Source organism: Zingiber officinale, chromosome 8B (assembly GCF_018446385.1).
Source record: "Zingiber officinale cultivar Zhangliang chromosome 8B, Zo_v1.1, whole genome shotgun sequence".
Classification (NCBI taxonomy): Eukaryota; Viridiplantae; Streptophyta; class Magnoliopsida; order Zingiberales; family Zingiberaceae; genus Zingiber; species Zingiber officinale.
In genome coordinates, this window is record NC_056001.1 from 109744929 (window position 1) to 109817017 (window position 72089).

The 72089-nt window shown below is 37.3% G+C and overlaps 1 protein-coding gene and 2 long non-coding RNA genes across 3 annotated transcripts; all 3 read right to left on the bottom strand.

Moving 5' to 3' along the window:
* Positions 1-21045: 21045 nt before the first annotated feature.
* LOC122014482 lies at positions 21046-21614 on the bottom strand. Its single transcript, XR_006120685.1, has 4 exons — positions 21515-21614; positions 21383-21437; positions 21203-21301; positions 21046-21128 (listed from the first exon to the last, which is right to left on the bottom strand). It is a non-coding gene; the product is annotated as an uncharacterized LOC122014482 (long non-coding RNA).
* Positions 21615-28236: 6622 nt separating this feature from the next.
* Positions 28237-28806, bottom strand: LOC122014495. Its single transcript, XR_006120689.1, has 4 exons — positions 28707-28806; positions 28576-28630; positions 28396-28494; positions 28237-28319 (listed from the first exon to the last, which is right to left on the bottom strand). It is a non-coding gene; the product is annotated as an uncharacterized LOC122014495 (long non-coding RNA).
* Positions 28807-52564: 23758 nt separating this feature from the next.
* Positions 52565-54343, bottom strand: LOC122017952 (transcription termination factor MTERF8, chloroplastic-like). Its single transcript, XM_042575676.1, has 2 exons — positions 53144-54343; positions 52565-52894 (listed from the first exon to the last, which is right to left on the bottom strand). Exon 1 carries the CDS (start codon positions 54299-54301, stop codon positions 53204-53206), a length of 1098 nt encoding a protein of 365 aa, XP_042431610.1. The 5' UTR covers positions 54302-54343; the 3' UTR covers positions 52565-52894; positions 53144-53203.
* Between the last annotated feature and the right edge of the window lie 17746 nt (positions 54344-72089).

A 72089-nucleotide genomic window follows, 5' to 3' on the forward strand; every position in this document is an offset into this window, starting at 1 on the left:
GCCTGCGGAACTTAACACGTTTGATCCAAAACTTAATCTATTTGTTCTTTTAGGTTTTGACTTGGATCTCCTGCGGAACTTAACACGTTCGACCCAAGTCTCCTTAAGTTATTAATTCCATTAAATATTAATTTCCATAAAAGGTTTCCAGTACTGACGTGGCGAGGCACATGACCTTCTTGGATATGGGAGCAACCACCACCGACTAGACAAAACCTTTAATAGAAAGCTAATATTTAATTTTCTAAAATAATTTTAGGTTAACCAAAGAGAACAATCAAATCACAAGGAAAAGAAAAAAACAAAAGAACACAACTTCGAAAAAACATATTCGAAATTCTAGAACGTAAGCCTCTTGTATTTGGTATTATTTCCATAAATAACTAGCATGATGCGGAAATAGAAATTACTAGTTATACCTTGTAGAAAAACCTCTTGATCTTCTACCGTATTCCTCTTCTAACCTCGGACGTTGTGTGGGCAACGATCAACCGAGATGAGAAACCACCAACCACCTTCTTCTCCTCCAAGCAAGGTTCGGCCACAAAATAAAAGCTTCACCAAGGAGAAAAACCAAAATACTAACCAAGCTCCAAGAGATACTAGCTTTCTCTCCTTCTTCTTCTTCTTCTCCAAGTAGTATCCGCCACCACAAGAGCTCCAAGGAAGAGAGAGGTTCGGCCACCACAAGAGGAAGAGAGGGAGAGGATGGCCACACCAAGGAACAAGAGAGGGAGAGGAATAATAGATGTTGTGTCTCTTGAAGGCACCTCACCCCTTCTTTTATATTCCTTGGCCTAGGCAAATTAGGAAATTTAATTACAATAAAATTTCCTTAATTTTCCTTGACATGAATTAATTGAGAAAAATAAAACAAAATTTCCCAATTAACTTGAGATGGTCGGCCACATCATTAGAAAACAAAGAGGACAAGTTTTAATCAACAATTAAAACTTCCTAATTTGTTTCCGGAAATTTTAAAAATAAAATTTCTCTTTAAAATCTCTTCATGGTTGATAAAGGAAATTTCTATAATTTTAATTTTATCAACATGTGAATAATTTTAAAGAAAAATAAAACATCTCTCCAATCTATAAATAAGGAAAGAGATCTAATCTCTTTCTTTAATCTTTGTAGATCTTTTACAAGAGAGATATTTTAATTTTAATTCTCTTTAAAATATATCTTCCACATAATAATAAAAATTAAAATTAAATTTCTTTTTAATTTTATTTGGCCGGCCCTACTAGCTTGGGTTCAAGCTAGGGCGGACCAATTTTTGGCCGGCCCTAGCTTGTTCCCAAGCTAGCTTGGCCGACCCCTGTGGGTATGAAGGTGGGTATAGGTGGGTATAGAACTCTATAAATAAGAGGCTACGATAGGGACCGAGAGGAGGAATTGGTTTTGGTCTCCCGATAAAATTAAGCATCCCGTGTTCACCCCGAACACACAACTTAATTTTATCAATGATAATTCATTCCACTAGAGAACTATCATTGAACTACCGCACCAATCCCAAATTACATTTTTGGGCTCCTTCTTATTATGAGTGTGTTAGTCTCCCTGTGTTTAAGATATCGAATGTCCACTAATTAAGTGAGTTACTGAAAACTCATTTAATTAATGTCTAAGTCCAAGAGTAGTACCACTCAACCTTATCGTCATGTCGGACTAAGTCCACCTGCAGGGTTTAACATGACAATCCTTATGAGCTCCTCTTGGGGACATTCTCAACCTAGATCACTAGGACACAGTTTCCTTCTATAATCAACAACACACACTATAAGTGATATCATTTCCCAATTTATCGGGCTTATTGATTCATCGAACTAAATCTCACCCATTGATAAATTAAAGAAATAAATATCAAATATATGTGCTTGTTATTATATTAGGATTAAGAGCACACACTTCCATAATAACCGAGGTCTTTGTTCCTTTATAAAGTCAGTATAAAAGAAACGACCTCAAATGGTCCTACTCAATACACTCTGAGTGTACTAGTGTAATTATATAGTCAAGATAAACTAATACCTAATTACACTACGACCTTCCAATGGTTTGTTCCTTTCCATTCTGGTCGTGAGCTACTGTTTATAATTTATAAGGTACTGATAACATCATCTTCTGTATGTGACACCACATACTATGTTATCTACAATATAAATTAAATGAACAACTACAAATAAATGTAGATAATTAGACCAAATGTGATTCTTTATTCATAATGAATGTTTACAAAGCTTAGGCTTTCAGTATACACTCCAACAATCTCCCACTTATACTAATGACTAAGCTGCCATATCTTCTACCATACATCTGATCCCATTCCCTCCACATGTCGATCGAAAGCTTTCGTCGGAGGGGCCTTAGTGAAAGGATCTGCCAGGTTATCCGCTGATGCAATCTTGGCGATGACAACTTCTCCTCGCTTCACGATATCTCGTATCAGGTGGTACTTGCGCTCTATATGTTTACTTGCCTTATGAGCTCGTGGTTCCTTCTAGTTTGCAACTGCATCACTATTATCACAATAAATTGTGATGATTTTGGGCAAACCAGGAATCACATCTAAATCCATTAGAAAGTTCCTGAGTCATACTGCTTCTTTAGCTGCCTCAGAGGCTGCTACATACTCAGCTTCCATGGTTGAGTCCGAAACGCATTTCTGCTTAACACTCCTCCATGAAATGGCTCCACCTCCTAAAGTAAACACATAGCCTGATGTAGACTTACTGTTATCCCTATCTGATTGGAAATCTGAATCCGTATAACCCACAGGGAGCAGATCATCTGCTTGGTAAACTAGCATATAATATCTAGTCCTTCTCAGGTACTTTAATATATGCTTTACCGCAGTCCAATGTCCTTGTCCAGGGTTACTCTGATATCTGCTGACCATGCCCACGGTAAAACAGATATTAGGTCTCATACATAGCATTGCATACATTAGGCTTCCTACAGCCGAAGCATAAGAAACTGCTTTCATGTCCTCTATCTCTTTTGATGTCTTTGGAGACATCTCTTTAGATAAAGCTACTCCATGTCTAAAAGGTAAGAAACCTTTCTTGGAATCCTGCATGCTAAAACGAGCAAGGATTGTATCTATATATGAAGCTTGGGATAGACACAACATTCTTTTCTTACGATCCCTTATAACTTTGATCCCAAGAATGTGTGCACATTCTCCTAAGTCCTTCATATCAAATTGTTTGGACAATCATACCCTTACGTCTGATAATACCTTGACATTGTTGCCAATTAACAAAATATCATCTACGTATAGTACAAGAAATACCACCACGTTTCCGTTACACTTCTTATATACACAAGACTCATCCGGACTTTGAATAAATCCATATGACTGGATTACTTCATTAAACCGGATGTTCCAAGACCTTGAAGCTTGCTTCAGTCCATAAATGGACCGATTGAGCTTGCACACTAGATGCTCTTTGCCTTTTTCAATGAACCCTTCTGGTTGCTTCATATGGATGTTCTCTTCAAGACTTCCATTAAGGAAAGCTGTCTTGACATCCATTTGCCAAATCTCATAATCCATATGAGCAGCAATGGATAAGAGTATCCGGATAGACTTAAGCATGGCTACCGGTGAAAAGGTTTCCTCATAATTGATTCCCTCTTTCTGAGTGTACCCTTTTGCAACAAGCCTAGCTTTGAAGGTTTCTACCTTCCCGTCTGTCCCTCTTTTCCTTTTGTAGATCCACTTGCATCCAACAACTTTTACACCATCAGGTGGTTCTACAAGCTCCCAGACCTTATTAGAGTACATAGACTCTATTTCAGAATTCATCGCCTTTTGCCAAGATGCTGCATCTGTATCTTGGAGTGCTTCGTCATATGACCGGGGATCAGGTTCATGTTTACCCGGGATCAAGTCCGAAGACTCTCCCAAAAACATGAATCTCTCAGGCTGCCTCACAACCCTCCCACTACGACGAGGCACTGTCTGTGGTTGTGTATCATGTGTGACACGTGTTGCAGTCTCTTGTGGTACTTCATCTTGTACTGTTGGTACTGAAGTAGATGTGTCCTCTCTAAGTTCTTCTAAAACAATTTTACTACTGGGCTTGTGATTCATTATATTGTCTTCTTCTAAAAACTGGGCATTGGTGCTAACAATGACCTTCTGGTCTTTAGGACTATAAAATAAACCTCCTTTCGTTCCTTTGGGATATCCCACAAACACGCGAACTTCTGTACGAGATTCTAACTTATCAGCATCTGGTTTCAGCACATGTGCTGGACTACCCCAAATCCGAATATGTCTTAGACTGGGTTTTCGCCCATTCCACAATTCTATGGGAGTAGAAGAAACTGATTTAGAAGGTACTAAGTTCAGAACGTATACTGCTGTTTCCAGAGTATATCCCCAAAACGAATTTGGTAATTCTGAATAACTCATCATTGATCTAACCATCTCCATAAGAGTCCTATTCCTTCGTTCTGCTACACCATTCTGTTGGGGTGTTCCAGGTGCAGACAATTGGGATTGAATCCCGACCTCTGATAAGTAATTCCTAAACTCTCCTAAGAGGTATTCGCCACCACGATCAGATCGTAGTGTCTTGATACTTTTACCTAATCGTTTTTCCATATCAGCCTTGTATTCTTTGAACTTATCAAAGCACTCGGACTTCGCATTAGGTAAATATATCCATATCTTGAATAATCATCTATAAAAGAGACAAAATATTCAAAACCTCCTCTTGCCTGGACAGACACACACAAATCAGAGTGAACCAATTCTAACACTTCTTTGGCTCTATACCCCTTGGCCTTGAACGGCCTCTTGGTCATTTTACCTTCTAAGCAAGATTCACAAGTTTGAAAATTTTCCAACTCTAATGAACTTAAAAGTCCATCGGCTATAAGCCTCTGAATCCTACTTAAGTTAATATGACCAAGCCTTAGATGCCAAAGATATGCTTGGTTCATTTCTGAAGGTTCTTTTCTCTTATTAGAATTAGAAGATGAATTATAAATTTCCATGTTTTGCTTTGTGGAAGAATTTGGATTTAAAATATACAAATTGCCAACTAATGCACCAGAACAGATAATCACTTTATTTCTTTTAATAACTACATCGTTACTGAAAGAAACTGAATATCCATCTAAAAACAGTTTAGAAACTGAAATTAAATTCTTTCTAAAACTGAGTACATAAAGACAATTTCTTAAAACCAAATTTCTATTTCTACTAAAAGATAAGTAGACGTCTCCCACTGCAACAGCTGCCACCTTAGTAGCATTGCCCATGTAGACGGTAATCTCCCTTCAGATAGTCGTTCCTGGAACCCCTGCAAGGAATTGCAGACATGATCAGTGGCTCCCGTATCTACACACCAGGTGCTGGTAGATAACACCGCTAAACATGTTTCAACAACTAGAGCATGAGATATACCTTTGTTTTGGTTCCTACGAGGACAGTCCGCCTTCCAATGTCCTGCCTGCTTGCAGATGAAGCATTTGCCCTTCTCCAGCTTTAAATCCCGTACTCTGAGATTTATTCACTTTCTTTGCTGAGCCAGCTTGTTTCTTCTTCTTCTTTCCTCTCGGTTTAGAAGTAGAACCATTTTCAGCAAAGTGAATTTGAGAATTGTGACGAAATAATCCTTCTGCTGCTTGAAGTTCTGTCAGTAGTTCCCCTAATGAATAAATCCTTTTATTCATATTATAGTTCAGGCGGAACTGCTCAAAACTTCTAGGTAGCGTTTGGAGAATCATATCGATCTGGGTTTCCTCATCAATTTCTCCTCCAAGGATCTGTATCTCGTTCAGATAAGCCATCATCTTTAGGATATGATCCCTTACAGGAGTATCCTCTTGCATGGTGGCAGTCATTATCTTTCTCATGGCTTCTTGCCTAGAAGCCCTATCCTGATGACCAAAGAGTTTCTTGAGATTGTTCATAATATCATAAGCTGTTGGTAAATCTTTATGCTGATGTTGCAATACATTTGACATTGAAGCCAAAATGTAACACCGCGCCATCTCATCTGCCTTTACCCATCTCTTATGATATTCAATCTCCTCTTGGGTAGATTCACCAGTGGGTGCATCAGGACAAGGTTCAGTCAGTACAAATTTATAGCTTTCAGCAGTAACAATATCCGTGTTTCTTTTCCAATCTATGTAATTTGGTCCAGTAAGTCTATTTTGTTGAAGTATGATGGACAGTGGGTTGAAAGTCATCCTAAGAATCACAAATAACTTTTGGTCAGAACTCTAAATTTAGAATAATATTGATTCCTCAAACAATACTATTTTAAATTAACCAACACCTCATAACACCGTGAATTTTGTATGCCACGTTAGTGTGGACGTATACAATTTCAACATTTGTAAAAGGAGGGTTTTAACCCATTAATTTTATTATCTTATCAACCTAACTTTTTGACAAATAAAATTAATAGTTGGTATTATTTGGTCACACAAATAATAGCAGTGACTCCGTTGGGGAGGATACTATTAGATGTGTCTAAGTATACACCATTACTTGACACTAAGTCCATTAATAAGATTATGCCCCTTCCATTGGGGAAGATCACACGCTCTTAATTAACTTCCTATAGTCATCCAAAAATGGAAGTATGTTCTAGTGATCCGCAAACAAGCTCATCCGTTATGGAGGAAGGCACTCAGAGCCAACGCGCAAGCTTGTTTGCATCACTTACAAACCAGTAATGGAGACCATGGGATTTACTTAAAAATCCCTCTCCCACTTAGTTATTTATAAATGAGGAATTTTAACTATGCTAGCCTACTAAACTTGTAAACTAACATACACACACAGCACAATATAAAAGCAATAAATAGAAAATCTAATTTTCAACTATTATGGCTTTTATCTTTAATTGTCTTCCGTGTGTTGTCATCCGAAGCTGCTGCCATATTTGGCCACCGCCACCGGGTCTAACTGTCGCATCCATCTTGCTCCTAGTTCCGCTGCGCCTCTGGTCCTTAGAAGGTTCCACGCTTTGCAAGATTCGATCCGCGACATAAATAGAATTTTACATTTTTGATCCTATATTCCATAAAAGGAATGTACATGTATCTAGATCAAAAATAAAATCCTAATAAAACTAAATACAGCTCCTGCTGTATTTTAATACAATCATGCACACACACATAAATGCCCTTGACATGTCCAAGGGTCCAATCACACACATAATAACTAAAAGCCATAATAGTTGGATCCTGCATCCACAAAGTTAGCACATCCTACTATTAACCTGCCTAAATTATGTATGACATGTGCATAATTAAACTAAATACCAAATACACAGAGGCAAAACCCTAGCTCTGATACCAATTGTTGGTTGCTACTCGGAAAACCTATAGGTTCCACTGTACAAAAATTTTGTACAAAGGTCTGAACCTTTTCCTAGCTACCATGTGTTCTTTTAAATTAAATTTTGGATCGCCTGCGGAACTTAACACGTTTGATCCAAAACTTAATCTATTTGTTCTTTTAGGTTTTGACTTGGATCTCCTGCGGAACTTAACACGTTCGACCCAAGTCTACTTAAGTTATTAATTCCATTAAATATTAATTTCCATAAAAGGTTCCCAGTACTGACGTGGCAAGGCACATGACCTTCTTGGATATGGGAGCAACCACCACCGACTAGACAAAACCTTTAATAGAAAGCTAATATTTAATTTCCTAAAATAATTTTAGGTTAACCAAAGAGAACAATCAAATCACAAGGAAAAGAAAAAAAACAAAAGAACACAACTTCGAAAAAACATATTCGAAATTCTAGAACGTAAGCCTCTTGTATTTGGTATTATTTCCATAAATAACTAGCATGATGCGGAAATAGAAATTACTAGTTATACCTTGTAGAAAAACCTCTTGATCTTCTACCGTATTCCTCTTCTAACCTCGGACGTTGTGTGGGCAATGATCAACCGAGATGAGAAACCACCAACCACCTTCTTCTCCTCCAAGCAAGGTTCGGCCACAAAAGAAAAGCTTCACCAAGGAGAAAAACCAAAATACTAACCAAGCTCCAAGAGATACTAGCTTTCTCTCCTTCTTCTTCTTCTCCAAGTAGTATCCGGCCACCACAAGAGCTCCAAGGAAGGGAGAGAGGTTCGGCCACCACAAGAGGAAGAGAGGGAGAGGATGGCCGACACCAAGGAACAAGAGAGGGAGAGGAATAATAGATGTTGTGTCTCTTGAAGGCACCCTCACCCCTTCTTTTATATTCCTTGGCCTAGGCAAATTAGGAAATTTAATTACAATAAAATTTCCTTAATTTTCCTTGACATGAATTAATTGAGAAAAATAAAACAAAATTTTCCAATTAACTTGAGATGGCCGGCCACATCATTAGAAAACAAAAGAGGACAAGTTTTAATCAACAATTAAAACTTCCTAATTTGTTTCGGAAATTTTAAAAATAAAATTTCTCTTTAAAATCTCTTCATGGTTGATAAAAGGAAATTTCTATAATTTTAATTTTATCAACATGTGAATAATTTTAAAGAAAAATAAAACATCTCTCAAATCTACAAATAAGGAAAGAGATCTAATCTCTTTCTTTAATCTTTTGTAGATCTTTTACAAGAGAGATATTTTAATTTTAATTCTCTTTAAAATATATCTTCCACATAATAATAAAAATTAAAATTAAATTTCTTTTTAATTTTATTTGGCCGGCCCTACTAGCTTGGGTTCAAGCTAGGGCCGGCCACCCAATTTTATACCTAGGCCGGCCCTAGCTTGTTCCCAAGCTAGCTTGGCTGGCCCCCATTGGGTGGGTATAGAAGGTGGGTATAGGTGGGTATAGAACTCTATAAATAAGAGGCTACGATAGGGACCGAGAGGAGGAATTGGTTTTGGTCTCCCGATAAAATTAAGCATCCCGTGTTCACCCCGAACACACAACTTAATTTTATCAATGATAATTCATTCCACTAGAGAACTATCATTGAACTACCGCACCAATCCCAAATTACATTTTTGGGCTCCTTCTTATTATGAGTGTGTTAGTCTCCCTGTGTTTAAGATATCGAATGTCCACTAATTAAGTGAGTTACTGACAACTCATTTAATTAATGTCTAAGTCCAAGAGTAGTACCACTCAACCTTATCGTCATGTCGGACTAAGTCCACCTGCAGGGTTTAACATGACAATCCTTATGAGCTCCTCTTGGGGACATTATCAACCTAGTATCTCTAGGACACAGTTTCTTTCTATAATCAACAACACACACTATAAGTGATATCATTTCCCAATTTATCGGGCTTATTGATTCATCGAACTAAATCTCACCCATTGATAAATTAAAGAAATAAATATCAAATATATGTGCTTGTTATTATATTAGGATTAAGAGCACACACTTCCATAATAACCGAGGTCTTTGTTCCTTTATAAAGTCAGTATAAAAGAAACGACCTCAAATGGTCCTACTCAATACACTCTGAGTGTACTAGTGTAATTATATAGTCAAGATAAACTAATACCTAATTACACTACGACCTTCTAATGGTTTGTTCCTTTCCATTCTGGTCGTGAGCTACTATTTATAATTTATAAGGTACTGATAACATCATCTTCTGTATGTGACACCACATACTATGTTATCTACAATATAAATTAAATGAACAACTACAAACAAATGTAGATAATTAGACCAAATGTGATTCTTTATTCATAATGAATGTTTACAAAGCTTAGGCTTTCAGTATACACTCCAACAAATCTATGTCCTCAAATCTGATAGCAAAAATTTAGAACAGTCAATTTTTAAATGTATTGTATGTAGGTCCCATGTTAGACCAGCTAGAGGGGGATGAATAGCCCTGAAAATTAAGTTAGAATAATATCTCTTGCTTTTGATTTAGCAATGATGCATAATTAATTAAGCAAAAATAATTAACATAAAATAACAAAAATAAAGTAGGAGGACAAAAGATTTTACTTGGTTATAACCTAAGTGGTTGTTAATCCCAGGCAGTTGAAAGCTCTACTAAAATTCTTCTTCGTGAAGGTGGAGTAGTCTCTTACAGTTTTGAAAACTAAAAAATTACTAGAAAGATTAGAACAATGATTGATTTATAATTCCCAGCTCATGGGGGCTTTTTATAGTCTCCTAGAAAAAGTTATCGTTACTTGGAGGCGCCTCCAAAGGGATCTAGGGTGCCTCCAATAAGATAAAAATTTATCCTCTTCTCAACAGTAGCATAATGGCTATTGTTCATTGGAGGAGACTCTATAGAAGTTCCAAGGTGCATCTAATAGCGGCACAAGGGCGCCTCCAGTCTCCAGCAAGGCGCCTCCTTCTTGGCGTGAGGGCGCCTCCATGCTCCTTGGAGGTACCTTCACTCCAGTGGCTGGCAGATGTAATTCTGGCACCCAAGGCACCCTTAATTGCAAGTGAGGCATCTTGTGTTAGTACCCCAATATAGTTTTGATGTGATCAACTAAGTCAGGTTAAGCCCTGTTGGTTTTTAACCCCTGTGTCTAAGTGTGTAGGAACGTAGTGTTGGTGTAGTTAGCACTAACGATCTAACTCAGGTTTTGATGAATGACAAAGTGGGTTAAGTTAGTTTCATTGTGATCTAATATTTTTGACCAACTGTGCAGAAGAAGCTTAGACAGGTCGACGAGCCGACCGGATGTCTGGCACGAAGCCCAGCTAGGTCGACTGGCCGACCGGATAGCTGGCACGAAGTCCAGTTAGGTCGACCGGATAGATGACATGAAATCCAGATGGGTCGAAGGGCTGACCAGACATCTGACACAAAGTCCAGGCGGGTCGAAGGGCTGACCGGACATCTGACAGGTAACTTAAGGTAAGTCACTGGAGGGGAGTGACAGTGAGAGCGCGTTCCCGGGAAGGGAACTTAGGCGCTGATCCAACTTAGAGCCATTTCGAAACTCTAAGTTGAGATCTTGACTAGATTCCGATCTTGGTGAAACAGAATCTAATTAATACTCTGTTTGTTTATTAATACTCTGTTTGCAGGGTAATATAAGTTGCATTGTGCTTCGGACTAACATTTTATTGCAGGGAGAGAAGCTTGCTGGAAAATGGGGTCCAAGCGCCTGGAATGCAAAAGTTATCCCCAAGCGACATCGCAACGTGGAACACTCTGGTTGGCTGGGCTACGTCACAATCCAGGCGGCCGGAAGGGATCCGGGCGCTCGGAGCTTCCTATACAAGGAGTGTAGGATCGAAAAGAATATAGATATCTCCACAATGGTATGATATTGTCCACTTTGGGTCTAAACCCTCATGGTTTTGCTCTTGGGCTCTCCCCAAAAGGCCTCACCCAATGGAGATATCTTTCTCTTATAAATCCATGATCTTTTCCATGTGTTTTTTAATGTGGGACTATGTTTGCAACCTTGCAACCCTAACAATCCCCCCCCTCAAACAAAGGACCACATGCTTCCCATGTTTGATCCTCGACCCACCAGGTCTTCCTGCCCCTCGGTCCTCCCGACCTACTAGGACTTCCTTGCCTAGCCGCAACTAGGACTTCCTGTCTGGTGCTGGTCCTCTTGATCCGAACATAGGAGCCCTCGGTTTCTTTGTTCAAGGTCAATATTGTACCCACATGGCTCAATCAGACCATAGCTCTTATGCACAGTTGGCGGTTAAACCTTCTGGCAGTCCGGGCTCTGATACCAATTGTAGGATCGAAAAGAATATAGATATCTTCACAATGGTATGATATTGTCCACTTTCGATCTAAACCCTCATGGTTTTGCTCTTGGGCTCTCCCCAAAAGGCCTCACCCAATGGAGATATCTTTCTCTTATAAATCCATGATCTTTTCCATGTGTTTTTCAATGTGGGACTATGTTTGCAACCTTGCAACCCCAACAAGGAGTCTTCTCCAGAGCTTCACAACACAACAATGATATTTGCTCTACTGCGATGTGCTCCTACGACGCTGCGATGCTACTCTGACAACGTACTGCTAAAGAGTTTTCTTTCCTTTATTTTGTTGTCGATATTGTTCTTAATAGTTCCTATACTCAAAATTGTAATCCGATTTTACGAACTATTAGTGATTACCCAAGGAAAGCACTCGATGAGTGCAGGCCTTGGAGTAGGAGTCAACCAAGGCTCCGAACCAAGTAAATTGGTTTATGTTAGCGTTGCTCTTTTTCTCTTCTGCTGCTTACTCTCTCTATGAATGTTTTTTTTTGATATTCACCCCCCCTCTATCGACTTTCACAATCCAATAAGTGGTATCAGAGCAGGTACCACTCTGATTTGGTGCAACCACCAATCAGACAAAGGGGTGAAATTCTTTTTCATTTTTTTTCGATTTTCAATTTTATATTTTAATCAAAATTGGTGTTGTTACCTTCTTGAAAATTTTCTCCTAGCAATTAATCTGAATTGGTGCAACACTACTTCAGTCTTAGATATATTTTTTTTAAAATACCGCACTACTAATCCAAGACCAAGTCTTGGGATTTCTTGTTTTTTTTTTGTGTGTGTGCAAGGTAAAAATGTCTCAAGTCGAAGGCCTCAGCACAATTCATCCTCCTCTATTCAGCGGGGATGATTTCCCCTACTGGAAGAAGCAAATGGAGGTCTACTTGAAGACTGACTTCGATCAATGGTTCAACGTCACCGGAGGCTACAAGGTGTCGGTCGACAACTCTAGAAATCCACTGGACCTAGAACAGTGGACTCCGGATATGAAAAAGAAATCCTTGACAGACTTCAAAGCTCTCAACACACTACAATGCGGGCTGACAAAGGAAGAGCTGAACCGAGTAGAACCACACCAAAATACGAAGGAATTATGGGACAAGCTGGTCAAACTACATGAAGGAACGAGCGACGCCAAGGTAGCTAAGCGTGATCTCCTTCTAAATAAATTATTTAATATTAAAATACAGGAAAGAGAAACGGCAAGTCAACTTCATGCGAGGATCAAAGACATCCTCAATGAACTTCACACGATAGGCCACCAAATGGAGAATCGGGACTTAATCAGGTACGCCTTAAACACCTTTCATTGAAATACATTATGGGCATCCATCGTGGATGCCTACAAGATTTCGAAGAATCTCTCTAAATTGAAATTAGATGAGTTATTTTGCGAACTAGAGTTACACGAGCAGACTAACGCTAGAATCGAGAAAGGTATAACTTTGTTTGCAGGTTCCTCCAAGGAAAGGACAAAAACCAAGTCTGAACCTGAAGATGAGTCTGACCAAGATTCCGAAGACAAAGAGTACCTGGTGAACCTGGTAAGGAAGATGTTAACCAGAAGGAAGAAGAACTTCAGCAAAAAGGATCTGCAGAAGATCAACTCCCCAGCTGAACCAAGGAACATGACTTGCTTCGGGTGCAATAAGAAAGGTCACTACAAGAACGAGTGTCCGAGATTGAAGATCGACAAATCGAAGAAATCCAAGAAGAAGGCCCTCAAAGCAATATGGGACGACTCATTTTCAGAAGAATCGGAGGCCGAAGATCATAAGCACCAAAGTCACCTCGCGTTGATGACCCACGAAGCAGAATCGAAGGACGAATTGGAAGACGGGTCCAAACCCGAATCGAGCAACGAGTCCGTACTCATTTTCGAAGGTCCCGAAGAGGTATATCTTAATTTAAATAAGAATTTTTTAAAAAAAATTATTGCTTGTTTAGATAAGAAATTAATTGCAACTGAAAATGAAAATAAATTACTCCTTGAGGAAAACCAGAACCACAAGGAACAAATCACAAATCCTAATCTAACTCAAGACCTAACACTTGAGGAGGAAAATTCAACATTAAAAATAGAAATTAATAAACTAAAAGGACTTTTAGAAAAAATTTACAACAAGATCTAAAAATTTAGATCTTATTTTAAATAGTCAAAAAGCTGTCTACAATAAAACCGGACTTGGCTACAAGTCAAGTTTAAATAAAACGTTTAAATCACTAATAACCCAACACAAACAACAAACTAAAGCTTGGGTTCCAAAAGCGTGCTTAACCACACAAGTAGGAATTAATCAATATTACATACCCAAAGATAAAATATATTATATAAAATCTGATAAAACAAATCAAAACTCAAAACACAAACCTAGACTAACTAAATCAAAATCGAAATATGTTAAAACCCACTAAAAATTAGACTATCACCAAGTTAAATATAATTATAAAAGTAACAGACATAAACCTAGAACTAAAACTTGAAAACACAGGCCAATAATTCAAGGGGAGGCTCCAGAATAGCTGACACCTCCAAAACTAACCTACCCGACAGGGTAACCAAAAACTAACATACCCGGTAGGGTTATTAGGACTAGTTTAAAGGGATAATAGTTTAACTTGATCAACGGTACCGGTGAAGTTTTGGATGATAGTATGTTAGAGAAACTTTGTCTATGCATGTCTAGGAATATATAGCTTCGGCCTGGTGCATTTGACTTAGTGCAACTAACTGAAGCTACCCTTTACAAATCCTAACCAGTTAGACCAAGGTTTTGTATTAAGTTTAGTTGATAGGACTATTTGGAAAACCTCGAAGGCATGGTTATTCTAATGTTGTTCAAGTGACTCACCATAGCCGAGAAGTTTATCCAAAGAATACCTATTTGTTGAGTCCAAAGCTAAATCTGAATCTAACACAAAGTTAAACCAAACCCTAAAAATCAAATTTAACTCATCTCACAAAATTATAGGATTCTCTGATTGAAAATTTAGATCGGGTCAGATGACTAAGGACCAAAATCAAATTCATATTATATTAAATTAAATTAAATTAAAAACTATTTTAAAATCTTTTAATTAAAAAAAATTATTTAACTTAAAAAATTATTTTAAAAATTATTTTAACTTAAAAATTATTTTAAAAAATATTTTAACTTAAAAATTATTTTAACTTAAAAGTTATTTTAACTAAAAAAAAATTTATCTTAAAAATTATTTTAACTTAAAATATTATTTTAAAAATTATTTTAACTTCAAAATTATTTTAAAATTAGTTTAACTTAAAAATTATTTTAACTTAAAAATCATTTTAAAAATTATTTTAACTTAAAAATTATTTTAACCTAAAAATTATTTTAAAAATTTATTTAAAAAAATTATTTTATCTTAAAAATTATTTTAAAAATTTATTTTAAAAAAATATTTTATCTTAAATTTTTTTTTTAAAAAAAAATATTTTAACTTAAAAATTATTTTAAAAAGTTATTTAAAAAATTATTTTAACTTAAAAACTATTTTTAAAATCTTCCTTTTAACTCAAAAAATTGTTTTTAAGAATCATATTAAGTAAAATTAAAATCAAACTCAGACTAATCCTAACTCCTACCCATTGTAGGAAACCTAATGGATCTTGGACAGTGGTTACTCCAAACATATGACTGGAGATCACAGCAAATTCACCCAACTTACCTACCAAAGCTTAGGAACAATTGCCTTTGGAAACAACGACAAACTCAAGGTAATTTACATAGGTAATATTGAACTTAAAATTAACTTTATTATTACAAATATATTACTTGTTAAAAATTTCAAGTATAATCTTCTTAATATTAGTCAATTGTGTGATACTAGATATAAGGTGATCCTGTCTGGAATCTGAGTCAGACGGACCGCCGGGCGAGGTGGCAAGAATGTTGACCGAGTCGCGACGTTCCGGAGGGGGGTGTGCTGAGATGGCTTCCGTGTTGATCAAGTCTTCAGAAGTCCTCTGATCAACGCTACCTGCAGCCTGAGACCGGGTTGACCCGGTCGCCGGTACCCCGATGCTCGAGGCGGATCCAACAAATATATGAGTAACAAATTAAGTCATAAAATAATGAAAGGCGTATAGAATATGAACAGAAAACGTACCCTGGCCTAGGGGGGCGCCCTTGGATGGGATGCTGGTCGAGTTGTCGTGACCCGAAAAAGCAGACGACTCTGATCAGGCTAGAGAGCTGGATCTGACGACAAGAAGCCGAACGCGGCACGGAACCGGAAGACGAGCTGCAGGTCGGGAAATAATAGCGGTACGCAGGCCGAGATAAGGCACCGACACGCAGATTGATCGGGATAAGGCACCGACACGTAGACCGGGATAAGGCATCAGCACGCAGATCAAGATTAGGCACCAGCACGCAGATCGAGATAAGGCACCAGCACATAGACCGGGATACGACATCGGCACGTAGGTCAGGACACGAAATCGGCACGTAGGCCGGGACATGACTTCGGCATGTAGGCCAAAATGAAACACCGGTACATAGACCGGGAAAACAACAAGAGTGGAATACGGATAGATTAGTGACGCCAAACAATAACCAAGGCATGAAGGCCGAAGCACCACACACACGAAGCTGGAATGAGATAACGGCATGGAGGCCGGCACCCAACGGGACCGGAATACGATCAGATCAGCGACAACAACAATAGTGTCGACGCTAGGGCCATCAACGGGCAGAGGGAGGCTGTGCGGCCGGCTAACGACCCCCGCTGACTGCCGCTGGAGGTGGTGGCTACGCAAGGGATGAGGGCGACACCAACCTCTCTCAACGATGAGAATGAATGGAGTGTTGGAGGATTGGTGGCCTGAGGAGCAAGCGCGTGTATAGCCGGTGAGAGGGGAGGCAGCGAGATGGCAGAGGCGTGGAGAAGGCTACTCTGAGGAGTTATGGCGAGTCTGTCCCGTGGTTGCGTCGCGAGAAGAAGGAGGAAAAGGAGAGCTCATGTGAGGAGCCGGCGGCCGGCACCAGCGAGGAGCTGAGCACGAGGAAGAAAAGTTGGCTCAGTCCCTCTGTGGCAGCAGAAGCGATGAAACGAAGAAGCCCCTTCGTTCCTGTTGGCAGTGGAAGCCCAACTCGACAAGGGAAGAACGCTCCCCCGGCGGTGGCATGTCCAGCGGGAGAAGAGAGGAAGAAGAAGGCTACGGCTGGTGTCACGAGGAGAAAAGGGAGAGGAAGAGAGGTGGGGGCCGGTGGTGAGGAGAAGGAGAGGAGTGGAGAAGAGGCGACCGACGACCTCGGCTCTGGCGAGGAGAGTAAGAGGGAGGCAGAAGCTACTGTGGCGGCGGAGAAGAAAACATGAACCCCCCCCAGTACCTCCTCCCTCTTAAGACCTAAACAGTGCAAAGACAATAATGCCCCTCCTTCCTCTCTTAATCACTTTTTTACCCCAAAACCATATCCACATCATAAGGTTAGATTTTTATCTTCGGAATGCTTAATCAATCACTTAGATAACCCTTCGATAAATCTAAAAGGGTTTAGAAAAGACAACATCTATACAATTAACTTAACCACTTCTTCAATTAAGTGTTATTTAACACAAAAAGAAGAAATTTGGTTATGACATAGAAGAATGTCACACACAAATTTCAGAAATATAAGCAAATTAAAAGGACTAGTTAGAGGATTACCAAAATTACCTAACTTAGACTCAACAATATGTAATGCATGCCAACAAGGAAAACAAACAAAATCTACTCACAAACCAACTAATCAATCTCAAACCAACTCAATACAAGAACTTCTACACTTAGACTTATTTGACTCCCATGGGGTCAAATCAATAAATGGAAGTTTATATTGTCTAGTAATAATAGACGACTATTCAAGGTTCACCTGGCTAAATTTTTTAAAAAATAAGGATAAAACTTTTGAAATCTTTACAAACTTTTGCAAGCAAATTAAAAATGAAAAAGACCTTAAAATTAAAAGGATCAGAAGTGACAATGGGGGAGATTTTAAAAATCATAACTTTAATAAATTTTATCTTGAAAACGGATACCATCACGAATTTTCGTGTCCTAAAACACCTCAACAAAATGGAATTGTAGAAAGAAAAAATAGAACTCTACTTGAAGCCTCTAGGACAATGCTAAATGAATATAATCTACCTAAGTACTTTTGGACAAAAGCTGTTAGTATAGCATGTTATGTGCAAAATAGAACAACACTAAATAAAACACATAACAAAACCTTCTTCGAAATATATTATAATAAACGACACGATATAAAATACTTTAAAGTATTTAGGTGTCCTGCCTTCATACTAAACACAAGAGAACACTTAGGAAAATTCACGTCTAAAATAGAAAATGAAATTTTTATAGGATATTCACTAAATAGTAGGGGTTACAGAATATACAATAAGGTTACACTAAGAATTGAAGAAACTACCAATGTAAAATTTGAGGAATCCAAACAAAACCTATAACAAACCCAACTTCAGCAAATTGAGTTTATTCAAGATAACAGCAATCAAGAAGGAACCAATCAATATTTAAATCATGTGGAGGAAGAAGAACCTCAAGAAAATCAACCTCCTAGAACCATCAGAGTCAATCCAAATCATCCAAAGTCATTTTCCCTTGGCATGGTCGTGTGGCTTACATGGCTGATGTTGTCTTCCTTTACTTGCTTGTAGAGTTGGCAATGAACATCAATTCATCTCCAAATTCGACTCCTGTAGACAGAAAATGTGTCACGCCCCGAAAGGAGTTCCTGCTAGACAAAAATCTGGCAACATCTCCCCTGTACGGGTGACAATATGAAGCATCACTACAAACAAAATATACATCAGCCACATGCGGCTGGAATATTTATATACACAACCACGCAGTTATAATAACAGCCCACACGGCTGGAATGAAACAATCACAACCACGCAGTTATATATAAAACAGCCCACACGGCCGTACTAAAAACCAACACAGCGGAAAAACGAAAACGGAAAGCCCAATACAACACAATCAACACACTGCTAGCCGGCTAGGCTTATACAACAAATACAACACCAAAATCATAAGATAGCCACACGGCTATACACAAATACAATGCCAAAAATGAGAAAAGAATATACAAAAGAAAACAATCACGATCTTCGGATGTGACGTAGGACCCGGCAGACAGGATACTCCGAGCGACACTCCAACCATCTACCTGAAAACATAAACATATACATGCGGTGGTGAGTATAAGTAACTCAGCGGGTAATAGAAAAGATAGTGCATGGTCTATACATAAAACATGGAGATCACAAGTATAGAGGGAATAAAGAACATGATCATACTATCATAATCAATGCATCTGAACCTACCTGACGTAATAACCAGACATAATCATAACTAACCTACAAACTGCACAAACCGCTGCTGACATAATGGTAAATACATACCCAATCTGAAATCGACGCAAGGTACAAAGGTCGGTAAACTCACTGGATCTGCAACAGATATACCCGTGACACTTGTGCAATATAAGTACGACTGCATATACATGTAAAATAAATGACATGTATGCAGCATGACAACCAAATGCAACAACCATATCTCAATCAAGTGCAACAACGACAATCACATGCAACTAGTATCTACTAGGCATGTATGCAAATGCAGATGCACCGCGCATCAAATGCAAGAATAATAACTGCGTATGCATGCTCCATGGTCACCCCCGCCACCTCTCTAGACACCACGACCCCTGTATGGCCGAGAGGCTTGGGTCTGTGACGACTGTACTACCCTCCAGCCCACTATATAGTGGTCGAGGCGGACAGTCCGCTAGTAGCTATCTAACTACATAGCATCAGGGTCCCTGACTGCTCACAACGCCGGATCTCACTAAACCTCGTGACCGGGTGGCACGACAGGACTAGCAGCAACTGCTCCAACTACCACTACCCATGAGTGGCCGAGTGTGCTAAACCAAACCAACTGATGACTCTCTCACCACAAGGGAGACAACTGTCATCAGATGCAATGAATGATGAACATGATATATATATATAATCATCATCCATGCAACAACCCCAAACCTCATAAATACCTCCGACAAGAGTATAATCGTCATGATACCTCCACGTATCCCACCAAACATATGTACCCACTACACATGTATAATCAACTAAGAATCTCCAATAATCCCCCTGGACACATATGCACAGATCGTAAATACAATCAACATGTATCCTCCAATAATAAACACATCCGACACGTGTATAAACCACAAACATACAATCAACATCACTCCTCCAAAAGTACATAACCAAACACGCGTGTACATATAACATGTAAATGTAGGGTCAACATGATGACTCCTAAAACACATACCAAACTACATACAATCCACATTATGTACCCAATCAGCATGGTAATACTAACAACCCGACAATCCCTACAAGACCTACTCTACACGTGTAATCACAACAGAGTAGATATCAAGAGCTGAGACTATATATGAATTAAATAGATCATCACAAGGGTCAAGCATAAGTATCATGCAGGAAAAACAGCAATCGATCATGATATAAGATAAAGCAGCCTAATCCATCCAATAATAATCATGCACTAAGTTTCAAAGAAACTATAAAGAGGCCAAGGAAGAAATACCCGCCTTTATCTGTCGATCGTGTCAAATAATCCCGCGTCGAGACACTCGTCCCGAATCCAAGTCCTGCGATCACATAATATATTTAGCTAATTACATAAGTAACAAATAGCTAAATAAACTCCCCAATCTAATTAGGGAAAACCCTAATCGAAATAATCAACCTAATCCCTTAATTCAATTAGGTTCACTCCAACCAGATCTAATATCTGATTAATCTTCCAATTAATCCTCAATCCAACTTCTCCTAGATCTAAACATAATCCAAACTCATCATAAATCCTTCTAAATCCCCCAATCAATCCAAGATTCAAGCAAATCAATATATCACATAAATGCAACCAAAACTCCATAGTTACCTCACCTTGATCCAAAACAAAATCCACACCCTTTGATGAAGAAATCCAAAGTTTGCTGTGGAGAAAAAAAAATGGAGCTTCTCCACCCATTTACAGCTGGTCCAACACAAATAGGTGCCCAAAATCAACACCTAGCATAAATCCAATACACAATCCTCAATTAATACATTCTCAATTAAGATTAAACCCAAGAATTCATCCATTCTCTTAATTACCAATCCACTATATAGACACTGCCATCCAAACAAAACAACCTAAATCAATAGAAACCTAATCTAGCAATATACCAATGAAACCAATAGAATTACCCTACTGGACATTACTTACCTTAAGGTTTGGTAGCAAAATCCAAATCTCACAGCCCAACAAGACCTCTGCCGGCAGCTACCAAGAAGCCCTACACCAATTCCTTCCAAAATCAAATCCAACACTTAGTCAGAGCCATTACTTACTAAAACCTTAACATAACAATACAACACTCACCTCAATCGATCTCAAATTCCCCAGCCGAGACTCCCACAGCTTCCAGCATTGGAAACAAGACAGTGATCGGCACAAGCACTGTACCAACTAACACCTCCTCTGATCCAGAATAAGAAGCTTATCAAGATCGAAGTTAACTAATCAAGATCTTTGAAGCTTTACGATTTGAATGAAGCCTACCTTGATCGACTACCTCCGGATGGTGTTGTCCCAATCTGATCCAGCAAGTGTGGAGCTGCAGATCAAATTCCAATGAACAAATCATAGAGAAGAACAAGGAGAATAACCGGCTGGGAGCGATGCGATTCGAACCTCGCTGTGCCCTAGATCAGATCCCACCAAATCGAGCGCAACAATGGCCGAGAAGGAGATCACTCCACCAGGGAAGGCTTGGACAGCGCCAGCACCTTCAAGATTCGGGCGACAATCCTCAGGCGACGCAGTGAGGCCGAAGTTGTCGAGGAAACATCGGCGTCGGGGTCGCGTCGGATCGTTCGTGAGAGAGAAATCAAGAGGGAGAGGACGGAGGATCAGCAACTCGCTCCCTCCTAAAGCTTCGGTGGTTGCTTTGCGCCGGCGACACCGAGAAGGGAAGGAGGAATCGTCGATCGTCGCTCGTCTGCGAGGGAGATCGGAGAAGGAAGGGAGGTCGGGGAAGGAAGGAGAGGAGGAAGGATCGGCTTCGAGTTTGGGGGAAACGGCGTTTGGGAAGATAATTAAAGGAAAGAAAATGATTTATAATTATAAACATTTCCTCACCTAAACGGGTGTCCCAAACAGGCCTTATTTGTACCTGAAATTGATCCCCTCAAAACCCGTCTTACGAGCTCTGAAAAATTCCCAGAAAATTTCTAAAAATTCTTGGAAAATCCAATACATTTTTCCGTCCAATAATATTTATTATTTAATTTTACGGTATCTTACATTCTCCCCCACTAATAAAAATTTGGTCCCCAAATTTACTGGTCAACTCAGGGACCCTCCTCCAAGGACTAACGACAACTTTGTGAGCTACGAACTCACCCTACTCCCACTACTCCCACTCTGCAATCTAGCCAACTGTGGATAAATCAAACACCTCAAAAATCCAAAATCCAGTATCAATAAATCCTCCAACACCTGTATAGAGCGCTCAAACTATCCATCAGTCTGAGATGAAAATCTATACTAAAGTGAAACCCCTAATCCAAAGTCTGCTATAACCATAATCAAAACCATGACATGTAATCTCTGATCTCCATCCAAAACAATACTCAGAGGTACATCATCCAGTCTGGAAATCACTCTAGAGTATAATCCTGCTACTCCATCCAAAAGAATCCGTCGTACATACTGATAGCTAGGGAGCGAAGTCATCAACCAATCCATGATTACCCAAACCATCATATTCCTGGATAATCCCACAACAAAAACCGTCATAACTTGCTTCTAACTCGACTCTAGTATCCAAATCAACAAAGACAATCCTACTGATCTCCGATGTTCAGCCTCCCCTTGCTGACATACTAGACATCAAGCTACAAAATCCACGATGTCTTTCTTCATGAAAATCCACCAATAAGAACACTCCAAATCTCTATACAACATGTATCACAAATCTAGAACGATGTGTTTCCTGCGGTCACTCTTCCCGGATAAGAAGTGGCCCGGAAACACACCAGATCTCCCACGAAACAAAGAATCCAATTCTCATTACCCGAGAATTCTAACTACTGGCATGAGACTGCTTCGCTCATGCTATATCGAAACTGCACCAAACCCCAGGTACGATACCGATGTGTAGAGTACAAATCCGTCTACACTAGAAAGCATAACTAAGATAGGTGCAGCTATCTAAACTGATCTCACAGGCATCTATCCAGGAAAATCTCATACCCTTCCTAGACAGTCCGGTCAACCGTATAATGCCGGAGAAACCCTCAATCAATCTCTGGTAATATCCAGCCAGACCAAAGGAATAGCGAATCTCCGGTATAGACTACGCATACTCTCAACTGATAATAGCTTCTATCTATGATCCACTGATATATCTCTACTCAAGACAACGTGTCCTAGAAATCTCGCAGAAAACAATCACAATACGCACTACTAAACTTCACATGTAGATGTTCCCGTCGAAACATCTCTAGAACTATGCGAAGATAGTGTACGTGATCCACCTTATATCAGGAATAGATCACAACATCGTCAATGAAGACAATGAAAGCTGATCCAAAACACCCTATGAATACCAAATACATCGAGTCCATAAAAACATCTAGGGCACTGTAAGCCTAAATGGTAACACCAAGGACTCATAATATCCGTATAACAGACTCACTCAACCGTAAGATCCCCAACAGTAAGTCTGTAATCTAATCACCAACTACAAATCACCAAATCCCTGAATATCATGGGCATATCACTCCTCATGTCACTATCAACATCAATTACCAACTAATAGATCATCAAACCGACTATCCACCAAGAGATCATCAACAAATAGCATATCACCACCTGATCTCACAATGACCACTAATCACAAATCATCCTCAACATCAATCAATCATACCAGATAGTCTCCCAAACACAGATAGAGAAAAAGGAAAGCATCCAATCTTCCACACCCACTATCAACATACTAAATGTATCCAAAAGGTCTACCAAATCTCATCATCTCATCCTCTTAGATACTCATATATCCATAGTAAAAGAAGGTCAATCCGAAGTCAAAGGGTCACACAACCTTCTGACTAAGAGTCTACCCATCCAGAAGATATCTCCACACTCTCATAATCATCCTATCCCTCGACAAATATCGATAAAAGGTCAAACCCTCTAATATGAGATATAGACTACAAGATCTAGTAAAATGGTCACATGGTTAAGGTCTTGAGCCACCTGATATAGACAATGTTAGCTAAGTCGTCTAACCATTGTCTTGTACCCCATCATACTATGATTGCTCCACCCTGAGGCTCAGCAACCTCCGCTATCGAGCAATGAACACAAAGATAGAGGAACACTACAACTAAATAACTGATCAAAATATCTGTCAATCGACGTTCTACCCCTCAAAGATCATCATATGAAATTATACCTAGTTATGATCAGAACTCCTAGGTATTACTCAACTAATACCCCTACCTCTGTATCATCACAGGTCGTAAATCACTAGGTACATCAAGGATATCTAACCACATCCGACAGCTCTATGAGTCAGGATCTCCCATGGAGCAACGTTAGATGAGTTTACTAGTCATCACCTTAAAATCCATCGTGCTGACGAAAGAAGTAGAGAACTACTCTCTCTCCAAACACCTCAAGGAAATCACTAAGTGGTGACCTGATTTCCAAAAAGCATTCCCTGCTTCTTCCTTCACGTGGTACCGGGTCACGTAAAGGTTAAGTAGCTAACTTCAACTCTCCTACGCTAGTACAAATCATATATCCAAAGGTACTCCTCAACTCATACACCCTAGTAATGGATGTATCTCATAAGTGTTAAGCAGGTAGCTTTACACTTTTCCACACCCGTGCGGTATCCTATCTGAATGTACCTTCTAAGTCATCCTACCAGGTACAGACAGTCCATAGTCAAAGTCCCCATGGAATCGGATACGACAATCCTCTACAGGGTGACCCAGCCGACAATGGTATACGGCTAACTCAGTCCTCCCCATGACGGTACAAGTCGAGATATCTATCCAAGTATGAAACATCCCAACGATAAGAATCTCTAAAAATAGAGTAAGTCAGTCCCCTACTGGTCGGACCAACAAAATAAATCGATCATCTCCTAACCGATCCAATAAGAGTAAATTAATCATCCACTGATGAAACTAACTAAGGTAAATCGATACACCACTACCCAAGTCAACAAGGGTAAATCAGTCAAACCATAACTACTCAAGTCAACCAAGTAAATCAATCATCAACAGGAGTAAACCGGTACTCTACTAACTGAGTCAACATAGGTATACAGATATCATCCACCATCTAGCTAATAGTAACCAAGACTAGTATGAGACTCTAACTCTCAACCGACTAGTAGTATGATAGGAGGAAATCCCCTGAGACTGTAAATCCTTGATCTCCAGTAGGTCAACCGTGATCAGTGATTGACCCTACACATGAAATGTATGGTACAAACAAATAGGCAAGTACTAACAAAAGTACTAACACATGTCATAACTATATGAGCAACAATACATACACCAACAAAAATGCATGATAACAATATGCAAACATACCTCCTATGGCCTGGAGATGTCCTGCTGCAGCCTGGTCCAAAAACCCGAAAGTCACATCAAGAAAACCGAATCACGAAATCCAAAACACGAATAATAGGCATCGTACCTACTCTGATACCAAAAATTGGTATCAGATAAATCTCGAAAATCCAAAACAAAACAAAGCAGGCATCGTACCCGCTCTGATACCACTAAATTGTCACGCCCCCAAAGGAGTTCCTGCTAGACAAAAATCTGGCAACATCTCCCCTGTACGGGTGACAATATGAAGCATCACTACAAACAAAATATACATCAGCCACATGCGGCTGGAATATTTATATACACAACCACGCAGTTATAATAACAGCCCACACGGCTGGAATGAAACAATCACAACCACGCAGTTATATATAAAACAGCCCACACGACCGTATTAAAAATCAACACAGCGGAAAAACGAAAACGGAAAGCCCAATACAACACAATCAACACACTGCTAGCCGGCTAGGCTTATACAACAAATACAACACCAAAATCATAAGATAGCCACACGGCTATACACAAATACAATGCCAAAAATGAGAAAAGAATATACAAAAGAAAACAATCACGATCTTCGGATGTGACGTAGGACCCGGCAGACAGGATACTCCGAGCGACACTCCAACCATCTACCTGAAAACATAAACATATACATGCGGTGGTGAGTATAAGTAACTCAGCGGGTAATAGAAAAGATAGTGCATGGTCTATACATAAAACATGGAGATCACAAGTATACAGTCTCAGTAGGGAATAAAGAACATGATCATACTATCATAATCAATGCATCTGAACCTACCTGACGTAATAACCAGACATAATCATAACTAACCTACAAACTGCACAAACCGCTGCTGACATAATGGTAAATACATACCCAATCTGAAATCGACGCAAGGTACAAAGGTCGGTAAACTCACTGGATCTGCAACAGATATACCCGTGACACCTGTGCAATATAAGTACGACTGCATATACATGTAAAATAAATGACATGTATGCAGCATGACAACCAAATGCAACAACCATATCTCAATCAAGTGCAACAACGACAATCACATGCAACTAGTATCTACTAGGCATGTATGCAAATGCAGATGCACCGCGCATCAAATGCAGGAATAATAACTGCGTATGCATGCTCCATGGTCACCCCCGACACCTCTCCAGACACCACGACCCCAGTATGGCCGAAAGGCTTGGGTCCGTGACAACTGTACTACCCTCCAGCCCACTATATAGTGGTCGAGGCGGACAGTCCACTAGTAGCTATCTAGCTACATAGCATCAGGGTCCCTGACTGCTCACAACGCCGGATCTCACTAAACCTCGTGACCGGGTGGCACGACAGGACTAGCAGCAACTGCTCCAACTACCACTACCCATGAGTGGCCGAGTGTGCGGTGCTAAACCAAACCAACTGATGACTCTCTCACCACAAGGGAGACAACGGTCATCAGATGCAATGAATGATGAACATGATATATATATATAATCATCATCCATGCAACAACCCCAAACCTCATAAATACCTCCGACAAGAGTATAATCGTCATGATACCTCCACGTATCCCACCAAACATATGTATCCACTACACATGTATAATCAACTAAGAATCTCCAATAATCCCCCTGGACACATATGCACAGATCGTAAATACAATCAACATGTATCCTCCAATAATAAACACATCCGACACGTGTATAAACCACAAACATACAATCAACATCACTCCTCCAAAAGTACATAACCAAACACGCGTGTACATATAACATGTAAATGTAGGGTCAACATGATGACTCCTAAAACACATACCAAACTACATACAATCCACATTATGTACCCAATCAGCATGGTAATACTAACAACCCGACAATCCCTACAAGACCTACTCTACACGTGTAATCACAACAGAGTAGATATCAAGAGCTGAGACTATATATGAATTAAATAGATCATCACAAGGGTCAAGCATAAGTATCATGCAGGAAAAACAGCAATCGATCATGATATAAGATAAAGCAGCCTAATCCATCCAATAATAATCATGCACTAAGTTTCAAAGAAACTATAAAGAGGCCAAGGAAGAAATACCCGCCTTTATCTGTCGATCGTGTCAAATAATCCCGCGTCGAGACACTCGTCCCGAATCCAAGTCCTGCGATCACATAATATATTTAGCTAATTACATAAGTAACAAATAGCTAAATAAACTCCCCAATCTAATTAGGGAAAACCCTAATCGAAATAATCAACCTAATCCCTTAATTCAATTAGGTTCACTCCAACCAGATCTAATATCTGATTAATCTTCCAATTAATCCTCAATCCAACTTCTCCTAGATCTAAACATAATCCAAACTCATCATAAATCCTTCTAAATCCCCCAATCAATCCAAGATTCAAGCAAATCAATATATCACATAAATGCAACCAAAACTCCATAGTTACCTCACCTTGATCCAAAACAAAATCCACACCCTTTGATGAAGAAATCCAAAGTTTGCTGTGGAGAAAAAAAAATGGAGCTTCTCCACCCATTTACAGCTGGTCCAACACAAATAGGTGCCCAAAATCAACACCTAGCATAAATCCAATACACAATCCTCAATTAATACATTCTCAATTAAGATTAAACCCAGTAATTCATCCATTCTCTTAATTACCAATCCACTATATAGACACTGCCATCCAAACAAAACAACCTAAATCAATAGAAACCTAATCTAGCAATATACCAATGAAACCAATAGAATTACCCTACTGGACATTACTTACCTTAAGGTTTGGTAGCAAAATCCAAATCTCACAGCCCAACAAGACCTCTGCCGGCAGCTACCAAGAAGCCCTACACCAATTCCTTCCAAAATCAAATCCAACACTTAGCTGTAGAGCCATTACTTACTAAAACCTTAACATAACAATACAACACTCACCTCAATCGATCTCAAATTCCCCAGCCGAGACTCCCACAGCTTCCAGCATTGGAAACAAGACAGTGATCGGCACAAGCACTGTACCAACTAACACCTCCTCTGATCCAGAATAAGAAGCTTATCAAGATCGAAGTTAACTAATCAAGATCTTTGAAGCTTTACGATTTGAATGAAGCCTACCTTGATCGACTACCTCCGGATGGTGTTGTCCCAATCTGATCCAGCAAGTGTGGAGCTGCAGATCAAATTCCAATGAACAAATCATAGAGAAGAACAAGGGAATAACCGGCTGGGAGCGATGCGATTCGAACCTCGCTGTGCCCTAGATCAGATCCCACCAAATCGAGCGCAACAATGGCCGAGAAGGAGATCACTCCACCAGGGAAGGCTTGGACAGCGCCAGCACCTTCAAGATTCGGGCGACAATCCTCAGGCGACGCAGTGAGGCCGAAGTTGTCGAGGAAACATCGGCGTCGGGGTCGCGTCGGATCGTTCGTGAGAGAGAAATCAAGAGGGAGAGGACGGAGGATCAGCAACTCGCTCCCTCCTAAAGCTTCGGTGGTTGCTTTGCGCCGGCGACACCGAGAAGGGAAGGAGGAATCGTCGATCGTCGCTCGTCTGCGAGGGAGATCGGAGAAGGAAGGGAGGTCGGGGAAGGAAGGAGAGGAGGAAGGATCGGCTTCGAGTTTGGGGGAAACGGCGTTTGGGAAGATAATTAAAGGAAAGAAAATGATTTATAATTATAAACATTTCCTCACCTAAACGGGTGTCCCAAACAGGCCTTATTTGTACCTGAAATTGATCCCCTCAAAACCCGTCTTACGAGCTCTGAAAAATTCCCAGAAAATTTCTAAAAATTCTTGGAAAATCCAATACATTTTTCCGTCCAATAATATTTATTATTTAATTTTACGGTATCTTACAAAATGCACACGAGTAGATCTCCGAACAAAGAAGAGCAAATATGCTAAAAGTAAAGCAAGGAGTATGAAAATGCATACATAAAGCATGAGTAAAACATGTGAATGCGTGTCAAAACATGCTAAACAAGTGTATACAATCTACGCACATCACCAAATAATTAGTGATCCAGACCTAAGGGTTCAGACTAGATCATCCTTTAGAAACCTAAGTCAAATATCTCTGATTTCAAAGATCGAACCCAAAACCATAGTTAAATCTTTACTTGACCCAGACCGAGTCATAGCTATGCAAGAGGAACAAGCTCAATTTGAAAGAAATGAAGTTTGAGACTTAGTACCATCGCCCAAAAATAAGAAGATAATAGAAACAAAATGGGTGTTTAGAAATAAATTAAGTGAAACTGGGGAAATCACTAGAAACAAAGCTAGGCTAGATTATGATGAAACTTATGCCCCAGTTGCTAGATTAGAGTTCATTAGAATGTTACTCAGTTATGCACCCCATAAAGGGTTCAGGCTGTATCAAATGGATGTTAATCCACCTTTCTAAATGGACTAATAAAAGAAGAAGTCTATGTAGGGCATCCACCTGGATTGAAAGTCTAGATCACCTTGACTATGTTTTTAAGCTAAAGAAAGCCTTATATGGACTTAAGCAAGCACCTAGAGCATGATATAAAAGGTTAACCTCTTTCCTAACATCAAATCGACCTAACCCTATTTGTTAAAATAATAAAAGAGGATATTTTTATAGCCCAAATCTATGTAAATGACATAATCTTTGGTTCAACCAACTCAGAATTCCTAGAAGAATTTACAAATCTAATAGAACAAGAATTTGAAATGAGTTTAGTAGGAAAATTAACTTACTTTTTATACAAATCAAACAAACAAATGAGGATAATTATATTTATCAACAAAAATACACCAAAGAGTTACTAAAAAGATTTGGGATGAAAAATACTAAAGAAATAAAGATACCTATAGCAGTTAACACAATCCTAGATGACGATCCCAATGGAAAATCAATTGACCTAAAATACTATAGGAGTGCCATAAGTAGCCTACCATACTTAACTACAAGTCAACCCGATATTTTATTTGCAGTTAGTATGTGTGCTAGATACCAAATTTGTGCTAAAGAATCTCATTTGACTCAAGACAAAAGAATCTTTAGATACCTTAAAGGAACGTCAAATGTAGGAATTTGGTATCTTAGAACTAACAATTTTGAGTTAATAGGTTATTCTGACTCAGATTACGCTGGGTGTAAATTAGACAGCAAAAACACAAGTAGTGGATGTCAATTACTAGGCCCATCACTTGTCAGCTGGTTTAGTAGAAAGTAACACTGTGTTGCTCTATCCACAACTAAGTCAGAGTATATAGCTATAGAAAAGTGTGTTGCACAACTACTATGGATGATGTGTTGGTGCAGTAAGCACCAGATGATCGAACCTGAGTTTTGATTATGGCAAAGGGCTCAAAGTTAAGTGGTGGTGTTATCTAACAAAGTTCATGGAGCTTGCAGGAAAGTCCTAAGTGATACTTAGGCAAAAGTCCTAACTGCGGTTAGGCAGGTGAAAACCCTAGGGGGTGGTAACCCTAGGTCCTAGGGGGTGGTAACCCTAGGTGGAGAAAAGTCCTAACTGCGGTTAGGCAAGGTGAAAACCCTAGGGGGTGGTAACCCTAGGTCATAGGGGGTGGTAACCCTATGCGGAAAGTCTTGGCAGGTCGAGGGCTTCAGGCAAAAGTCCTAGGGGGTGGTAACCCTAGGTGGAAAGTCCTGGTGTCATGAACCAGGTGAAAGACTGGACTAGCCGGGAAGCGGATGTCCAGCAGAAAGTCCGGGAGCCTCGAGTGCCGAGCAAAAGTCCAGTCGATCTGGAGGATCGACGGCATCAGTAATCTCCCGAGGGGAGTAGGTGAGGACGCGTTCCCCGTAGAGGGTCGACCTAGGGTTTTCGGTCGGAAATCCGAAGTCAGACCCGGACAGTCCGGAGACTGTCATAATATTCCTTATCATCTTCATATTTATTATTGTTTTGTGCTAACTTTGTGCTGCAGGGTATTTTTGGGATTAACATATCTTGCAGGGGCAAAAGTGCACAATTACTCTCGGATGAACAGTGTCCGAGGCGCCTCCATGGGGCTTGGAGGCGCCTCGGGTACAAAACATAAGCTGGCTGCGAAGCAAGCTTCAAGGCGCCTTGGATAGGCCTAAGGCGCCTTGAACAAGTTGATGAAGGCGCCTTGGAGAGGTTGGAGGCGCCTTGAACAGGATAGAATTCGACCAGGTCGGTTCTGATCCACGCAGGTGATGCGGCCAGCCTGGAGGCGCCTTGGAGGGGTTTAAGGCGCCTTGAACACTGTTTATAAAGGGGATTCGACCAGCAGCTAAGATAGAGAACATCCAAGTCTTCCTTCTGCATTTAGCTGCTAACGAACTCGTCCCGAAGTGCTGCAACTCGACACCGACAACCCGAAGCTTCAATTTAGTATTTTCCATTGTCGGTATAAGATTATTTACTGCATTACTTGTAATTCATCTTTGTATACTTTCAAACTTATAGTTGTTGCCCACCGAAAGTGATCAAGGATCGCGGGCCTTCGAGTAGGAGTCGCCTTAGGCTCCGAACGAAGTAACTCCTTCGTGTCTGTGTCTCTTTTAATTTCCGCTGCGTTTTAACTCTTACGATTCCGATAATCGTTGAAAATAGCCACGAGCGCTATTCACCCCCCCTCTAGCGCGTCTCGATCCAACAATTGGTATCAGAGCGGGGTCGCTTTGAACTGGTGCAACCACCATTCAAGCATTTTTCGTGGCTTTGTCGTGTTTATAGGTTAAAAAATAAACCTTACGCCTTTCATTTTTTCCCTCCAAAATAATTTTCGAAAAATTCATTTTCATCCTTTCACGGTTTATAAGTATTAATAAAATATTGAATTTGGCAAAATTTGAAATAATATTTTTTTAAATATTTTTTAAGAATATTTTATTATTATTTTATTATTTTTTCTCGAAACTAGTAAACTTCTATCCTTCCATACAACACTGCTAATCCAGGATCAAGTCCTGGTACATTTTTTTTTTTGCTATTTTTTTTGTGTGCAAGGTTCTCTTAAAATGGCATTCCAAGAAGGATTCTGCACCGTCCGACCGCCGCTCTTTTCTGGCGAGGACTTTGGATACTGGAAGAACCGGATGGAATACCACCTCAAGACACAAGTCGAGATGTGGATCATCATCCAGACCGGACTCGAACTTCCACGTGACGACACCGGAGAACTTATCTCATGCATCAACTGGGATTCTAGCACAATGAAAAAAGTTGAAGCCGATGTCAAAGCAACCTGCATGCTACAATGTGGCCTAACCAATGAAGAACTGAACCGCATCGGCTCCTTCGAAAGTGCAAAAGAGTTGTGGCAAAAGTTGATGGAACTACACGAGGGCACTTCCGACGCTCAAGTAAGTAAGCATATTTTAATAAATGATTTATTTGAATTAGATGAGTAGAATAATACTACTTCGGCCGAGGAAGGTGTTACGATGGTTGCAGGTACAAGTCAGACAGTGGAAAAGATATGGTCCGAGTCTTCAGATGAATCCGAGTCCGATGAAGAAGAACCAACGAGCTTTCTCGCGTTACCGGCACAGGCTAACATAATTGACGAAATCGAATCCGAACTCGAGTCCGAAGCCGAGAACGAGTCAGAAACAGAGTCCGAGCAAAGCCACGGATCCGCATCCGTTTCCGAAGGCCCGATCCCCACTGTAAGTTCTTTTCTCGCCGAAACTCAAATAGATGACTTAAGAAATTTAGTTCCTTATTTGCTTAAAAAATTGGCTAAATCCAACATCCGGGTTAAGTCACTCCAAAAGGAAGTAATAGCCAGGAAGCGACGACTCGAGTTCTTTAATCGAGCCGGTTCAGTTTGAAATTCAACTCAAGTCCAACAACTTGAGGAAGAAAATTCTAATTTGAAAACTCAAATTAAAGAACTCAAGGATACGTTAGAACGCTTTACGTTGGGTTCCAAGAATTTGGATCTGATTCTTGGAAAGCAGCGTGCCGTTTACAACAAATCCGGACTTGGATTCAAGCCCAAAACTAAATATAGATCATATCTGTCGTTGGTAAATAGAAATAAAAGGAACATAATTCAAGCATGGGTCCCCAAGTCCAACCTCGTTAATCAAATTGGACTTGGACAATATTGGGTCCCCAAGGATCAGGTCCACTACCTCGATAGACCATATCGAGGCTATGATCCAGGGGGAGCAAGAAGGAAAACAATTTTAATAAATTAAATTCAAAATTCATAAATCTAAAATTCACAATTAAATTAAAATTCAAATTTTAATTAAAATTGAAAATTCGAAATTAAAATTCAAAAATTCAAAATTCAAATTACAAATTCAAAATTCGAATTCAAAATTAAATTCAAAATTTGAAATTTAAAATTCAATAGAAGGAGGATCCAGAATAGCTGGCACTCCCAACTAAATTACCCGACTGGGTAACCGAACTTAATCTACCCGAAATGGGTAAACAAGAGTAGACTACCCGGCAGGGTAATTAAGGTTAGATAAAATAGGCTAGGTTTAACTTTACTAACAGTACTGGTGAAGTTTTTGGATGATAGTACGTTAGGGAAGCTTGGGCATCGCATGTCTAGGAAGATATGACTTCGACCTGGTGCATTTGGCCAAGTGGAACTGACCGAAGCTACCCTTAAATGGATCCTAACTAGTTAGACCAAGTTTTAGTATTAAGTTCAATGGGTAAGACTATTTGGAAAACCTCGAAGGCATGGTTACTTTAATGAGTTCCTTGTGACTCACCATAGCCCAGAAGTTTATCCAAAGAATGCTTACTTGTTGAACCCAAAACTAAACCTGAATCTAACACAAAGTTAAACCAACCCCTTAAACTGAACCACAATTCATCTCACCACAATTATAGGATTACCTGATTGAAAATTTAGATTGGGTGAGATGACTAAGAAATTAACTTAAATCAAGTTAATTCAAAATTAATTTCAAAACTATTTTAAAACTTAATTTCAAAAAAAACTTTTGAAAATTAATTTCAAAATTATTTAAAAAACATTTCAAAAATCTTTTAAAACTTAATTTCAAAAAACTTTTGAAAATTAATTTCAAAATTATTTCAAAATCATTTCAAAAAACTTTTGAAAATCAATTTCAAAATTATTTAAAAAACATTTCAAAAATCTTTTAAAACTTAATTTCAAAATCATTTCAAAAATCTTTTGAAAATTAATTTCAAAATTATTTCAAAATCATTTCAAAAAACTTTTGAAAATTAATTTCAAAATCATTTCAAAAATCTTTTGAAAATCAATTTCAAAATTATTTAAAAATCATTTTAAAAAATCTTTTGAAAATTAATTTCAAAATTATTTAAAAAACATTTCAAAATCTTTTAAAACTTAATTTCAAAATCATTTCAAAAAACTTTTGAAAATTAATTTCAAAATTATTTCAAAATCATTTCAAAAAACTTTTGAAAATCAATTTCAAAATTATTTAAAAATCATTTTAAAAAATCTTTTGAAAATAAATTTCAAAATTATTTAAAAAACATTTCAAAAATCTTTTAAAACTTAATTTCAAAATCATTTCAAAAAACTTTTGAAAATTAATTTCAAAATTATTTCAAAATCATTTCAAAGAACTTTTGAAAATCAATTTCAAAATTATTTAAAAATCATTTTAAAAAATCTTTTGAAAATCAATTTCAAAATTATTTAAAAAACATTTCAAAAATCTTTTAAAACTTAATTTCAAAATCATTTCAAAAAACTTTTGAAAATCAATTTCAAAATTATTTAAAAATCATTTTAAAAAATCTTTTGAAAATCAATTTCAAAATTATTTAAAAAACATTTCAAAAATCTTTTAAAACTTAATTTCAAAATCATTTCAAATATCTTTTGAAAATTAATTTCAAAATCATTTCAAAAAACTTTTGAAAATTAATTTCAAAATTATTTCAAAATCATTTCAAAAATCTTTTGAAAATCAATTTCAAAATTATTTAAAAATCATTTCAAAAATCTTTTGAAAATCAATTTCAAAATTATTTAAAAATCATTTCAAAAATCTTTTGAAAATCAATTTCAAAATTATTTAAAAAACATTTCAAAAATCTTTTAAAACTTAATTTCAAAATCATTTCAAAAAACTTTTGAAAATCAATTTCAAAATTATTTAAAAAACATTTCAAAAATCTTTTAAAACTTAATTTCAAAATCATTTCAAAAAACTTTTGAAAATCAATTTCAAAATTATTTAAAAAACATTTCAAAAATCATTTAAAACTTAATTTCAAAATTATCTTTTGAAAATCAATTTCAAAATTATTTAAAAAACATTTCAAAAATCTTTTAAAACTTAATTTCAAAATCATTTCAAAAATCTTTTGAAAATCAATTTCAAAATTATTTAAAAAACATTTCAAAAATCTTTTAAAACTTTATTTCAAAATCATTTCAAAAATCTTTTGAAAATCAATTTCAAAATTATTTAAAAATCATTTCAATTATCTTTTGAAAATCAATTTCAAAATTATTTAAAAATCATTTCAAAAATCTTTTGAAAATCAATTTCAAAATTATTTAAAAATCATTTTAAAAAATCTTTTGAAAATCAATTTCAAAATTATTTAAAAAACATTTCAAAAATCTTTTAAAACTTAATTTCAAAATCATTTCAAAAATCTTTTGAAAATTAATTTCAAAATTATTTCAAAATCATTTCAAAAATCTTTTTAAAATCATTTCAAAAAACTTTTGAAAATTAATTTCAAAATTATTTAAAAATCATTTCAAAAATCTTTTAAAACTGTCAAAATATTAATTTAAAAGGATTTAAAAATATTTAATTATCAAATTCTGATTGCTAAAGTTAACTCTAATTAATTTTTAATAAATTCTCAAAAGTTTAGCATTTTCTCATTTGGAACTTAAATTTTCAATATTTTCAAATAATCTCATCTCAAACTCATTCGTAAGCTGCACATGTTTGATAATCTAGAATGGATGAGCTGGAATTAGGATAATATAAAGTTCTTCTTATGCTTGTACTCTAAGACCCTAAGAATTTAATTTGGCATTAATTAAGGGGGAATGAACAGAGTCATGCTAGTACTTTAAGGCTAAACAAATTCCTTTAGGGCTCTGATACCCAATCAAGTTTGACTCATGCTTGGACACCTAAACTCAAAGAAGTTATTAAGGCATTAACTTAAAATTTAAATTATCTATGCAACAATTCTTTTCAAACACCTTATGAATTGAGCTAAGTACTTCACCTAAATTTTTTTAAGTCTGAGTACTTAACTATGCTACCCTTTAGGGGGAGCTTAAATTAACTAGACTATTTCTCTCTTCTTAATTCTTTTTGATTTATGTCAAAGGGGGAGAGAAAAGTCAAAGTTAAGAAATCAAGAATGAAAGGGGGAGCATAAACTTTAAATTTTATTTATGCATTGATGCTTTTGGTTAACTTTCATTATTTATTCCTTTTAAATGTTATGTTTTACTTAACTTTGAACCAAGATTGCCATAATCAAAAAGGGGGAGATTGTTGGTGCAGTAAGCACCAGATGATCGAACCTGAGTTTTGATTATGGCAAAGGGCTCAAAGTTAAGTGGTGGTGTTATCTAACAAAGTTCATGGAGCTTGCAGGAAAGTCCTAAGTGATACTTAGGCAAAAGTCCTAACTGCGGTTAGGCAGGTGAAAACCCTAGGGGGTGGTAACCCTAGGTCCTAGGGGGTGGTAACCCTAGGTGGAGAAAAGTCCTAACTGCGGTTAGGCAAGGTGAAAACCCTAGGGGGTGGTAACCCTAGGTCATAGGGGGTGGTAACCCTATGCGGAAAGTCTTGGCAGGTCGAGGGCTTCAGGCAAAAGTCCTAGGGGGTGGTAACCCTAGGTGGAAAGTCCTGGTGTCATGAACCAGGTGAAAGACTGGACTAGCCGGGAAGCGGATGTCCAGCAGAAAGTCCGGGAGCCTCGAGTGCCGAGCAAAAGTCCAGTCGATCTGGGGGATCGAACTGGCATCAGGTAATCTCTCCTGAGGGGAGTAGGTGAGGACGCGTTCCCCGTAGAGGGAATAGTAGGCGTCGGGTCGACCTAGGGTTTTCGGGTCGAAAATCCGAAGTCAGACCCGGACAGTCCGGAGACTGTCATAATATTCCTTATCATCTTCATATTTATTATTGTTTTGTGCTAACTTTGTGCTGCAGGGTATTTTTGGGATTAACATATCTTGCAGGGGCAAAAGTGCACAATTACTCTCGGATGAACAGTGTCCGAGGCGCCTCCATGGGGCTTGGAGGCACCTCGGGTACAAAACATAAGCTGGCTGCGAAGCAAGCTTCAAGGCGCCTTGGATAGGCCTAAGGCGCCTTGAACAAGTTGATGAAGGCGCCTTGGAGAGGTTGGAGGCGCCTTGAACAGGATAGAATTCGACCAGGTCGGTTCTGATCCACGCAGGTGATGCGGCCAGCCTGGAGGCGCCTTGGAGGGGTTTAAGGCGCCTTGAACACTGTTTATAAAGGGGATTCGACCAGCAGCTAAGATAGAGAACATCCAAGTCTTCCTTCTGCATTTAGCTGCTAACGAACTCGTCCCGAAGTGCTGCAACTCGACACCGACAACCCGAAGCTTCAATTTAGTATTTTCCATTGTCGGTATAAGATTATTTACTGCATTACTTGTAATTCATCTTTGTATACTTTCGAACTTATAGTTGTTGCCCACCGAAAGCGATCAAGGATCGCGGGCCTTCGAGTAGGAGTCGCCTTAGGCTCCGAACGAAGTAACTCCTTCGTGTCTGTGTCTCTTTTAATTTTCGCTGCGTTTTAACTCTTACGATTCCGATAATCGTTGAAAATAGCCACGAGCGCTATTCACCCCCCCCTCTAGCGCGTCTCGATCCAACATGATGTACACCTTAAAAGATTTTAATTTAAACCTAATAAATGTAAAAGTATTAATTGATAATATTAGCTCAATTAATTTAACAAAAAGTCATGTGCATCATTCAAGAACAAAATACATTGAAATTAGGCACCACTTTATCAGGGATCATGTCACTAAAGGAGATATTGAACTCAAATACATTGAGACCGAGTCTAATTTAACTTACATATTTACTAAACCCCTCTCTGAAAGTGAGTTTAGCAATCTACGTCGGAAGTTAGGAATGTGTTTAATAGACTAGGATTCTTTAATTTCAAAATTGTTTTCAAAAAAATATTTTTCTTAAATTCTAGGATAAAAACGTTTATGCTTTCAAAATTTCCAATTTTTAGAATTTTTGAAAATAAGATTTAACCTTAGAATATATCAATCCTTTAGAAAGCATGCTCCTATAGATCTAAGGTTTGAGCATCTCACCAATATATTAGGGCTAACTTGTTTGTGTATTTCTGAACTTAGAAAGGGGTGAGATGCATAGGCAGATTTCCTAGACTTAAGATGTTTATTTCAGTACATCAACACAAGTCTGGGCGTTAAATATAAAACACATATCAATCAGGTTAAGTTATTCAGCTTAGTCAAATCCTAACTGATTACAATTGACTTAACCTGACTAATCAAGTGAAAGCTGCTATCCTCTGATAGTCAGTAAATAACTCACTGGTTAGACAGATTTTTATGTCAGGTTTAGGGGGAGAATTAATTCAAATTTCTTTTCTTTAGTTTTTCTTTATTGAAAATATTTTGTAAAATTAGTTTTGAAAAATATTTTTTTACCCACTCTTGAAAACTAACTTTTATAAACTAAGTTTTTGAAAAATAAATTTTACAAACTCAGTTTTGAAAATTAGATTTTGTTGACTTTGAAAATTAGTGTTTGTAAACTTACCTTTTATAATCTAAAGATGAATTTTATACAAATTAATTTTTGAAAATTTATATAGATTTCTTTTAGAAAAACTAACTCTTTCATAACTTAATACTTGAAAATTACTATAAATTTAAAAATTAGCTTTTTGGATGTTACAAACTTAGCTTTAAAATTGGCTTTGTTTATTTTACTTTTTGAAAATTATCCTCTATACAACTTATGTTTGAATATTGTCTTCCATTTGTAAGCTTATTTTGAAAAGTTAAATTGATTCTTCAAAACTTAGTTATTTTGAAAAACTTAAAAGAAAAAAAATTTAAAGTAAAATTTTCAAAACTTTCTACTTTAAAGTTCCCCCAAGTCAATCTGATTTTAGTTCGGATTCTCTATTGCATTATTTCCCTTAACTGATTATTTTTATCCTATGCTTTTTTTTTATGAATGTCAAAAAGGGAGAGTTAGGTGGTTTAAGTTAGTTAAAGTTATTTAGCCACGAAATTATCTTACCAAAAATAAAACAAGATTAACTTAACATCAGTGCTTGTAAGTGTTTATTTATTGCATATTTTCACTAACTTAACCAGGTTGTCATTGCATCAAAAATGGGGAGATTGTTGGTGCAGTTAGCACTAACGATCTAACTCAGGTTTTGATGAATGACAAAGTGGATTAAGTTAGTTTCATTGTGATCTAACATTTTTTACCAAGTGTGCAGGAGAAGCCCAGACAGGTCGAAGGGCCGATCAGATGTCTGGCACGAAGCCCAGCTAGGTCGATGGGTCGACCGGATAGCTGACACGAAGTCCAGCTAGGTCGATGGGCTGACCGGATAGTTGGCACGAAGTCCAGACGGGTCGAAGGACTGATTAGACTTCTGGCACGAAGTTCAGACGGGTCGAAGGGCTGACCAAACGCCTGGCAGGTAAGTTAAGATAAATCACTGGAGGGGAGTGACAGTGAGGATGCATTCCCGGGAAGGGAACTTAGGCGCCGATCCAACTTAGAGTCATTTCAGAACTCTAAGTTGAGATCTTGACTAGATTTTGGTCTCGATGAGACGGAATCTAATTAATACTCTGTTTGTTTATTATAATTGCGCTAACACTTTGTCTTGCAGGGTAATATAAGTTGCATTATGCTTCGGACTAACATTGTCTTGCAGGGAGAGAAGCTTGCTGGAAAATGGGGTATGGGCGCTCGAAAGGGATCTGGGCGCTCGGAATGCAAAAGTTATCCCCAAGCGACGTCGTAAAGTGGAGCGCTTTGGTTGGCTGGGCTATGTCACAGTCCAGGCACCCGGAAGAGATCCGGACACTCAGAGCTTCCTATATAAGGAGGTCTTCTCCAGAGCTTCAGAACACAACAATGATATCTGCTCTACTGCGCTATGCTCCTATGATGCTGCAACGCTACTCCAACAACGTACTGCTAAAGAGTTTTTCTTTCCTTTATTTTGTTGTCGATATTGTTCTTAATAGTTCCTGTACTCAAAATTGTAATCCGATTTTATGAACTATTAGTGATTGCCCAACGAAAGCACTCGACGAGTGTGGGCCTTGGAGTAGGAGTCGACCAAGGCTCCAAACCAAGTAAATTGGTTTGTGTTAGCGTCGTTCTTTTTCTCTTCCGCTGCTTACTCTCTCTGTGAATGTTTTTTTCGATATTCACCCCCCTCTATCGAATTTCACCATCCAACAGGTAGGAGCACAGAAAGTCGATCGAAAGATGCATCTAGCGAGAAGGACGACACGGGAGAGAGCCGACGGGCTAGGTGCACCCAAGATATGAGGTGCTGAAAAAAAGTATGCGGGCGAACGAGAAGGAGGCGCCCGATGTTTCCGAGGGATGAGAAGCCGGTGCGGAAGACTGCTCGAAGGTCGAAAGTTGGGTTCGAGTTAGCCTATTCCGGATGGCCGAGATCACCCAAGTGAGCCGAGCTGGAGCGGAAGACCCGGACCATTGCGAGCGGAACCGGAGCGGAAGATCGGGACCAAAAGTCAACAAAATGCGGACTTTTTGGTTGGGGTGCCATAAGCTAGTCCGAGGCGCCTGGACCTATCTGGGCCGTCTGGACTTGGTCTGGGTACCCAGATTCCGGGTTCCCAGAACCCTTCCGAGAGTCAAGAACTGAAATTTATCTAAAACGTGATGTGGCGCATTGCGTTGCGATAGGGATAAGTCTTTATCCTCCTGGAGGCACCTGAAACTCTTCCAAGCATCCCGACCAGGGCTATAAATATAGCCCTGGTCCAAATGGTTCAAATACAACACTTGTAATGCTTCTAGTTTGTTCTACTACTTGTTTGTGAGCCATCAACGCTGTAAGAGGCTTCTTCGCCTGAAGGAGACTGTTTACTAAGCTTTCAACTTTCTTGGATTAACAACCTCCCCGGTTATAACCAAGTAACCCCTTCGTGCCTCTACTCTTAGTTTACTTCTTAAACTTATTTTATGCAAGTGTTAATTTAAGAAAGCTATAAAGTTCGAGGAAGGTTCATTTTTCTTTGTATGACTATTCACCCCTCTAGCCGGCTGCCAAGGGTCCTACAATTGGTATCAAAGCGGGTTCGCTTCAAGAGGACTAATAGTCGAACGAAGCACACGAGATGGTCAGACCGAGTCTCAACCCACTGAAGTTCGAGGGGGAATTCGTGAGCTGGAAAAAAAAGATAGAGGTATTTTTCAAAATAAATTTTGAATTATTAATAATTATGAAATATGATTTTGTAGTCCTGAAAGATAAAGAAGAATATCAGTGGACGAAGAAGGAACAAGCCGACTTCATGGCAAACGGTAAAGCAGAGTTTCTTCTGCTTAGTGTTTTACCACCTCAAGAAGTCAATCGTATCGGAGCCTACGAGTCAACCAAGGAGCTTTGGGAGAAATTCTTAGAACTACACGAAGGAACCTCGGAGGCAAAACTAGCGAGACGAGACTTGATCCAGAACCAGATCAGCAACCTCTGATTAGAAGAAGGCTAAACCGTCACACACCTCCACTCAAGAATCAAGGAACTCATCACGGGACTTACGAATCTCAGAGAAAAGTTAACCAACTGAGATTCGCTAAGGTACACACTTAATGTATTTCCTAGGACTCTAGAATGGTCGACCTTAGTAGATGTGTATTTCATCTCTAAGGATTTAGAGGTAAGCACTTTAGAAGATTTTTCAACTTTTGAAATTCATGAGTCAAGATGTGCAGGTCTAAGGAAGGAATCAAGGCAAACCATTGCCTTAAAAGCTAAAATAGATGAGCCATATTCTGAGACATCATTTGATGATGATGAAATGACGTTAATGGTAAGGAGATTTAAAAAATTATTTAAATCCAATAAGTTTAATCAAGTGCAGGGTAAGAGAAGAAAAAGAAAGGTAAAATGTTATCATTGTAATAAAGAAGGACACGTAAAAGACAACTGCCCAAAACTAAAAAGTAAGAACAAGAATAAGAAGTCAGCCCAGACCAAACATAATCTAAAGGTGACGTGAGACAAAACGTCGTCCGAGTCAGAGATCGAAGCCCTTGTCGGACTTGTACTAGTGGCAAGTCACCAAAAAGACAAAGACGAAACAAGCTCGTTCGAAATGAACATCGATGAAGGGGAAGCGACATCGGGAGAAAGCAGCACTTCAGGGGGAGTTTCAGATTGCGAGATCGACAAGGTAAGTCAGGTACAGTCTCTTTCTCTTGATAAGTCATTTCAATTTATAAAACACCTATCGAAAAATTACTGTAAATTATAAAAAGAAAATAAAAAGTTAAAATCAACCTTAGCTATATCTTGTCGATTAGAAGATTTTGACAAGATTAAAACTGAAAATGAAAAATTAAAACTTGAAAATGCAAATTTAAAAGATAAAATAGAAAACTTAAAAAATTCTGCATGTTTAAATTTGTCTGCTTCAACTTCCATGAACTATAAAGGATTAAATTAGTAATTTAGATATTATAAGGGGGAAATTAGAAAATTATCTAGAAAATATATTCCTCAGAAATATTTAATTAACCTAATAGGAAGGAACCTATATTGAGTTCCAAAATCATATTTAGATTGACTATTTTTTTTGACTTAGAGCTTTCAGAAAGAAAGTTAAATATTTAATTTCTTCAAAAGACTTTGTCTAGAAAGTGGTTGTTGTTTCAATAACTAAGAAGGTATAGTACCTCGCCACGGCCTGGAAGTCAATTATTGAAATAAATATTTAATTGACTTACTGTGAAGCACTGAACTTATACTTTAAATTGTTTTTAAAATTTTTTGTTAGAAAAATTCTGATCGTTAAAATTTATGTAATAAAAATCATATTTGTTAGAGTTATTTTAGCAAATTTATTTTTCTCTAAAATTTTATCTAAATAATTTTTAAAATATTTTTTGTTAGAAAATTTAAGTTCAACTTTTTGTGAAAATATTTTTTCCTGTTCAACCTCTGTTAAATTTATCAACAACTATAGGAGTTTTTCAATTTTTGTTTATAAAACCAGAGATTTTGAAGCTTAACTTATCATATTTTTTTTTGTTTTCCCTTAGACTTTAAATTTAGATTTTCCAAAGTCAATTCAAAGTACCTTATTTAATGTGATCAAAGGGGTAGAAGTGAATATTAAGTCTAGGGGGAGAATAATTTATTTTTTTTGCACATTATTATTAAGTTGCAAATTTATTACCTTATTATTATTTTTTATGTTTGTTTACCCAAACTTAACTTGGGTTGATCACATCAAAAAGGGAGAAATTGTTAGTACCCCAAGATAGTTTTGATGTAATCAACCAAGTCAGGTTAGGTCATATTGGTTTTTAACCCCTGTGTCTAAGTGTGCAGGAACTTAGGAGTACAGGAAGTCGAGAGAAAGATTTAGCTAGCGAGAAGGACGACACAGGAGAGAGCCGACGGGCTCGGTACGTCCGAGGTACAAGGTGCTACGGAAGAGTATGCGGGCAGACGAGAAAGAGGTGCGTGACATTTCCGACGGACAAGAAGCCAGAGAGGAAGACTGTTCGAAGGCCAGAAGTTGGGTTTGGGTGAGCCCTATTCTGGATAGCCGAGATCACCCAAGTGAGGCGAGCCGGAGCGAAAGACCCAGACCAATGCGAGCAGAACTGGAGCGGAAGACCGAGACTGAAAGTCAACAAAATGCTGACTTTTCGATCCGAGGTGCCTCGAGCTAGTCCGTGGCGCTTAGACTTAATTTGGGCACCATGACTCCGGGCACCCGAAACTGAAATTTATCCGAAATGTGACATGACGTGTTGCATTACGATGGGGATAAAGTTTTATCCCATGGAGGTGCCTGAAACCCTTCCAAACACCTCGATCAAGGCTATAAATACAATCCTTTTGCAAATGGTTCAAATACAACACTTGTAAACACTTTTAGCTTGTTCTATTACTTGTTTATGAGCCATCAACGCTGTAAGATGCTTCTCCGTCTGAAGGAGACAATTTACTGAGCTTTCAATTTCCTTGGATTAACAACCTCCCCGGTTGTGACCAAGTAACCCCTTCATGCCTCTCCTCTTAGTTTACTTATTAAACTTATTTTATACAAGTGTTAGTTTAATAAAGCTATAAAGTTCGAGAAAGATTCATTTTTCTTTGCAGGACTATTCATCCCCTCTAGCCGGGCCACCAAGGGTCCTACATCTCGGGTCTTCAAAATCAACCTCCAAGTTGATCTTCTTCAATCTTGCTCGTTTGAGTGATACTCCGATCGTTTAGAGTTGAGCTCATCCGAATTCAAATCTGATCTTCTTCTCGAGCAGGCTTCCTCTCTTGCTCCTCGTCCCTCGAACATCGCGCATATCGTTCTTATCTACCAGTATACTCTTTTGCAGCTTCTTGCCTCTCTGATGTATCGAGTTTGTCTGCTCTCTTCCCGTATCATCATTCTTGCTTGCTGGGTCTTTTGCTCAACTTCTTGTGCTACTAAGTTTCAGCACACTTTGACAAAAGACATTAAAATATCACATGATGTAACATAACTCGGTTGATCATATTAAAACTAATCTGGGATAATTATAATATCTCTTTTTAATGTGCATTAATCCGAGTTAAGATTAGGATAAAACAAACAAATAAAATACAATTAAAACATAAATATGACATTTAAGTGTAATAAGATGGATGGAATAAAATAATAATTAAAGAAATGAATAAATAAAACATCTCTCTAAACTTAATCATCTAATTATTCTCCCTATTCGATCACAAAAAAAAAACTAAGAGAAAAATAGGCAAAGTTAAAAAAAAATCTCAACTTTTTTTCAAGAAGTCATACATAAGCATCTCAAAGCTGTGGATTTTTTATCGAAATAAATTCACAAATGAATTGATTTTTAAGAATTAACTTTTAGATTTCTTAAAAATAATTTAAAATTTATTTAAATTTTGGAAAATATTGAAATTTTTTTTGCTGATGTCAAAGAAAAGTTTTCAGATCAGCATACAAATTTTCATGAACAAATGTGTTTTTATAGTATAAAAAAAATATTTTGGGACAGAAATATATATATTTTGAGAATTTAATGTTTAAAAATATTTTTATACTTCAAAAATTTTTACTAATTTTCCTGAGCATATAAGATATGATATTTATCTATAAAAAATTTTAGATAATTAATTAAATAGTATTTTCAGTAAAAAAATTCATAAAACTTTATATAATAGTAAAAAAAATTGAAATAATTTCTATCAACATAAAACAAAAGGTTTTATCATGGAAAATCTAAATCTTTCATAAATCAATGTTTAAAATAATTTAATTTTAAAAATATGATTTTTATGTTAATAGATAATATTTTTATTTTTCATAGAAAAAAATTTAAATAGAAAATATGAACAGAAAGTCTACCATTTGAATTTTGCTAAAAATGTTAATAAATTAAAATAAATTAATTTTCTAGCATACACAAGAAATTAATTTTAACAATCTAGTATAGATTTTGATATCCAAAATAAGTTTTTCCTATTGGATTAACGAGATAATTTTTTTGAATATATTTTCGTGTTACTTTGCTAATTTGATCTTTATAAAATCTAAAATACCAATTTAGTTCTCTATTATTTCTAAAATTTGAAACTTTAAGAATGCATCATTCTTTTTCAATCTTTCAACTTGCTCTTTTAATTTAGAATTTTGCATTTGAATTTTGTCAAATTCTTCTAGTCAACATGCTTAAGCTAAGATCGTTTTCAAATCCATATTGTCTTTTTTCAATTTAATATTCTTTGATCTAAGTTTACATAAAGATCTAGACATGAGTTTAATACCTTTGTATAATTGGTGAGGAGGTAGAAGACATACCACACTTACTGTATCAGATTTAAAGCTGGAAGCTCTCCCTTCACCGCTGCTTTCCTCTGAAGCAGTTCCCCCTTCATTGATACTTTCCTCTTGGTAGTTGGTTGTAAGTGTGATTCCAGCGTATTTTTCATTCTCGGATTCTTCTGTTGATGACTCGTCCCAAGTTGCTTTGAGGTTTCGTTATTTGAACTTTCTTGTCCCTTTGTCTTTGTCTTTGTCTTTTTCTTTGCTCTTCAGCGTTGGGCAGTTATCTTTGATGTATCCCTCTTCAGTGTAGTTGTAGTATTAAATTTTTCTTCTTCCAGGGAGGAACTTCTTGGCCTATATCCTATTAAATTTATTAGTCTTAAAGAACTTATTTAGCTTTCTTACCCCGTATGCTTACTCATCTTTGTCCTCTGATGAACTTGAATCTAGTCTGATTTGCTTAGCTTGCAGTGCTAAGTTCTGACATGACCCCTTTTTATTTCTCAATCTTACACATCAAGTTTCATGTAATTCCAAGATAGAAAATAAACTTTTTAAGCTACTTACCTCAAGATCCTTAGAAATATAGTAGAAATTGATTATCGATGTCTAGTCTGGGGTCCTCGAGAAGGCATTAAGTGTGTTTCTCAAGGTGTTTTTATTGGTTACCATTTCTCCGAAGTTGGTGAGTCCAGTGATCAACTCCTTAAGTTTGGCATATAGTTGAGCAACTATTTCTACTTCTTCAAGTCGAAGGTTACTGAGTTGATTATGAAGAAGATCTCGTCTTGCGAGCTTCGCTTCTAAGGTCCCTTCATGCGTTTATAGGAATTTCTCCCAGAGTGCTTTTGCCAAGTCGTAGTTGCCGATCCAATTGACTTCTTGGAATAGAAGTGCATTTAGTAGATAGAATTCAGCTCTTTCGTTTGCTACGAAGTCATTATGCTCTTTCTTAGTCCACAGATGCTCATCCTTTTCTTCTCCATGTTGATCTTTGGATACTGCAAAATCACATTTGATTATTAATAATAAATCAAAATCTATTTTAAAAATACCTCTATTTTCTTTTTCCATGTTGTGATCTCGTCCTCAAACTTAGCAGATAGATGCTTGGTCCGGCCATATCTTTGTTGCTTCAGTTGGCAATTAATCCTTCTAAAGTGGTTGGGCTCTGATATCAATTGTAGGTCCTATGTTAGGCCAACTAGAGGGGGATGAATAACCTTGAAAATTAAGTTAGAATAATATCTCTTGCTTTGGATTTAGTAAGAATGCACAATTAATTAAGCAAAAATAATTAACATAAAATAACAGAATAAAGTAAGAGGACAAAAGATTTTACTTGATTACAACCTACGTGATTGTTAATCCAAGGCAGTTGAAAGCTCTACTAAAATTCTCATTCGTGAAGATGGAGTAGCCTCTTACCGTCTTTAAAGCGAAGGAATTACTAGAAAGATTAGTATAATGATTGATTTATAATTCTTAGCTCTAGGGGGGTTTTTATAGTCTCTAGAAAAAAGTTACCGTTGCTTAGAGGCACCTCCAACAAGATCCAAGGCACCTCTAAGAGGATAAAAGTTTACCATCTCTCAACGTTATTCTAATGACTACTGTTCATTGGAGGCGCTTCTATAGAAGCTCTAGGGTGCCTCCAATAGAGGTGGAAGGGTGCCTCCAGTCACCAGCATGGCTCCTTTTTGAGATGAAAGGGTGCCTCCATGCTCCTTGGAGGCGCCTTCACTCTAGCGGCTGGCAGATGTAATTCTGGCACCCGAGGAGTCCTCAATCACAAGTGAGGCGTCTTAGGTCTTCAAGATCAACCTCTAAGTTGATCTTCTTCGATCTCGCTTGTTTGGGTGATACATCGGTCATCTAGAGTTGAGCTCATCAAAATTCAATTCCAACCTTCTTCTTGAGCAGACTTTCTCCCTACCTTCTCATCCCTCGAACATCGCACACATCCTCATTATCCACCAGTGTACTCTTCTGCAGCTTATCATCCCTCAGATGTACCGAACCCGTCGATTCCCTCCCCGTGTCATCTTGAATCTTCCGCTAGACTTCTTGTGCTCTTAAGTTCCTGTACAATTAGACACAAGACATCAAAACATCATAAGACCTAGCTTAATTTTGTTGATTAGATCAAATCTAACTCAAGGTACTTATACTATATTTTGATAACATTTATCATGAGCTCATTATAAGGCTTTGAACAATGATACCCACTAACTAACAATACCAACGGGTTCCTAGGACTCTCTTAATTAAAAAAATATCAAATTTTAAATTTTTGAATGACATAGGGCCATAGCCAATTTCATCTGAAACTGAATGAAGGATCTAAATCATTTCAAACCAAAACTAATGTACTACTAAAAGCGTCCTTAATCTATCAATGCCTTTAAATATGAATTTGACAATGTAAATCAAAGTAATGCCTTTTTAAATTTGCAAAGGTATGATAAAAATTATCGCAAACTCATTAAAAAGCTTTTGACAATATAGTACTATAAGCCTCTTTAGTATATCTATATTCTTAGATTTGAATTTGACATATCTAAATTCAACAGTGAAAATTTAGAACAATGAATTTTTAAATGCATTGTAGTTTGATAACATTTATCACGAGCTCATTATAAGACTTAGGACAATGATACTCACTAACCAACAATACTAATGAGTTCCTAAGACTCTCTTGATTCAAAAAATATCAAATTTTAATTTTTTTTTATATAATGTAGGTGTTATGACCCTTTGAGAGCTAGAGGGGGAGTGATTAGTTCCAATCACTTCGTTGAGTTTCTTTGTTGCAGCGAGAACTTGAAGTAATGCTAACACCCTTGATTTTACTTGGTCCAAGGGTTCACTTTCCTCACTCACAATACACTATGAAAACCTCCTTCTATGAGGCGAAGAAGCCTCGTACCAACAAATACAAAAGAAAATATGAGAAATACAACAAGAAATGCAACAAGAACAAAGAAATGAATGCAACAATGAATGACCTTTGCTCTTGATCTCTTGTTGTTATTGATTGCCTCTAGATACTTGGAGCGTGTAGCAACACTTGTCTTCAAGAAATTTCAAAAATTGATAGAGAGGGTTGGAGAAGATCTTTTTAATTTGAATCTTCGAATGTCTTTGTAACCCGTATATTAGGGTTCACAATCGATTGACCTTACACCCAATCGATTGTCATGTCAGATCCAAGCAAATACAACCGTCCAAATCTCGCAATGACTCTTGTCTTCTTCTCTCAATCGATTACGTGGCTTCAATCGATCACCTGATCGATTACGATGCCCACTATTTGCTTGTGTATTTCTCTCAATTGATTACCTAATCAATTAAACTCCTTGTGACAAAAATAACTCCCCAATTGATTGGAGGGTTGAATCGGTTGGATAATCGATTCAACACCTCTTTATGCTCACAATTTAGGCCCCTAATTGATTAGCCAATCGATTGGTGAAAGCTTAATCAATTGGCTAATCGATTCAACCTTCTCCTCTCTTGCGACACATAGCTCTCAATCGATCAACTAATCGATTGGAATTGGCACAATCAATTACCTAATCAATTGTCCAATCCTAACTTGCTTAACCTAAATCTAAGGTTCCCTTGCTCAACCTTTGGTCAATCATGACCTATTGGGACTTCCCCACCGAGTGTCCGATTAACCTTTAATTCACTTGGACTTTGTCAACTTCCGTTGGACTTTCGATCACCAAGTGCAGTCGTTCTTGACCCACTTGGATTTTACTCTGCCTAACCGCAGGTAAGACTTTCCTCTTACTAACGTGCGATCTTCCTTAACACATTTGGACTAACCCTCGAGTTATGGACTTTCCTTTGTGAACGTGTGATCTTCTTTGACCTACTTGGACTTTCCTTAGCCTAACTGTAGTTAGGACTTTCCTTTGCCCACGTGCGATCCTCCTTGACCCACTTGAACTTTTCCTTGCCTAACCATAGTTAGGATTTCCCTTTGCCAACGTGCGATTCTCTTTGATCCACTTAGACTTTCCTTTGTCTAACCGCAATTAAGACTTTGTATTTGTTTAGCCTCCACTTAGGACTTTACAGTCAACTATCTCGTACTCCACAACCTACTTGACTTTCCTCTCACATATCATCAAATATCCGATCAACCTTGACTTACTTGACCCTTTCAGATATTTTTTAAATATATTGTCCAAATATCAAAATTTAAGCTAGAATCCACTTGAGCTTAGTCAAACTGATCAACCTTTATCCAGAGATAATTACACCAACAATCTACCAATAATAGGTCCATAAGCAATTTCATCTGAAACTTACTGAAGGACTTAAAAAACTTTGAATCATTCTAAACTAAAACTAATGTTCTCCTAAAAGTCTAATGTATCTATGACTTTATATCTAAATTTTGCAAGGTAAATCAAAGGTAATGAATTTTTAAACTTGCAAAGGTTTGATAAAAATGGTCACAACCCCATTGTAAAGGGCAATGAATTTTCAAACTTGCAAGATTTGATAAAAATTGTCACAAACTCATTGTAAAGTCGATGACAATGTATTTTCGAAAGCCTCCTTAATATATTTATGTCCTTAGATTTAAATTCAACAACGAAAATTTAGAACAATATTTTTTTAAATGCACTGTAGTTTAATATCTTTTATCACGAGTTCATTATAAAGTTTAAGACAATGATATTCACTAATCAACATCACCAATAAATTCCTAGGACTCTCCTGATTTACAAAATATGAAATTTTAAATTTTTGAATGATGGCAAGCCCATAGCCATTTTCTTCTCAAACTGGCTAAAAGACATAAAGAAGTTTGAATTATTTCAAACTAAAACCAATGTATTCTTTAAAAGCCTCCTTAATGTATTTGCCTTTATATAAATTTTTTAAACTTATAAAAGTTTGATAAATTTATCATAAACCTATTATAAAACATGAGACAATGATATTCACTATTAACACGCTCCATGAGTTTCTAAAACTTTCTTGATTCAAAAAAACTATTAAATTTTTAAAATTTTTAATGCTGTAAGCCTATTATTCAATTTGAACTCTGATAAACTTAAAATTAGATAACTTTGAATCATATATTCCTAAAAAACTATTTAATATATTCATTTCTGAATTCGACATCATAAATTGAGATTAATGCATTTTTGAATGGGTAGAATAAAAATTTAAAGACACATATGCAAACCTATATAATTATTTTATGAAAGAATGAGTAATATAATGAGAACGTATTATGTGATTTTAACATTATGAAAGTTAAGTAAGCCAAATAAAAAATCCCCAAACTTACATTTGCGATTCAATAAAATGTCATTAAATTTATTCATAAACATTCCATTTATTTAACCATGGAGATATAAAAACATCAAGGAAAGCATTCAGTGTAAAATGGACAAACGAATTTATTTTATAAATTGTATATTTGTCATTAAATTTCATTTTATATAACTCAAAACTTCAAACTCTTTTATTTGAACAATCGAAAATAAATAAGTGAGATTACAAAAAATAAAATTTAAACTAAATAAACATGTTACTTGACCAGATAATCCTTGAAAGTGCTAAAAAGTTCAATTTGATGAATGAGCACTGTTACTGGCCCAGATATGAGTTATTCATCATCACCGAAATGTACTTATTTGATGAAAATTTTCAGATAAAGACAAATTTCAGAAGCAATGAATTAGTGTTTCTACAAATATATTATTACTTCTATTATTACTGTAATGGAACATTTTGCTAGTAAATTTACAGCTTAAAGAAATGTATTTTCTAGATATTGCATCTTACTGAAATTAAATTCTCACAATCTCATCAGAAACTTAGGAAATAATTTAGATAGACCCCACACCAATACTGAAACTAATCCACAATATCATCTATAATAAACAAAATGAGGTATTTATTTGCACAACAAAATAAGAAAGAACACCAAAGGTTTATTATCATCCCTAGACCACCACCACAACAACAATAACAAGATATGTATCCCATCCATTCAGAGTTAACTGGATGAATACTTTTCCAAAAATGAACAGTGAATATTATAAAGATAGTAATAATCAGATCCTTTTAAGTAACTATGAATTATTACAAATAGAGTTTCCTTTGATCTAGTACCTTTAGTTTTGGTTGATTCAACTAATCTTGTTTATAATCACTGTACAATTCAAATTATTTAACTATCAGAGTCTCAGCTAAATATACTTCAAATACATGAATAAGAATATCATTTTCCATACAGCTTAATGAAGGCGCTTGCAATGTGAATTTATGCTACTTCAACTTTCAAAAACATTAACCAAATGATGATAAAATCAGTTTGAAAGAAGACGGTTGCTCTATAACCTTGGCATACAGGCATTGTAGCCTGGCATACACCCAACTCTGCATGTAAAAGGGGAACAAAATCACCATTGATCATTCTAAAAGACAAATCTCACAACTGACAAGTTCCTAGAACAAATCTTTTTCAACTAAATCAGGTCGCAAAATGGAACTCAGACAACTAACATCTTCAAGTCTACAGTACACAGTTACATTCATGATATAAAATATGAAAATAGTAAGTAAACTATATGAAAACTAGGATAAGATTGGATCAAATTGTTGCTTATGCAGTCATAAAAATCATACCCAAATAAATCCTGGCATTCATTCGCAGTCTGGATCATTTCCTTTGAACTCAGCTACAACTCACAGGACTTCAAGCAGTTTGGGTAATTTATCTTTGTAAGGGAACACATACTTTTGCAAAAAATTTGGTGGTGGTGATATAAAAATTGTATGTAGCGTGTCTTGTGAAGTCCATAACCCTTCAGATTTTAACATCTCCATTACATGAAATCGAGGAATTAACCTCTTTTCCAAACTGAGTGTTAGAAACATTGGCCACTTAGTAATGTCTGAAGGTGCAATTCCAACATCCTTGACTAAAAATTCCATCTTTCTCTGCAACATCTCCGTAGAAAACCATACAAACTTAGGATGTTTCTTCATTGCAGCAAAGAAATCCGAGTTGGACCAACCAAAGCTGTTCATGATCTTGACGTGGGCCTCAAATTTTTCCCTGCTGACCCTGTGCAGCACAACAAGGATCGAGAAGAACATCCGAGATCCCCGGGGAATTCCGATCCCCTCAACTCGATCTACCAAAGCCCGGATGGAATCTGGTTTTTGTGTGATGAAGCTGGGGATCCTTTTAAGGACAAAAGAAATTCGCTCTTCAGGAATGCCACATTCATCCCGTAAGAAGTTCATGTTAGGGCGCACTACATTCTCAATGTTGCTGCCAAAAAACCATCTACTACTCCGCAGATTCTTGAGGAGGATCTCCCTCGATCCAAATAAACTTTCCCAAATCTTCAATCTGGGGAGAAGCGTCTTCTGGATGTTGAAGCCAATAACGATAGGGTGCCGCCGAACGATATCGACGATGTCGGACTCAGATAATCCCATTTCCCCCAAAAGTTTAAACTTTGGAGCGAGGTTAGTCTCCACATCCCAGCTCAACAATCCTGGTTTCCAAACTATTATCCTTCTCAGAGTAGCACCATCAAGGCCCTGAGATCTGAAGAATCGAAGAACGGAGTCCGGCTTCTCGGTGGACTTAATACGAGGGAGCAACTTGGAGACCTTGGAAGCATCGTCGGCGGAGAACCCCATTTTATTCACGAGGTACTCGACCATGAAGTGGGGATCGGGAGAAGCGGTGGCGCCGGTGGAGAAGAAGAGGACGCGACTGAGTTGCGTCGACGGAGGGAGCGCATCGCGGCGGACTAGGGAGCGAAGCATCACGTCGTCGTGGCGTCCGACCTAGTAACTTCGTCACAAATACAACCCAACGACCAAATTGTAAAACCCTACTTGAAGCACCTCATCCGGGTTAACTTCACATTTGACCCCCCGTATGTTTCATTTTTTCTTAAAACTACCACGAGAATAAAAAAAACAAAAGGACTCCCAACGAATGAGCATGGAAATGATTTACTGGCCGATAAGCGTTCGGAATCTCAATAAAGTTAAGAATAATTTCAACTTTTCCATTTACCTCCTCATATATAATCATATAATCATGAGATCTCATTGTGACAAAAGGCGAATACGTTCTCCCTTCGACCGCCATGTCATCGCCGGGCCCGTATTCACCGTGATTTACTCCCTCTCATACTCGTGGGGCAGGGGTGAGGGGGCCGCTGGGCGGCGGGACCCGCCTTTGCAACATATAATCATGAGATCAGCCCCCACGGGCGAGATCAACCGGTTATGACATGGTATTCTTGCAAGGTCGGGAGGTCGAAGGTCTGCGGCAGCAATTGCGATAACATCAATATCTGTCCGTGCTAAACACCTTCGACCGCCATGTCATCGCCGGGCCCGTATTCACCGTGATTTACTCCCTCTCATACTCATGGGGCAGGGGTGAAGGGGCCGCTGGGCGGCGGGACCCGCCTTTTGCAACATATAATCATGAGATCAGCAATATATTAATCACTATTCTAAATATCTCCTTTAATCATAAGATCAACAATATATTAGTCATTATTCTAAATATCTCTTTTATGTATTAGTCATTATTCCAAAGGTTAGTAGCCGTCCGTGATTTACCTCCTCCGTATTGGCCTTGGGACGGATTGACGGGGGCGCTAGGGGAGAACGTATTCGCCTTTTGTCACAATGAGATCAACAGTGTGAAACTGTTGGATGATGATTTTTTTTTCTACCCACAATGAAAATGATTTAGTGTTCCACGAAGATGGCAGAGTGGTTAAAGCTTAGTGAAACTAAAGAGAATATCATGATAAAATTCTGACTTATGTTGACGTTGAATTCAGTAAAAAATTTTGGATTGGGCGACCGTGGTTGAAGTACTCATGGGTGAAAAAAAAATCCACGAATTTATCTTCACAAGCAAAGAGTCAATTCAATGTTGAATGATCTTACAGGGACGACAAAAATCGTTAGGGTCCATTACCGATGACTTATTGCAACACTTCCATGAGTTACTTTGAGACCGGTGGAAATTTCTATAGAACCGGATCAATTATCTTAGGATAAGAGGGATTGTAAAAACTAGGCACTTGCGTTATAAATAAAAAATAAAAAATAAAAATTGATTTACTATACTATTCATTTGGAGATTTCTTTATGATGATCTATTTACAATATATATTAGAAAATCATTTTTTTTCTAGATGATTTCATATTGTCAAGAAAAAGGCCAGACAGACAATTCAATCAAAATGAAGTATAATACAGTGCTGGTTAAGGTCTAATTGTTGCCTTATAGTTACCTCCCCACCAACTTTTTAAGTGGCCATCTGCTCGCTCCATAAGCGCATGGAAGTTCCCTTTCTGACTAAATCCACAGTGTAGTGTTGAAAGAAGGTTGAAGGGAAGTTGAAACTTGGGAGGACTTGAGGGTTTAGTTCAATTTAGTTTGATTTGGTTTCAATTTGATTCGATTTAAATTAAAAAAAAAATCAGTAATTTAGAAGTATTTTTAAAAATAAGTGCCACTTTGAGAAATAACAAACTGTGATGTGATGCCATTGATAAATTACCCATCACCTTTATATTTCGTGTAAATCAGGTCAATCTAAAGTGTTTTGGTTCGATCTAATTAGCTGATTGATCATTATTATTTTTTAAATAATTCAATTGTACAAATTTTGCGTAACTAATTTTAAAAATAGATTAATTTTAAAGACAGACGAACTTCCTCTTATTCAACTATTGAATAAATTGTGAGCACAATTTATACATCTTTTCGTTACTTTGACATTGGATATAGTGTATATATAAATACACACACATCAAAGAATGTTAACCATTCAAAAAAAGTTTTAAATCTCAAGTAAATAAGTGATTAGCAAATTCAACAAACTATTTAATTTATAATTTTATATTGCCATAAAAAAACATAATACAATAACATTCAACCAAACAAATTATAAATAAGAACATAAAATTAATGAATTTAAGCAATAAGATGGTAAAAGAAGATAGAAAAATAAATACCTCGTTGTAAAAATGACAAACACTACAGTTTGCAGCAGTAGAAGAGGATAGATTAAAATGACAAACACTACAATGCACTACAAAAATGCTTGTAATTAATGATGGAAATACCGACTGAATTTTAATTCCGTCGGCGAATGCCGACTGATTTCAATTCAGTCGGCCATTGCCGACAGAACGCTAATTCCGTCGGTAATTACCGACGGACCTAGTATTCCGTCGGTAATTGCCGATGGATTTAAATAATTGGTCGGCGATTTCCGACAGAAATGCATTCAGTCGGAAATCCGCGAAGATCATGGGTTAGCGGGCGCCATACATTACCGACGGAATTAAGTTCCCGTCGGTCAACACCGACGGAAGTAGGTTTCTGTCGGTTGGATTCTCCCACCCGTTAGATTTTAAACCCGTTAAAATTTGCTCCCGTTAACCGGAGGTAATCACCGACGGAATAATTAAATCAATCACCGACGGAATTAATAATTCCGTCGATGCTCACCGACGGAATTAATAATTCCGTCGGTGTTTCCGTCGGTAACTACCGACGGAACCCTTATTCCGTCGGTGCATACCGACGGATTTAGGTATCCGTTGGTAGTTACCGACGGAAACCTAATTCCGTCGGTAAGCCACTTTAGAATTAGGCTACCGATCGAACCTTTCTCTTCGTGCGATCCCCTTTTTTCCTCTTTCTCTTGGTGATTTTCCAGCGGCGATCTCTCCGGCAAACTCCGACAAACTCGTGCCCTCTCCTCCCGTTCACCGCCATTCGTAACCAGCGACTCAGGTATGCTCCTCTCTCTTTCTCTTTTCGTTTTCACACGGCCGGCGGCCGTGAGTAGGCCGCGGCCTACTCGCGGCCAGCGGCCGCCGCGGGCTACTCGCGGCCCCTGCCGCCGCGGCCTGCTCGCGGCCAGCGGCCGCCACGGCCATCTCGCGGCCTGCTACCACCGTTGCCTGCTCGCAGCCGCGGTGAAAGCTCTGCATCGATCTCTCTCAGTCCTCAACTGATTAGCCAATAATAAACTACTTCTACTTAATGATCGAGATATGCATCGAGGTCAATTCTATGTATATTATGAATCATTAGTTCAGTTTTCTAAATATGCTTGTTAATTAGCTTCTGTGGACAACTGCATGTGTCTCTACTTAATTAGTTTTAAATTTAACAGACACTGCTAATTCTGTTAATTAATTAGGGTTTGTACAGTATCTTAAATTTTGCGTGATCATCATGTTAATTAATTACGGTTTGATTCAACTGCTGTGTTGAAATGATCAATTGCTAACGATCCTTTTCTTCTTTTCCTGTTTGCTCTTTTCCTTTTGGTTTCATTGCTTTTGCTTGATGTGTGGATGGTGCATGCATGCTCACTGTCTCTTCGATTTGCTCATAGAAATGCCTTCTTCGATCAAACTATGAGATTTTAATCACTTCTTTCATTGTGATATACATCTATGTGTGTGTGTTAAATTACAAACTGCATAATGCATGAATCAATTAATATTGTTAATGTTGAAGTAGAGACATTTTGCAATTCTCTCTTTTCTTTTCTTTGCTGCCCCTTGATCTCTCTTTAGGTACTTCCTTAGATGTTTACCTATCTTATACTCATCAATTGTTTATATATAGTTTTCCCAATTAATTAATTAATTAGCCATATATATAATGGTTAATTTAACAGTCAAGTATATATAATGGTTAATTAATTAATTACCTTTCATATTTTTTGTTTTTGTTTTTTTAAAATTAGACCATTGCACCATTGGAGTTGCTAATACTACTTATATATGCATGATATGCATCCTTATTTTGGCACTTTGTACTATTCAAATGTCCTTTTGATTGAAATTAGTTTTATTATTTTATGGCACTTGAAAAAAAAATCATAGTTTCATATTAGATTTGTTTTACTTTCATATATGTATGATTATTTCATTTGATGATGCTCTAAGGAACAACATGTGTATATTAGTTTCATTTATTTGTCTTAGTGTAGAGGAGATTTATGGTAATATGGTACGATGATCGTGAGATGAAATTGTGCACATAATTCCTTATTTAAGCTTATTTCAAGTGATACAAATTTAATAATGTTTCAAATTATATTCTTTTTAGGTTATAATAATGTATATGAATAAAGCTTGGATGTACAATCGATTAGACAATGGTTTTATCAGAGATGATTTTATTGCTGATGTTGAACAGTGTGTGAACTTTGCTAAAAGTCATCCAGAATGTATGAATGATGCTGAGTTACCGTGTCCCTGCAATCATAAAAAATGTTAAAATAGAGCATTTCGTGATGAGGATACTGTAAAAATGCACATATGTAGAAATGATTTTGTGCCAAATTACTGCAATTGGTACTGTCACGTAGAGCCTTATTTATATGAATCAATTGGGCCTTCTGGTGGTTTGTCTTCTGGGACTACTGTTACCGCTCCTGAAGCATTAAATAATATTAATATTTCAATGCAATCAATGATTCAAGATGCGATGAATATAATGCAGTTGATTATTCGAATATAGATGAAATACCAACCCCTGAATATCAGCAACTATATGAAATGTTAAAGCCTAGTGAAAGAGAAGTGTGGGAAGACATTCCTTCTGGTCATTCTCAACTATCAGCTACTGCAAGGTTATTGAATATGACAGCAGAACATCATTTCTCAAAAAGATGTTACGACGACATTTGTCAATTGATGTCAGAGTTGCTCCCTGCTGATAACATAATGACTGATAGCTTCTATGAAACAAAGAAATTGATCAGAGGTTTAGGTTTGCCTGCAGAGAAGATTGATTGTTGTATAAACAACTGCATGATATTTTGGAATGAAGACAGTGATTTGAATGAATGTAAAATCTGTACTCACCCTCGTTTTAAACATCGTACTCGCATACCAGGGAAGAAAAGGAAAAATATTACTTGGAAAGTGATGTATTATTTTCCGTTAACTGCTAAACTTCAATGCTTGTATGCATCTACAGCTACAGCTAGCCACATGTTGTGGCATCATGAGCATGAGCATGAGCATGAGCATGAGCACGAAGGAGGTATAATGTATCATCCTTGTGATTCTCCTGCATGGAAACATCTTGATAATGTGTTTCTCTCTTTTGCAATGGAACCACGTAATGTGAGATTGGGACTTTCTGCAAATGGATTTCAACCATTTGGCTAGTCGGGACAATAATATTCATCTTGGCCAGTTATATTAACACCGTACAACTTACCGCCATGGATGTGCATGAAAGATGAATTTATGTTCCTTACCGTACTTATTCCTGGTCCAGCCAATCCAAAAGATAAGATAGATGTTTTCTTGCAACCTCTAATTGCCGAGCTGAATGAATTATGGAATGTAGGGTCGGTGACTTATGATATTGCAAGTAAAACTAATTTTACATTGCATGCTACCTTATTATGGACGATCAGTGATTTTCCAGCATACTCAATGTTGTTGGGATGGAGCACGGCTGGTGAATTAGCATGCCCACATTGCATGACAGAGTCCGATGCATTTTCATTACCTTGCAGTGGGAAGGTATCTTCGTTTGATAATCATCTTAAATTTCTACCACTGGATCACCCTTTTAGGCGAAATAAGAAAAATTTTCTAAAGAATGTAGTAGTCAGAAAACCTCCCCCAGCAGTCCATGCTTCTGGTGAAGAAATCATTGAACAAATAGATAGTTATGGATTTCTCCCAGTATCTCAGCCTAATTATGATGAGATAAATAAATATCTTCTTAGGACGTGCAAGTGTGGGTGGAAGAAAAGGAGCATATTCTGGGAGCTGCCTTATTGGAAGTATCTACGCATTCGACACAATATAGATGTGATGCATGTTGAGAAAAATTTCTTTGATAATATCTTCAACACTGTGATGAATGTACCTGAAAGAACTAAGGACACTACAAAATCACGTGAGGAATTAAAAGAACTAGTCAACAGACCAGAGTTGCATCAGAATGAAACAACCAATAAATTTCCAAAAGCTTGTTATACATTGGACAAAGATGGTAAATAAGCTTTATGTAGTTGGTTAAAAGACATCAAATTTCCAGATGGATATGCTTCGAATATGGTTCGATGCGTTGACATGAACAAATTAAGAATGTTTGGAATGAAGAGTCATGACTGCCATGTGTTCATGCAAAGACTTATTCCAATAGCTTTTCATGATTTACTTCCCAATAATGTTTGGCAAGCACTTACAGAGTTGAGTCTTTTTTTCAGAAATTTGACAGCGAGGTGTATTATGACTGTCGATATGATTCAACTAGAGACTTACATTCCTCTCATACTTTGTAAGTTGGAGCGCATATTTCCACCTAGTTTTTTTATTCAATGGAACATCTACCGGTACATTTACCATATGAGGCACGAATAGCTGGTCCTGTGAAGTACAGATGGATGTATCCATTTGAAAGATTTTAGAGAAAATTAAAAAATAATGTTCGTAATAAAGCAAGAGTTGAAGGGTCAATATGTAATACTTATCTGGTTGAGGAAGCATCTTCTTTCTGTACTTATTATTTTGCTGATAATGTTAAAACCAGACATCGCAAATGTCCTAGAAATTCCGATGATACTTAGAATATAGACCCATCAATGCTTTCTATTTTCAAATTTTCTGGTAAACCAATGGGTGCATTTGTTTCTAGATGGCTAACTCAACAAAAATATCATGCTGCAAGAATATACATGCTCTTAAACTGTGATGAGGTCAAACCATACATAAAGTAAGTTAACTTCTCTAATCAAGCTTTTATTTCGTTGTACTTATTTGCTTGATATCCTAATTTTCTAATAATTACCTTCTTTCAAAGCTTGTATGAACAACAATTATATCTTCAAAATCCATCAATGACTGCAAGTGAGGTTGTTAAAAAGTTAGAGATCGAATTTGCATTATGGTTTCAAATATATGTGAGTTAGAGAAAATTTCATAATTCTTTATTAAATTAAGTTCGGTCCTAATTTTTCTCATAACTATTTTGATAGGTGAAAGACCCCAGAATATCTAATGTACAAGATGATAGAATATTGAATCTTGCATTTGGACCCCTTCGCCAAATAATGGTCTACTCGGGTTACTATGTTAATGGCTTCAAATTCCATGTGACACAACGAGATTCGCAGAGATTAACTTTTAATTTTGGTGTTTGCGTTAAAGGATCTATCGACACCAATAACACTGAGTTTGATTACTATGGTAGACTTGAGGAAATTATAGAGGTTGAATATTCTGCATTACCGATTAAAAGGTGTGTGTTATTCAAATGTTCATGGTATAATCCGACCCCAAGAACAGGTATCAGAATACATTCAAATTATAATTTAGTTGAGGTTAATGCAAATAGAAGGTTCAATAAGTTTGAACCTTTCATTTTTGCAATACAAGCGGGTCAAGTTTTTTATCTTGAATATCCTACGAAGAGAAGAAGAGCCAGCGAATGGTTGTCTGTTTGTCGATTGAAGCCTCGTTCGACCATAGAAATGCCGAACACCATTACTGCTCAAAACCATGATGCATTTCAGAATGACGAAGTAGAGAGACATTCAGTTAATTTACAACTCCAATCTACATCACAATTACTTGTAGATGGAAATGCCACTGACGAGGAGATAGATGATGGAGAGAAATCCAGCACTGAGGATTTTGCTGAACTAATAGAGTCTAGCGATGACGACTTACAAACTGTTAATGTTGAGTAGAAATGCGTCCAGAGTCTAACATTGATTAAATTTTAGCATTATTATTCATCTAGTAAGTTATGCTTCAATCATGTTTTGTTGCTTATTTATCATGTTATTAAATACTTATTATGATGTGCTGTAATATTTTTTTGTAGATATCTGGTATCATGGCAGATCTTCCAGCACCACTCCGTGGATCCACCGTACTTAGGGCTGTTGGAGAGTCGTAAGTATTTTTTTATTATTAGTAATTCAAGTTCTTTATTTATAACATATATCTTATGTCTTAATATTGTTTATATGCAGATTTACTCCCGACGGCCATCGAGTATCGACATATATCACACGGAAAATTAAGGAAAGAGTCTGCATATCTGGGACTACATGGAGACATGTAGATGCTGCAATTAAGGATTTTTATTATCAAGAATTTGTGGTAAGTAAATTTAATATATATACATTATATTTATCCTTTAATATACTAAAATTTTAATTTTTAATTGCAGAAAAAATATACGTGGGAGGATGGGCACGAGGTAGAATTTGCAGCAACTTGGAATATTTATTGTGCCAAGTTGTACAAAGACCTATTATACTATGTGAGAAAGGATGACACACGACCAGCTTATGTATCCGATAAGATCTGGAGTGCATGGACGACCACTTGGTCTGCAGACAGATGGCAGACAAAGGCTCTAAAAGCTCGAGCAAATAGGAATACAGAGTCAGGTGGCCCGAGTACCTGATCTGCTCGGCATACATCAGGATCTCGATCCATTATTGAGCATGCTATGGATCTGGTGATTTTAATTTAAAGTTATATAATTTAAATTTTTATTTATTAATAAATTTATATAATTTTAGCCAAACTTATTTGTGCATGCAGGAGCGTTCTTTAGAAAGACAACCCACTTGCCTGGAGATCTTTCTCAAGACTCACCAGAGAAAGGATGATACATATGTTGATGCTCGATCATAGAACATTGGGGTTTGAATTATTAACTTGCAATTTATATTTAATCTTTAATAATAATAAATTAGCTTTAATAATTTTGTATAAGATATAAATTGTATATTTTTTCTACACAGGAGGAAATGACAAGCAGGGTTGCTCAGGCATCTCAGCCACCAGTAGAGGGAGGGGAGTCACAAGATTTATCCACCCAGGAAATAAACGAAATTTATTATGATGTTGGGGTAGAAGGACAAAGAACTCTTCCCTCTACTGCCTTGGCTCCCAGGCCAAGGTGGTATTTGATCGCTTGAGGACTCCTAGAGGTCATGCGAGTTCCTCTTCTTCTTCTTCTGAGGTGGAGTTATTAAGAAAAGAAAACCAAGAATTGAAGACTCAGATGACTACCATGGATCAGAGGTGGGAGAAGAAGTGGGCTGCTTAGGAGCAGACATTGGCCCAGATGCAAGCAATCATTGCTAGATGGGACCCATCTCAGCAGCCCCAGTCACAACAACCCTAGTCAGAGGAGACCCCAGACCCATCAGACCCCGCTGATGATTAGATTTTTTTGAGGTATGTTTAACTATAACTTGATTATTTTTTTAGAATTTCTTAGAATTTAATTAAGTCAAATATATTTATTCTATTGAGATATTATAAGATGCTTATCTTAAAGTGTTTTACATTTTTCAGGAGTTCATACTGATACATTCACCATCACCACTATTATTGGTTATCCAAAATATAATACAGGTATTTTTTTTACAAGTAAAATTAGTATATATTACAATGTTTGAGTTATATTACATTTGCATCGATTCATTCTAATCATAATCTCTTGTATTTGACTTTTACAGGATTATATTTGGATATATTTATAGGTGATGTATCATGGTATGTATTTTGGATATTTTGTATTTGTCGTTCACTTATATACTTTTAGATACTTATGATTGTGAGCACTTGATATTTGGAATTTATTATATTTTGGAGATTTTATATTTGTCATTCACTTATGTTTATGTATTTATTGTATGCTGTATTTTGGAGATTGTGGATTGATTTATATTATGATCTTGTTGTTGTATGTTGTGATTTATATTTTGTGGATTGTTATATGTATGAATTGTATTTGCGATGCCATCGCTTGTGATGACTTGTATTCATATTAAAATTATATATGGGAAATGAGCAAAACAGGAGCAGGTTTTCAAATTTTTTTTCAGTTTATATCAACGAAATTGTGATTTCCGTCGGTAAAATATTGCAAGCACAGTAAAATTTGCGAGATATTACCGACGGAATTAAGGGTTTTGTCGGGAATATACCGACGGAAGTAAGGTCCCGTTGGGAATTACCGACGGAATACAGAGTTCCGTCGGTATATTGCCAACGGAACACATTCAGTCGAGCATTGCCGTTACCTGCCGTTTACTTTTTTTTACCGACGGGAAAAATATTCAGTCGGTAGCTTACTGACGGAAAATGTAATTCCGTCGGGATATACCTACGGAATAGTATTTCCATCGGTAAATTGAATTGTCGACCAAATTACTCCCAATAGCATATATTCCGTCGGTAAGCCGTCGGTAATGGCATATACCGATGGAATACCGACAGAATATTCAGTCGTTAATAATATTTTTTTTTGTAGTGGTTTGTAGCAGCAGAAGAGGATAAATCTATGAAGGCATCTATTTGGGAATATTTATACAAAGTCGCTTGAGATTATTAGAAACCCTAATAGTATTTTAATGTGTTATCAAATACATTTAAGTTAGATTCTTATGGTATTTTAATATGTGTGTTTAAGTCTACAGGACTTAAGAGAACACACATGTATCCGATGGGTAAGAAATATTGGAGATGGTAAACCTTGATAGAAGATGCAAGCGAACGATAAGAATGACAGCCGATAGGCTTGGTGTTTCCAAGGTATAAAGAGATGTGAAAGAGTACTCTAGTAAAAAATAATTAAGAAGTTGAATAGATAGAGTGGCCCACCAAGATTGCTTGGTAAAACATGTCATGGCGGCTGCTAAGTATGAGATGTAGTCAACTAACAAAGCTGCCTTGGTGATTGCTCCGGCTACTTTTGAGAACAATCATACATGTAGTATAAGATCTTTATGATCACTTTACAATTCAAATAACTATACAAGAAGAATCTCAAGCAAACAATACTTCACATATATGTAACAATTTGTAATTGACAACATTCAGAAATACTCTGTAATTTTTGTGTTAACAAACAAGGAAATTTAAGTAGGTGACAGACTCTATCCCCATAATGAGTCATACTTTCAATGAAGCACAACAAGCTTCTAACTAGAATTCTATGCTCCTTCAAATTTCAACAATATTAAGAGATGAGATGATTAGATAGAAAAGTGATTCTCACTAACCTTGGTAGATGACACTGTACTGGGTACCATGACATGAGCCAAAACTTTGGTGAAAGAAAACAGGAAAAAATCACTTTTTTTACAATTTAAAACACAATTTCTTCTATTTGCAAGGAGCGCAACTGACAACTTTCTAAAATAAGTGTTTTGCAAGTCAATCAGGTAGTAAAAAAGGAATATGGAAAAAACTAGCATCCTCGTGTCTATATTAGCAATCACATTAATAATTGGCCGACCAGGAAAGTAACAAGTAAATCATATCAGAAACTAGAACAGGATTAGTTCAAATGTTCAATATCGTTGCTTATCCCCCCAAAAAAAAACCCTGTTGGCTATTCCTCTCAAACTTAGCTATAACTCACAAAGCTTCTGTTGGAGTTAAGAAGATGAAAGTATTAGGACCTGTGCGGTCAATAAGAGAGGGATGAATTATCTATTAAAAATAACATGAATCTTTCTTGATCTTCCAACTCAGATGAATAGCACACTTTATAAAAAAAGAAATTAAACAACTAATAAATTAAAGACACTAAGGAGTTACTTGGTTACAACTTAGATGAATGTTAATCCAAGACATGAAAGAGCACTAAAAAGATCTTCTTCTTGTAGGAGGAGGAGCCTATTACACTCGTTGAATGCTTAGAAATGTGCTAGGAAATGAGTACTGGAGTTGTTGTTCATTTCCTAGCTCCAGGGTCTTTTAATAGGCCCTGGAAAATTTTGTCCGAGGCTGGAAGGTGCCTCCAATAGGTTGGAAAGCGCCTTTAGCGAGACAAGCGAGGATAAGACTTTGTTCTCACTTACGACCACTTTTTGCCAAGTCTAAGGCGCCTTCAAGTGATTGAAGGCGCTTTCCATGAAGGCTTGAAGGTGCCTTCAATAGTTTGAAGACGTCTTCCACCAGAAAGGAGTGAGGGTTCCTCTAGCAGTGTTGGAGGCGCCTCCAACAGCTCCGACAGCTCTGTTTTGCTCTTTCGCTGCCTCGTTCACCTGGGTGATTTCGTCCATCCGGAATTGGGCTCACTCGGACCCATCTTCCGATTTTCTCCTCAAGCAGGTTTCCTCCCCGGGTTCTCATCCCTTAAACGTCGTGCACGCCCTTCTCATCCACCTGTGTACTATTCCGCAGCATCTCATCCCTCGGATGCATAGAGTCCGTCGACTCTCTTCCCGTGTCATCCTTCTCGCTAGCTGCATCTTCTGCTCGACTTCTTGTGTTCCTAAGCTCCTACACACTTAGACACAAGGATCAAATACATAAGACCTAACTTAACTTAGTTGATCACATCAAAACTATCATAGGGTACTAACAGAAAGGGCACCCCTTCCCCTTCATCTTCTAGCCCATTTAATTCCTCTATTAATAGAGGGAGAGGAAGAGTCATCTTCCTCTAATATATATGTGTCCAAGCCAAAGAAGAAAAGGGGGGCTTGTGGGTGCTTGCTGTGTGCGAGGTTTGTACAAATTCTAAGAGAAAGGGTTCACCTCATACGTGAAAGGCCTCTGTGCAAGGTTCGTCCGTGTGCATAAGATTATAAGAGGAGAACATCTATTAGAAAGAGATTTGGCTCGTTGAATCTTGAAGAGCTTTTCAGTTTCATCCGTGATCGCACTTTCGACATCAAGCAGCATCTTCGGTGGCAGTTTCTTTGATTTCTTCTCAGGAGATCACTGTAAGTTGTTCACAATTTCATCTTATGTTTCATGCATAATAGAGGCAACAATGATATCAGAGCTATGCCTAAGCATGAAACATGACTATCGTAAAAAAGAAATGTCTTTTCCACCTTCACCAGGCGAGATCAGTTTCGATTTGCCCCCGTTGTCGAGCCCGAGAGATCGCTAGCTATCAACTTTCAAGGCCATTGAGTGCCGACAACCACGTCGAGAGGCCAACAATCAATAATCACAACAACCTCATTCGTCGCGGCAGAAGAAGTGAGCGTCGTGGTCATGGCAGAGAATCATGGGCATGGCAGAGAAGAGAAGAAGAAATTTAATCGATTAAACTAATCGATTAAAATTGTTTTTGATTGATTCAAAAATCCATGTAATCGATTACGAAGCACAGTAAATCTGTGTAATTGATTTGAGTAATCGATTCAAGTTAATTTTTTTTTGAGAAAAAAGAGCTACTGCATTATTTTCTCTTTGTCACCGAAACTGACGCAAGCGTCGATGAGGTTCTGGTGACCGATGTCCATGGCTAGTGAGGGTTTGCTATCGAGTTGAAAGGTTGGCAATTGGTGACCAGAATGTTCATCATGCGGAGAAGAAAACACTATAGTATTTTTGACGGGGTCATGTTTTTAAATCGATTAAACAATCAATTGAAGAAATTGAAATTTTAATCGATTCAAAGATCAGGGAATTGATTAAACTGACAAAGATGAACATTATCAATTACTGTTCATATGTCAAAAACAGTGTTTGAAAATTAAAAAAAAAACATGAATAGAAGATTATGCATGAATGGTTTAAAATAATTGCCTAACTTGATCCGAAAATCTGTTCATTTTTTAATTAATTGAAGTTAATTAGATTTTGGTTTAATTAATTGAAAATTAAACTAGACCAACTTAGTCCAATTAAACCAAGATTTGATTTAAATCATTAGTTGATTTAATCAGAGTAGTTTGATTTAATAATACCAAGGTATGGTTCAGACTATTGGTTGGTTTCACTAGATCAATTTATTATGAATTAATTGGGATGATTTAATTACATGAGTTGGGCTATCCAAATCAGACTGTTGGATTGGATTTTGGACTCAAGTCTAGTTTAAACCATTCGTTTATATAACCAGACCCGTTTTGGTTCAATAAGACCTAGTTCTGGTTTAAATCATCAGTTGATTTGATCAAGCCATTTTGGTTCAATTAGACATCAGTCTGGAACAAATCATTAGTTGGTTTAACCAAATCGGTTTGATCTCAATCAGAATGAATTGGGCTTGGACCAAATATGATCAAATGACCAGATTTGTTCTAGTGGGTTAGATTTGATCAAATAGATTAGATTTATTCAAATGGGTCAGACTTGAACCAATGACCATTGGTTTCATCAAACGGATCAAAGTTTGATCAATAAATCTGAGATTGGTCGAAATGGACTTAGCTTAAATAATAACAGAAGATAGGTATAGAAAATCCCTGTCCAATTAAATTAGTTCTAACGAGGACATTAGACAGAACTTAGGATCTGGATTCCTAATCGACTGATCAAATGGGTCAGTCGATTTAGATTCTTGAAAATCAAGAAGATTTATTTTTCTTAATAATATTGTTTCTATATCTATATAAATTGAATTAAGTCAGTTTTGTACTGACTTATTTAATTTCAATTTATAGATGACATGGATGATTACCAGTCATGGAAACTCGAACAAGAAGAGTTTCTAATCCTGGATAATTACAGGATCTGGGGGTTGATTCGTTCATTGTTGGAGAATCTAAAGGTGGTAGCACACCAGATATAGAGGCTCTCCGAAGGGAGAATCTTATATACATAGTTGTGTGTGGAACTACTTCACCATGAGTTCCTAGAGGAAGATCCTGAAGAATTTGAAAAGAATCCTAAAGAATCTGAGGAGGATTCTAAAGAAGTTTCAATGATAGATCAAATTGAAAATCTTAAAGTTAGTTTATCTGAGATTGCCTCAAATGAGTCCAGGTTGAAGGGGATTATGTTGGCCACTGCACTAATGTCTGTCCTAGTGGGAGTGGTGTTAGCCTATCTAGTTTGTTAGAGTTTTATTATTATTACTATCATTATATATGAACAATATTAGTCTATTTAGTTCATGTCAGTTTGTTATATGTTAATAGTATGCAGCATGTTTATGTGAATGATATATTCATTCATATGTTGATTACTCTATATGGTACATGATAAATGATTAGTTCATTTAATTAAAGAAATTATGATAGAGTAATGATTAGTTCATTTGTTGGGATGTATGTAATAGTATTGATCAGTGTTGATTTGATTGGTTATACAAATAATGAGTGAAAATATAGTTATCACTTGATTTTGTAAACCAACTCAAATTAACATTAAGTCAATCATAAATTGCATGCATATGAATTACACTAAATATTAAATAATATGTTTATTTACGTTAGATCATGACAAATAAGGACATCATAGCTAAATTCAATAATAGAAAGAAATTATATGAAAATAACTATAAAATCTGGCAGCTTAAGATACAATATGTTTTTGAGGAAAAAGAAGTTCTTGAGGCTATAAAATAGGTAATAAAAGAAGCTATAGATGGTCCCACTGCACAGAACAGACGAAATCTTGATGCCTATAAGGCATGGAAGAAGAATGACTTCACTACTAAGAGAATATTGATCAGTTCAATAATGGATTACCTAGTTTTTGAATATGAGTTGTATCTTATGGCTCATGTAGTCTGGGTAACCCTTAAGGAGAAATACAGTGGAGTAAGTCTGAGCTAGCTTCAACAGCTGATGATTAAGTTTGACAGTTACAAGAAGTATCCGAATCTTTCAATGGTTCAACACCTCAGGGAGATGTCGGACATAATTCAGAAGCTTAAAACTGTTGGTAATGAATTGACCGATGAACAATAGGTTCAAGTAGTTATTTGTTCCCTTCGAGATTCTTGGGAGACCATGAAGCAGATCCTAAATCACAGTGAGAGTAATAAGACTTTCATTGACATCTTACGCCATTGGAGGCAGAGAGAGTTGAATCCACAAGGATTTCTGGGCTAGCCTATGTGGCTATTGATTTTGTTGGATCATCTGGATCCAAGAAAAGGCAATGGTTCAAGAAGGGGAAGGGAAAGAAGAAAGAAATTGCTGCTATTGGACAAGGCCCAATCAAGTAGAAAGGAAAATGCAAGTGTGTTTTCTTTTCCTAAGCATTTTGTTACTAATTCAATGTTGTTAGCTGATTCTTATCCTTTGTCAATTATAGATTCAAAAACAGCCAACCGTATAGCTTGGGAGTAAGTTACATTTGTAGAGTATCAATGGGTACCCGCTGACAACAAATAAATCTATGTAGGAAACAATGCAAGAGTTAAAGTCAAAGGAGTCGACACTTGCAAACTCAACCTCTGTGGTGGTAGTGTTTTGTTTCTACATGATGTCCTATATGCTCTTGAGATTTGATGAAATCTGGTTTTCGTCACTTGTCTTCTTGATTTAGGTTATCATGTAAATTTTTATAGTCGTTATATGGAACTTCGAATGAACTCTGTGTTAATTGTGCATGGTTATTGTAACAAATAGTTTTATGGTTCTTGATGTAGAACCAAATAATAAAGATGGTTGTTTTTCAAACATTGCTCTTACTTAAATGCTAATGTTAATGATGAAATTTGGCATGCTAGACTAGGATATATAGGATAAAAACTAATGAATAAATTAACTAAGGAGGGCCTTTTAGACACTCATGTAGTTCCTCTTCCAGTGCCCGGTCTGATCGCAGTGGAAGCAGGTAGCATCCTTGGCAACTCCTCCTTTAGGTTTCATTACCTTGCCTTTGCCTTTGGCTTGGGACTTTCCCTTACTTTTAGGCTTGCCCTTGCCTTTATGCTTTTGCACCATCAAAATGGAGTTGGGCTTTACCTTCTTAAGGTTGAGCTCAGCAGTTCGCAACATGCTTAGCAGCTCAGGCAGTGACTTATCAATTTTGTTCATGTTGTAATTTATGACAAATTAATTGTAACTTTCTGGCAAGGATTGCAAGATCAAGTCAGTGGCCAGTTCTTGGCCAAGTGAGAATCCCAACCTCTGTAAGTTCTCTATGTACCCAATCATCTTGAGTACATATGGACCTACGGAAGTCCCATCTTGCATCTTGCACTGAAACAGTGCCTTAGAGATCTCGAATCTCTCGTGCCTTGCTTGTCCTTGATATAGTTGACGAAGATGTTCAACCATATCATAAGAAGTCATCAACTCGTGTTGCTTCTGAAGCTCAGAGTTCATGGTTGCGAGCATGAGGCATGACACATCTAATGCATCATCTTGATGCTTCTTATAAGCATCTCGGTCGGCTCGCGTGGCAGTGACAGGAGGTGCCTCCGGAATGGGCTGCTCCAGGACGTACAATTTTCTTTCTTGTGTGAGAACGATTCTTAGATTCCTAAACCAGTCCAGGAAATTAGCTCCATTGAGCTTGTCCTTGTCAAGGACAGAATGCAGGGAGAAAATGTTGGTGTTCGTCGACATGGCAATCTACAACGTAAATAAAGCAAAAAGTAAATATCATATTCCACTTATCATTTAATTAGACCTTTAACTAAATGATGCTCCCACTGAATTATAGGGCTTTTATAGAATCAAGTCATGGATGTGGTCAAACCACACTACTAGATTCATACCAATTAGCAATAATTCTCGTGGGACAAGATCTACATCATACTACGCCTTGAGTTAGCTTTGGCTAAATCACCCAAGACTTAGTATGATCGATAGATAACTAATTACCAATTACATCTTTATGCAAC

Bases quoted from the DNA above. Each gene is read 5' to 3' on its own strand.
- LOC122017952 (XM_042575676.1), bottom strand. From the start codon at position 54,301: ATGCTTCGCTCCCTAGTCCGCCGCGATGCGCTCCCTCCGTCGACGCAA.